The following is a 72,089-nucleotide window of genomic DNA, read 5'->3' as shown; positions in this document are numbered from 1 at the left end:
AACACAAAAAAATGAAAACAATGGCCAGAGGATTAAAGCCAGCTAGGCCCTCATCTCCCTGCCAGTGTCAGTTTTCTCCAAGCACAAGACTTCAAAATCCCATTGTAACACAAGGCCCATCGTGCAACTGAAATGCAGTCTCTATATGCCAAAACCATATGTGTGTGTGTGTTTGCAATGTACACGCACCACACACACACACATACAGACACCAGAATGGAAAGATCACATCCATAGTTCTAAGGTCTTTGAGAAAACCAGCCACTCTGATGTCTTGAGCGTGCTGAAGGCTGGAGTTTCCATGTGAGAAACTCGGGAGCTCCCTGTGTTTAGTCTCAGTCACCCTGGACACCAAACACACTTTCTAATTGTACTCTCAATGCTCCTTTCAGGAACTGGACAAGCAAAAGCTTTCAAAAGGAGAAAAAAAATGCCTATCATAAATTCTGGAAACCTGAGGTTCGCCAGAATATACCATCAGATTGCTCTGCTTTCAGTTTCTTACATTCTGAAGTTCTCTTTATTAAGAATTGGGTACCAGAAGCAAGGCCTGCTTGGCTAATCAAAGCCTTTTATGGTAGATTCTGGATAAATGTGTGCTTCATCCCACTGTAGCGCACAGGACACTCCCTATTTCCCTATCCTTCTCATGCACCTGGAGGTCTGAGCCAGGAGGTTTGACCTACATTCCCACAAAGCACTTTTCCCAAGGGCTTTAGGGAAGATGATGTCTGGGGATAGTGGCATTGAAGATTCTTCCTGGAGTGACTCAGATAATTATCAAATAAATTGATAATTTATTTATCAATTTAATAAATTGATAAATTTATTAAATTGATAAATTTAATCAGGTATCTACCAGCACCCTAAAAAGATATGCACACTCTTCCAACAATAAATAATACTAAAATAACTCAAATGATCCTAAGTGATCCTAAAATGCCCTTAGAATCTCTCCACCCTAGAAAAACTCGAGGATTCTGAAGATCCTTGTAAATCCCATGCCAGTGGTTTTGAACTTCAGGTAGCATCGATGATTTATTTATTTTCTCCACTAGAACCCAAACTCTATGAGGGTAACCTCAACACCCAGAGTAGGACATGACTCTTGGTAGGCACCTTGATAATATTTGTGCAGTGAACAAATGAATATCCAGATGTACCCCAAACAAAAAGACCTCAAAATGCGAAGACCACCAAGGCTAACAACCTCAAGATCTTGACCCAAATTCTTTATCACAATCACTATAATCCCTCTTAAAATGACTTTTCTTTTCTTTTCTTTTTTTTTTTTTTTGGCTGTGCCTCATGGCCATGACAGTAAAAGCCTGGAATTCTAACCACTAGGCCACTAGGGAACTCCCTAAAATGACTTTAGATCATCCCAAACTATCCGATGGGCCATGAATCACTGCAAATGGACCATAAATTACTGCAAATGATCCTAAACCCTTGGTGATCCTAAATACCTGAAATGGCCTCCGACTTCAAACAATCTTGAAGATCCTGAAGAGGCATAGATTACTCAAAATGACTTAAGCCCTAAGTGAATGCCAATGACTTTAAATGATGCCAAATGATATTAAACATCCTTCAAAAACTCTAAGCAATCCAAGTAGAAGCTAAACACTGGAAATCTCTAGAAGACCTTCAATATTTTGACTCCTAAATGATCCTAACTCTAAATACGTAAAATATCCTGAATGATGAAAATGACCCTAATTCTAAGGACTTTAAAGAATCCAATAATTTCAATGACCCAATGGCTAATGCGTCTAAAAACCCTAAAGCTCTAATGACTGGAAATGGTCCCAAATGACTCTGCACTATCCTAGAAGAGAGGTCTTCTTGGGGGAATCTTGTTAAGATGTTGATTCTGTAGATCTGAGGTGGGGCTTGAGACCCTGCCTTACTATCAGACTCTCAGGGGATGCCATTGTTGCTGGTTCACAAATCACACTCTGAACAACAAGGATAGAAGTCACATAAACCTGGATGGCCCCAAAGGATCCTAAGAAAACTAAAACAACCCTACATTCTAAAATGTCCTCAAAGATCCTAAACAAAACTAGACCCTAAATCCTAAACAGTACTAAACATCCTTAGGTTTCTTAAATGATGCTTAAAATCCTAAGCCCCAAATTATCCCATGTGACCCTAAACTAACTCAAACAGCTCTACATGGCCCTAAGGATCACAATAGACTGTAAAAGATTTTAGACCTTACACCTACCTAAAGCACCTTAAAAATCCAAATTTGCTTTAAATGACTCTAAACCCTTTCAGTCCAAAAGACCATAAAAACCCAAGAAATCCTAAGTACACTTAAATTACAGATTCCTTAAACAATTCTAATTGATCCAAAATTATCCCAAACCCAAATTAACCTGAAAGAGTTTCAATGGAGCCTAGATCTAATGAGCCTGACTTTCCCAGTCTCAGTGACATTAATGCTAACAACTCTAATAAACTTGACAGTAATGAGTCAGCAATCCTAAACCCTAACAGGCAATGGAAGAGACACCTTATGGATGGCCTCTCCAGACTCTGATTACTCCAGTCCCAATGACTCACTTCTTCCCTGGAATAAAGTTATGATTCATCCCATTGCCACCATCATTGCACCTGCATCTCCACCATTCCAGCCGTGGTGGTTGAAGTGCAAGCCCTTATCCAATAGGATACAACCCATCCCACTCAGCTAGGCACCTGGGTGCCCCAGGGCCCTGGCAGGTGGGGAGGAAGCAGAACATCATTCTCTCCTGAGGCCTGAGCAGGGGAGTGCCTCTTCTCTACAAGAGGCATCTGTAGAGAGATGCTTGTAGGCATCTGGCTACATGACTGACCAGAGGCCCATGTGGTCCTTTTCACACCAGTGACTCTTTCCATACTGGTTACACATTCTAGCATCTTCAAACCAATGGCTTGGGTCAGCTTTGACCTGTCATATCCAGAGTTAATGCTCTATCTCCTGCCTATTTGGAGCTTCCATCAGGACCAGCAGGGCCATTTGGCTCATGTTCAAATTAATGAAGGGCCGTAAATATATGCTTTTAACATTATCACTAGATGATATACAATAGTGTCTTAGTTTGGGTTCCTCCAGAAGGCGACTCTAAGTCCTGGATTTGAGGACTACAAGTTTATTTGGGAGGTGATTCCAAGAAAGACTGGAAGTGGAGTGGGGAAGGGAAGGAAGCCATTATAGGGTGCGTTATCAATTAAGTTACCACCATGGGCAACTACAGCTCAATCCCACTGAAGACCTCTGGGAGCCAGGGTAGAGCACACCTCAGAGTTCTCCCACTGAAGGGTACACCAACTTTCATCAGGCATTGGTAGGGGGCTGCTCTTGGGGGAGGGGGGAGCCATTAATTCCCCAGCATATCTGACTTGCAGTGCACACAGGCAGAACAGACTCTGGTGGCCAAGAGACGCAGGTGCTGGCTGTTAGTGGTCAGGTGTATGTACACAGAAATAGCAGGCGATACGAACAATGTCTGCTACATGAAGTTGTTGTAGGGATATATGTATACATATAGCTGATTCAGTTCACTGTACAGTAGAAACTAACACAACATTCTAAAGCAATTATACTCCAATAAAAAAAGAAATACATGCTTCCTATTCTCAAGGTAAAAAAAAAAAAGTGACAATTTGTTAGATGTAAATATTTAAGCTATTCCACACTTTTGTAAACTTGTTTCTGCATTTCTTCATCTTGCAATTTCCTGGATGCCCTAAATAGAAAGGCCTTTCTCCTCCACTCCAGGAATTTATCTAAGGCCCACATAAATATTCCACCATAATTTCCCCCTTTCAAAATCCTTAACTTAATCACATTTGCAAAGACCTTTTTTCCATATAAGATAACATTTATAGGTTTCAGGGATCAGGACCTTATATTTTGGGGGGAATTTTCAACCTACTACACTATGGAAAGCCTGGACTACTTTGGAAAAAGTGAAGTTAGACAAAAATGATGCCCACAGTCGGTTGTATGACCCTGTTTAGCAGACAAGAAAATGCATAACTTTGAAGCCTGGAACACTGCCCAGCCATGAAAAACAAAGATGAGAGAAACAAGGCCAAGGCAAGGCTGACCCCAGACCCCCAGCTCCCAGCACCCACACTTCTCAAAGCTCATCCCCTTCTTCTAGGCCATCTCAAGGCCACCATAAAATTATGGGTAATTCCCAAAGCAATTAGTGAACTGAGGAAGCTTTGGTTCTTTTCCTCTGTCATTCATTTAACACTGGAATCAATTAAGACCCCAGACACAGAGAGATGAGAAAAAGGGTGTTTTCATCTCTGGAAAGACAGTGTGTTCCAGGGGAGGAGCCTTTCTCTTTGCAAGCCTGAATGACAAGCTGAAATTGCCCCTCTATTTTCTTGCTCCTGCCCAAGCAATTAGCTCCAACTTGTTTCACCTTGGTGAGGTTGCCTCCATTCTCAGATGACAACAGATGGCCCCATCTCAAATATTCAGCTGAGGTTTTCTTTCTCTAAGGAGTCCAGGTCATTTAGGTGTTTGGGGGCAACTTTGAGGAGGCCTCGGAGCCCTCCAAGTGAACCTGGATCTTTCTGACTTGTCTAGGTCCTGCCTGTTCCCTGCTGTATTTTCCACCTGCGGCCACAATGCCCACCCTGGACAACTTGGACCCCAGTTGCCTACCTGCTGTCCAGGCCACTCCTACCATTAGTTCTCAGGTAGCTTCTTGGCTTGGCTGCTTCCTCCTCCCTCTTCCGTAGACTCTGCCTGGAGATGGCCCTGGGGCCCATCAGGCTCGGGAGCTCTCTTTCCTCTAACCTGTCCCCCACTGGCTTCCAGCTGCACTTACAATGAACTCCTACACAGTCTTCAAGGCCCTCATCACCAGCCCTTGGCTACCTCCTTAAGCTAATCTCACACACCTGCCCTCCTTCTTCCCTTGCTCACGCTTTCCTTCTCATGCCACCAACACATTCTCAACTTGGGCCATTTGAACACATGGGTTTCTCTTCCTGAAGTGTCTTGGCTGCATAGTTACCATTGCTAACTAGCTCATTCTCATTCTAGCTTATTCTCATTTTCAAGTCTCAGCTCTGACGTCCCCCTGCAAAGAGGCCATCCTGATCACCCTAGTAATGTCTTCCTTCTCCAGTCACTCTTTTCATTTTTTTAAAAAATTAATTAATTTATTTATTTTTGGCTGTGTTGGGTCTTCGTTTCTGTGCGAGGGCTTTCTCTAGTTGTGGCAAGCGGGGGCCACTCCTCATCGTGGTGTGCAGGCCTCTCACCGTCGCGGCCTCTCTTGTTGCGGAGCACAGGCTCCAGACGCGCAGGCTCAGCAATCGTGGCTCACGGGCCCAGCCGCTCTGCGGCATGTGGGATCCTCCCAGACCAGGGCTCGAACCCGCGTGCCCTGCATTGGCAGGCAGACTCTCAACCACTGCGCCACCAGAGAAGCCCTCTTTTCATTATTTAAGAAAGTTTTTTTTATTAAGATAAAATCTGCATACAATGAAATGTACCAATCTTAAATGTACAGCTTAGAGAGTTTTGACAAATGTATACATCCATGTAGCAATGTCCCAAATCAAGATACAACCTTTCCTCAGTGCCTTGTTATCTGTCTGTTTCATCAACTTCACTCAGTTCTGTAGAACATTTCTTGTTTATCTGTATGTTGTCTGTCTCCCCCTCTAAAATGGAAGCTCCCAGAAAACAGAGCTCTCTTCAGTCTCCTTCACTGCTGTATCCCTCATGGTCAAGACATTCTTCTCTGTTGCACTGAATGAACTAATGAATGGTCTTTTCTATTTGCATAAGCATGAAGCCCTGACTTCTAATGCTGCAAACTCACCCAAGGTATTTTCTGGGATTTGGCATTGCCCTCCCCTTGGTGGAAAGGAATACAAGATGCAGGTAACACTGAGGTGAGTAACACTCTTAGTCCCTGGGCCTAGGGGGAGTGAACCTGTCAGAGCTCTTTCCTCAGCAGTCCCCAGGGACCGGTTTCCTGGAAGACAATTTTTCCCGGGTAGGAGGTGTGTGTGTGTAGGGGGAGGTGTGGGGGGGGATATATGGTTCAGGCGGTAGTGAAAACACTGGTTCCTGCGGTAATGCGAGCAATGGGGAGCAGCAGATGAAGCTTCGCTTGCTAGCCCCTTGTTCTACCTCACACTCTGCCTCACCGCTTCCACATTCCTCACCCGCCCAGCCTGAGAGGACACCTTGGAGAGTCAAGGTTAGGGTGATCAAAAGCAGTCCCAAAGCAAAAAGTCATTCATGCTAACCTCAGAGGTTCGGATGATGTGTGAGTGTGTGGGTTAGAGTTTTTTTTAAAGCAGAATGTCCTGACAGACGCTTCACCCTGAAATCATTAAAGAAGGTCTTTATAGATAGTCTCAGCCACCAGAGGACAGACAGCAGAAGCAAGAAGAACTACAATCCTGCAGCCTGTGGAACAAAAACCACATTCACAGAAAGATAGACAAGATGAAAAGGCAGAGGGCTATGTACCAGATGAAGGAACAAGATACAACCCCAGAAAAACAACTAAATGAAGTGGAGAGAGGCAACCTTCCAGAAAAAGAATTCAGAATACTGATAGTGAAGATGATCCAGGACCTCGGAAAAAGAATGGAGTCAAAGATAGAGAAGATGCAAGAAATATTTAACGAAGACCTAGAAGAATTAAAGAACAAACAAACAGAGATGAACAATACAATAACTGAAACGAAAAATACACTAGAAGGGATCAATAGCAGAATAACTGAGGCAGAAGAATGGATAAGTGACCTGGAAGACAGAATGGTGGAATTCACTGCTGCAGAACAAAATAAAGAAAAAAGAATGAAAAGAAATGAAGACAGCCTAAGAGACCTCTGGGACAACATTAAACACAACAACATTCACATTACAGGGGTCCCAGAATGGGAAGAGAGAGAGAAAGGACCCGAGAAAATATTTGAAGAGATTATAGTCAAAAACTTCCCTAACACGGGAAAGGAAATAGCCACCTAAGTCCAGGAAGCATAGAGAGTCCCATACAGGGTAAACCCCAGGAGAAACAGGCCAAGGCGCATAGTAATCAAATGGGCAAAAATTAAGACAAAGAAAAATTATTGAAAACAACAAGGGAAAAGTGACAAATAACATACAAGAGAACTCCCATAAGGTTAACAGCTGATTTCTCAGCAGAAACTCTACAAGCTAGAGGGGACTGGCATGACATATTTAAAGTGATGAAAGGGAAGAACCTACAACCAAGATTACTCTACCTGGCAAGGATCTCATTCAGATTCGATGGAGAAATCAAAAGCTTTACAGACAAGCAAAAGCTGAGAGAATTCAGCACCACCAAACTAGCTCTACAACAAATGCTAAAGGAACTTCTCTAAGTGGGAAACACAAGAGAAGAAAAGGACCTACAAAAACAAACCCAAAACAATTAAGAAAATGGTCAGAGGAACATATATATCGATAATTACCTTAAATGTGAATGGATTAAATGCTCCAACCAAAAGACACAGGCTCGTTGAACAGATACCAAAACAAGACCCATATATATGCTGTCTACAAGAGACTCACTTCAGACCTAGGGACACATACAGACTGCAATTGAAGGGATGGAAAAAGATATTCCATGCAAATGGAAATCAAAAGAAAGCTGGAGTAGCAATACTCATATCAGATAAAATAGACTTTAAAATAAAGAATGTTACAAGAGACAAGGAAGGACACTACATAATGATCAAGGGATCAATCCAAGAAGAAGATACAACAATTATAAATTTATATGCACCCAACATAGGAGCACCTCAATACATAAGGCAACTGCTAACAGCTATAAAAGAGGAAATCAACAGTAACACAGTAATACTGGGGAACTTTAACACCTCACTTCCACCAATGGACAGATCATCCAAACAGAAAATTAATAAGGAAACACAAGCTTTAAATGACACAATAGAACAGATAGATTTGATTAATATTTATAAGACATTCCATCCAAAAACAGCAGATTACACTTTCTTCTCAAGTGTGCACGGAACATTCTCCAGGATAGATCACATCTTGGGTCACAAATCAAGCCTCAGTAAATTTAAGAAAATTGAAATCATATCAAGCATCTTTTCTGACCACAGTGCTATGAGATTAGAAATCAATTACAGAGAAAAAAACGTAAAAAACACACACACACATGGAGGCTAAACAATACGTTATTAAATAACCAAGAGATCACTGAAGAAATCAAAGAGGAAATCAAAAAATACCTAGAGACAAATGACAATGAAAACACGACGATCCAAAACCTATGGGATGCAGCAAAAGCAGTTCTAAGAGGGAAGTTTAGAGCAATACAATCCTACCTCAAGAAACAATAAACATCTCAAATTAACAATCTAACCTTACACCTAAAGGAAGTAGAGAAAGAAGAACAAACAAAACCCAAAGTTAGTAGAAGGAAAGAAATCATAAAGATCAGAGCAGAAATAAATGAAATAGAAACAAAGAAAACAATAGCAAAGATCAATAAAACTAAAAGCTGATTCTTTGAGAAGATAAACAAAATTGATAAACCATTAGCCAGACTCATCAAGAAAAAGAGGGAGAGGACTCAAATCAATAAAATTAGAAATGAAAAAGGAGAAGTTACAACAGACACTGCAGAAATACAAAGCATCCTGAGAGATGACTACAAGCAAGTCTATGCCAATAAAATGGACAATCTGGAAGAAATGGACAAATTCCTAGAAAGGTATAACCTTCCAAGACTGAACCAGGAAGAAATAGAAAACATGAACAGACCAATCACAAGTAATGAAATTGAAACTGTGATTGAAAATATTCCAGGGCTTCCCTGGTGGCACACTGGTTGAGAATCTGCCTGCCAATGCAGGGGACACGGGTTCGAGCCCTGGTCTGGGAGGATCCCACATGCCGTGGAGCAACTGGTCCCGTGAGCCGCAGCTACTGAGCCTGCGCGTCTGGAGCCTGTGCTCCACAACAGGAGAGGCCGCGGCAGTGGGAGGCCTGTGCACCACAATGAAGAGTGGCCCCCACTCGCCGCAACTAGAGAAAGCCCTTGCACAGAAACGAAGACCCAACATAGCCAAAAATAAATAAATAAAATTTAAAAAAAAGAATAAAGAATAAATTTAAAAAAAAATTCCAACAAACAAAAGTCCAGGATCAGATGGCTTCACAGGTGAATTCTATCAAACATTTAGAGAAGAGCTAACACCCATCCTTCTCAAACTCTTCCAAAAAATTGCAGAGGAAGGAACACTCCCAAACTCATTCTATGAGGCCACCAGCACCCTGATACCAAAAGCAGACAAAGAGACTACAAAAATGAAAATTACAGACCAATATCGCTGATAAATATAGATGTAAATATCCTCAACAAAATACTAGCAAACAGAATCCAACAACACATTAAAAGGATCATACAACATGATCAAGTGGGATTTACCCCAGGGATGCAAGGAATCTTCAATATATGCAAATCAATCAATGTGACACACCATATTAACAAACTGAGGAATAAAAACCATATGATCATCTCAATAGAGGCAGAAAAATCTTTTGATAAAATTCAACACCCATTTATGATAAAAACTCTCCAGAAAGTGGGCATAGAGGGAACCTACCTCAACATAATAAAGGCCATATACGACAAACCCACAGCAAACATCATTCTCAATGGTGAAAAACTGAAAGTATTTCCTCTAAGATCAGGAACAAGACAAGGATGTTCACTCTCACCACTATTATTCAACATAGTGTTGGAAGTCCTAGCCACGGCAATAAGAGAAGAAAAAGAAATAAAAGGAATACAAATTGGAAAAGAAGAAGTAAAACTGTCACTGTTTGCAGATGACATGATACTATACATAGAGAATCCTAAAGATGCCACCAGAAAACTACTAGAGCTAATCAATGAATCTGGTAAGTTGCAGGACACAAGATTAATGCACAGAGATCTCTTGCATCCCTATACACTAATGATGAAAAGTCTGAAAGAGAAATTAAGGAAACACTCTCATTTACCATTGCAACAAAAAGAATAAAATACCTAGGAATAAACCTACCTAGGGAGACAAAAGACCTGTACTCAGAAAACTATAAGACACTGATGAAAGATGATACAAACAGATGGAGAGATATACCATGTTCTTGGATTGGAAGAATCAACATTGTGAAAATGACTATACTACCCAAAGCAGTCTACAGATTCAATGCAATCCCTCTCAAACTAGCAATGGCATGTTTTACAGAAATAGAACAAAAAATCTTAAAATTTGTATGGAGACACCAAAGACCCCGAATAGCCAAAGCGGTCTTGAGGGGAAAAAACGGAGCTGGAGGAATCAGACTCCCTGACTTCAGACTATACTACAAAGCTACAGTAATCAAGACAATATGGTACCAGCACAAAAACAGAAATATAGATCAATGGAACAGGATAGAAAGCCCAGAGATAAACCCACGCACCTATGGTCAACTAATATATGACAAAGGAGGCAAGGATATACAATGGAGAAAAGACAGTCTCTTCAATAAGTGGTGCTGGGAAAACTGGACAGCTACATGTAAAAGAATGAAATTAGAATACTCCCTGACACCATACACAAAAATAAACTCAAAATGGATTAGAGACCTAAATGTAAGATCAGACACTATAAAACTCTTAGAGGAAAACATAGGAAGAACACCCTTTGACATAAATCACAGCAAGATCTTTTTTGATCCACTTCCTAGAGTAATGGAAATAAAAACAAAAATAAACAAATGGGACCTAATGAAGCTTAAAAGTTTTTGCACAGCAAAGGAAACCATAAACAAGATGAAAAGACAACCCTTGGAATGGGAGAAAATATTTACAAACAAATCAACGGACAAAGGATTAATCTCCAAAATATATAAACAGCTCATGCAGCTCAATATTAAAAAAAAACAAACAACCCAATCCAAAAATGGGCAGAAGACCTAAATAGACATTTCTCCAAAGAAGACATACAGATGGCCAAGAAGCACATGAAAAGCTGCTCAACATCACTAATTATTAGAGAAAAGCAAATCAAAACTACAATGAGGTATCACCTCACACCAGTTAGAATGGGCATCATCAGAAAATCTACAAACAACAAATGCTGGAGAGGGTGTGGAGAAAAGGGAACCCTCCTGCACTGTTGGTGGGAATGTAAATTGATACAGCCACTATGGAGAACAGTATGGAGGTTCCTTAAAAAACTAAAAATAGAATTACCATATGACCCAGCAATCCCACTATTGGGCATATACCCAGAGAAAACCATAACTCAAAAAGACACATGTACCCCAGTGTTCATTGCAGCACTATTTACAATAGCCAGGACATGGAAGCAACCTAAATGTCCATTGACAGACAAATGGATGAAGATGTGGTACATATAAACAATGGAATATTACTCAGCCATAAAAAGGAATGAAATTGGGTCATTTGTAGAGACATGGATGGATCTAGAGACTGTCATACAGAGTGAAGTAAGTCAGAAAGAGAAAAACAAATATCGTATATTAACGCATATATGTGGAACCTAAAAAAATGGTACAGAGGAACCAGTTTGCAGGGCAGAAATTGAGACACAGATGTAGAGAACAAACGTATGGACACCAAGGGGGGAAAGTGGCGTGGGGGAGGCGGGTGGGGGTTGGGATGAATTGGGAGATTGGGATTGACATGTATACACTAATATGTATAAAATGGATAACTAATAAGAACCTGTTGTATAAAAAAATAAATAAAAGAAAATTCAAAAATTCAAGGAAAAAAAAAAAAAGAAGGTCTTTAAAAACCTGTCTCCAGGAGGTGGTGGATGTGGAGGCAGCAGGTGAAGGTGACGCTCCCTGATGGTACCTTCTAGCTCTGTGACTCCCTGAGGATTTCGTTGTCATTACCCTACCCGGCTATTGGCGGAGAGTAACCAACCCAGCTCCCTATCTCAGGCCCAGCCCCGAGAAGTATTTGGAGCTAAGAAAGACAGGCCCATCTTTCATACTGGGTGAGCCTGATGGCTAATGAGAATGTGAAAAGCAAACTCGGCAGATGGCCTTGTTACAGGCGTTCAGGTCGTGAGTGCTGCAGACAGGTTCGGCCCTCGCCCTTTAGGGCCGGTGGTTTAGGGCGCCCTCTGGTGGTCCCGACGCTGTGTTATGCCCTCTCCCCCACCTCTTCTGAGCAGTGGCTTCCAAAGTGGGGCAGGAAAAGACAGGACTATAACCTCCATTTTAATTGAAATAATTGAATTTTTAAAATTCTTAAAATAGTGACAGTTTGATCTTTGTGTCCTTATTTGGTTTGTGTGTCAGCCCCATATCTTGTTGCACAAAGTAAAGGGAAAGGGACACCCTGGGAGTGCAAGAGAGTCTCACACCGTGGAGAGGCTGCTGGTGACACCTTCCCTGGGCTCAGTGTTTGAGACATAAAGCTTTTGACACATCCCTGGTGTGTTTTAATGCTTTCTGAGCCAGACTGTTCCGGTTTGAATCCTCATTCTGCTATTATGAGCCCTGGGTTACTCTTTGTCCACTTTCATTTCTTCATCATTTTAATGGGAATAATATTAAGACCCATCTCATGATGATGCTACAGGGATTAAATTCCTTTAAAATATTTAGGAAAGTGCCTTGGTTAGGACGATATAAGTGGGAGCAACCATTATTTTTAGTTTTGCTGAAGCCCTCACAAAAAACCTAAAAGGCTTAAAAAAAATCACTGCAAAAAACATAGATCAAAGATAATATGAATAATGCAAGTGCAAGAGGCCACTAACATTAATATTTAAAAGTACATGTATATAATTTATAAACAAATATTAGCATATATTAAGAATGTCACTGAGTGGGTGTCTAATCTGAAAAGTTTTGGAATCATTGGTTCTGAGCCTGGATGGGGACGCGTGATTCCAGTGGAGGGGTTGGCTTCACCCAGTGCATCTCTCTTGATTTGCCCTTTGGGTTGGCAAGGGCTTTAGTGTCATGTTTCATGTGGGGACACTGAAGCACAGAGAGGTCAGCAGCCTTATCCAAAGTTGCATGGTGTGGTCACTAGCTGAGCTGGGCCTCTTCACTCCAAAGACTGCTGATTTTCACACCCTCCTAGATGCTCTCCATGACTGTTAACCTCTTGTGGACCCCATTCTCCTCAGAGGTGCAAGGGGAGGCCCATCAACATTTGTAACTCACCCTGTAGCTGCCTCTGCCCCCTCCCACACCCTTTTCTAAAGGATAATCAGGTTTGAGACCAGGAGAGTTTGGGGCTGGGCTCTGCTCCGAACTTTATCGGTTCTGCCATGTCCAGGGTGGAAAATACCTTGCATGGTCTTTGTTCTGGTCAGGGCCACTTTCATGCCATTCTGGACCTTGAGGTGGCTCTTGTAATTCGTAGGCCATATCCAAAGCAGTTGCTGACAAGTAGTATGTAGTTGCACATGATTAATAAAGAACTCCATTTAAGCAAAAGTTTGTGTCAAGTCCATCTCCAGCAAGCGGTATTTCTGAAAAGCCAACTGTCATGATGGTTTTATAGGACAATTGTTTGAACTTCAACATAGACTTCTGGTTCAGAAGTTCATTCAAATATATAAGGGACTGGTTAAAAACATCTGTCACATGCCTGACACTGTTCTAGATAAAGATACATAAAACTGACAAGTGCCTTGCTTGCTCAGAGCTTACATTCTAGTGGAGAAGGGAGGAACAAAAATATAACTTTGGGCTTGAGCATAAAACTTGCTTTGGACAGTGGAATGTGGGTGTGACTGAACCACACAGACTCCATTTTGTCAGCTCCATTTAGGCCAGCAGTCCTACCCCCTCCCCTTTCTCTGTGACTGAGCTTCAGCTACTCTCAAGGAATGTGCCCAAGCCAGATAAGTTCCCTATCAACTTTTACCCTTCCCTTCATCTGATATGAAAACTGGAAGAATGCCTTTTGCTGATGCAAATGGTTAATGGTCATGAGACCCCTGGGGGGAGGGAAAACTCCTGGTTCCTGTCAGTGCAGACATGCTTCTCCCTTGGTAGTCAGATTCCATTTTTAGCTTTAGCCTCTTTAAATCCCCCTGTACCCCTTTTGGTAGAGCAGATTGCAGCTATGAATGCTTCTGGATCATCCTCTGCCTAATCCTGTCTGTAGGTAAGTTACCCATGATAAACTTCATAATTTCAGTTTATGAAGTTACCTGCTTTGTTTTTCATCTCAAAGTTCCTTCTTGGTTCACAGGATATTACTCAGTATCTCATCTTTCCGACAAAAGTGACAGTGTGTCAGTTTTGAGCCTAGATCTTAAGAGATCTCACACATTTCTGCTTACTCTATTGCTCCTCTGCCATTGCAGTGAGAAAAACATACCAGTCTGGTCCCAGCAGGAGGATGAGAGATGTGTGGAGCAGAAATGTCCCCCCAAGCAACCCACAGCCTTCCCCTGAGGAACACAGCTGTGCCCAGCTGAGCCCAGCCAATCTGCAGATGTGAGTGATAGTGCAGGATTGTGGTTTTAAGCTATAGAGTTTGAGATGGTTTGTTACACAGCAATAGCTGACTGTTACAGGTACTCTGAAGGGAAAAAGAAGCTGAGATAAAGATGCACCTGAAGGAACACACTTAGGCAGGATGGTCTGGAAAGGTCTGGAAAGGAGCTAATACTTAGGCTGAGACCTGAAGGTTGAGAAGGAGCTCTCTCATGATAATGGGAGAGGAGTAAGAAGAGACAAAGGTCCTGAGGCTGGAAAGAACGTTATGTTTTAGGAGCTGATGGAAGACCTGGGTGGCTGAAACAGAGTTAGTCAGGGTAAAGGGGTAAGTGAAGCTAGAGAGAGATACAGAGCTTTTGAGGCCAAAGAGTTTGAATTTTATTCTCAGTACAATGGGAAGCTTTAAAAAGGTCTTAAGGGAGAGAGAGAGAGAGAGAGACAGAAAGAAAGAAGAAGAAGGAGAAGGAGAAGGGGAAGAAGAAAGAGAAGAAGAGGAGGAGGGGAGGGGAGAAGAGAGGAGAGGAGAGGAGAGGAGAGAGAATTGATTTTATATTTGTAATAGACCATCTTTGTTCTTGTGTGAATAGAAGCAGGTGTGCCAGTTTGGAGGCTGTTGCAGACATCCAGGTGAGATAATGGCAGAGCCTGGGCCAGGTGGTGACAGTGGCAGTGCTGAGAAGTGAGTGGATTAATAATGCATTTTAGAGTAAACTTCATAGGACCAAGTTTTCTGGTTTGGAGTATGATGGAGAACTACTATCAGCTACCAATTCCTTACCCCCAGAAAACTGTTTCTGGAAATCCAGAGGAGAGAAAGGAAGGTAGATGATGGGTATGTCCATGGCATTTGAATGAGAGTGTAAAAGTAACAGCAGCAGTGTAGTAACTAATATTTGTTGAGCATTTCCTATTTTCTAGGTACTTCCCTAAGCTCTTGACATTCTCACACCAACCCTGAGGCCGTTCTTTATCTCCACCTTACAGATGAGACAGAGACACCATGAGGATCAGTGACGTGTTCAAGGGCACACATTGCTGGTAAGAGGAGCAGAGTGATTTGGGGTTTGGCACAATCTCTCTTTTGGCCATACTCCAAGGGAAGACCCCAGGAAAATGGTGTTGGAGTTTACCTACGTAAGGCTTTCAGAGATCCCTCGTTTGGATCTGAGGAATGTCCCCCACGTGGTGAAAAGCTCTTTTCTCTTAGGTCTATACCTAGACTAGAACTGACACCCTATCTTTGAAGACTGGTAAATTAAAGTCTGCAGGATTCTCAGGATAGATTAGCCATTCTGTAGTGGGCAGGGGGAGAAGTGTTGGGTACAAATCTGGATGAGCTGATCCTCCTGGACTCCCAGCAGCTCCAGCCCCACCTGTTCATTCAGTGTCTGAGGAAGATGCCTCAAGGAGGCGGGAATCTCCTTCAAAGCAGCTGCAAGCCCTTCTCAGTGAGACAGCCCAGCCCATCCTTCAGCCAGACCTGCTTGAGGACTCATGTGAACTGGAAATGCCTAAATTAGGGAAGAAGGTGCCCTAGACATTGGTCTCTTTTCTGAGAGGATGTGATAAATGGAAATGGAGAGGAAACCAGGGAACTGAGCAGGGAGTGGTGACAGGGACTGGTTCTGTGACCTATAAGCTGAAAGCATGATTGTAGACCCCAGGCTTTCCAAACCTCTTGGCAGGGCACCGGGAACCAGGAATGCCATCTGCACCTGGTCCTGCTTTGGGTGGAGAGCGTGTCAATGCAGAGCTAGGTGGATTCTCCTGCTCCTCCCTGTCCCCACACCAGGGCCATGACCTCCACTTGAAGACTCCAGCAGCAAGAGATAACCCTCCAACCTTGTTGATGAAAATTTTTAAAATACTAAAATTTATTAAAAGGAGGCAATGAGATGTGGAGGTTAAAGTGTGACCTTTGAACCCAGACTGATGGACTAAGTCCCTTGCTCACTACCAATCACACCTAGTCCCTAAGCCTCCATCTCCCCTTCTGTGAAACAGAGTAATTATATTGCCTGACTGATAAGGCTGTGAGGGCTAAGCCACAGGAACAGAGCTTGGCTCATACTAACCACTCAATAAATGCCTTTTTGAAACCTTGAAAATAATAATCAGCATCTCTCATTATTAAATAATTTGATTTGTATGTCTTCACTTTAAATTTAAACTTTTTATTAAAATTGTCATGGATTAGTAGAAGCAAGTAAAGTGCATAAGAGGATGGGTGGATACAAAAGAGACTGTGTAATTTAATTAAAACCTAAAACAAACAAAAAAAGCAGTTTTCCATATATCTGCTCCTTAAGCTGCCAAGTGCAGAAGGCAGTAGCCATGTGCCCCAGGCCCTGTGTTTGCCCTCGAGAAACAGCAGTTTTTTTGGCTGCACCTCTCGGGATCTTAGTTCTCCAACCAGGGATTGAACCCAGGTCCTCGGCAGTGAAAGCAAGGAGTCCTAACCACTGGACAACCAGGGAATTCCCAGTCCAGGGTTCTTTTGGGGCTATCCCTTCTTCTCCATCCCAGGGCCTTACCCTCATCAGCATCAGCAACATCACCCAACAAGGAGACACTAATTGCAGAGGAACTGCCTGGAGCCTTTCAGGTCCTCTCCCTGGGTAGCCTCCTCAGTGTTGGGTTGCTAGCTTTAAATTCACTAGAAGAAATCAATCAATGCCTCAGTCTTGGCCCCTCAGTACTTCCATCCTCATAGAATCTGCAGTTGGAGGGACTTGGGGTTCACCTGGCGGTCCCCCTGATCACTGCTGCAGGAACCCCCTCCATAGCACCCTGAGGGAGATGGGATGCTCTGCGATGGGAGCCCCATGTTTGGGGATGACTCCTCACCACTGTCCTGACCCTCCCCCTGCATTGGAGCCCCTTCTCTGCCCCCCATGCAACCTCTCCCCATCCCCAGCAGATCCCAGCTGTGTCCTCTGGGGCAGCACAGGGACCCAGGCAGCTCCTCTGGATCCTCAGTCTTATCCTCAGGCTGCCCTGGGAATGGAAAGGCAGCCCTTGGAGCCAGTGTCCAGGGATCCAAATTCTCAAGCCCAAACAGAGGAAGGAAAAGCGGTCCCACGCTTTCCCTGTGTGTCTTCCCCCTCCCCAGCCCCCACTTCTGAAAGCAGACACCAGCCTCAACCACTTAAGGATGAAATCTTCCTGACACACAGGACCAGCCACTTAATTCGCAGGGCCCAGTGCAAAATGATGATATGGGCCCCTGTTAAAAATTATTGAAAATTTCAAATGTACACACTTCCAATTATTAAATGAGTAAGTCCTAGGAATGTAATGTACAGCATAGTGACTATAGCTAATAATACTGTATTGTATATTTGAAAGTTGCTAAGGAAGTAGATTCACACCTCCCTACCACAATTTATTTATTTTATAACTGGAACTTTGTACCTTTTGATCCCCCTCACCCATTTTACACACCCCCTTCCCTGCCTCTGGCAACCACCAATCTGTTCTCTGATCCACGAGCTTGTTTTTTATTTTTTAATTCCACATGTAAGTGAGATCATAAGGTATTTGTCTTTCTCTGTCTGCCTTATTTCACTTAGCATAATGTCCTCAAGGTCCATCCATGTTGTCTCAAATGGCAAGATTTAACTCATTTTTATGGATGACTACTAAACGTGCAGATCTTAGAAGTTCTCATCAGAAGAAAAAAATGTAACTATGTGTGGTGATGGATGTTAACTAGACTTCTTATGGTGATCATTTTGCAATAGGTACAAATATCAAATCATTATGGTGTACTCCTGAAACCATTATAACTGACATTTATTATCCACATATATTATATGTCAATTACATCTCAAATTAAAAAAACAAAAAGAATTTCAAGGCAGTAACAGCAGAGCATTGAACCAAGCACAGGGCCTTTCTGATGGCTGCACAGTCCACATGCCCATGAAGTTGACCCTGATGACAGAGGTGTGCCCTGCTTATTCCATTTTCCTGGGATTTCTGAAGCTATTTCTCTGTTTTTGTTTTTGTTTTTTCTTGGAGATATAATTCACATAGTTTAAAATTCATCCTTTTAAAGTATACATAAAGTTCAGGGGTTTATAGTGTATTTGTGAAGCTATGCAACCATCACCACTATGTAATTCCAGAACATTTTCATCACCTTGAAAAGAAACCCCATGCCTACCAACAGTCACTCCTTATTCCTCCCTCCCCCAGCCCTTGGAAATCACTAATCTCCTTTCTGTCTCTATGCATTTGCATATTCTGGACATTTCATATAAATGGAATCATACAGTTATGTGGACTTTTGTGTCTGGTTTCTTTCACTTAGCATAATATTTTTAAGAGTCATCCATTTTTCATTCCCCCACCCCTTTCTTTTTTTTTGGCTGTATTGGATCTTTGTTGCTGCGTGCTGGCTTTCTCTAGCTGTGGCGAGCAGGGGCTACTCTTCGTTGTGTTGCACGGGCTTCTTATTGCAGTGGCTTCTGTTGTTGCGGAGCACAGGCTCTAGGTGCGTGGGCTTCAGCAGTTGTGGCATGCGGGCTCAGTAGTTGTGGCTCGCAGGCTCTAGAGCTCAGGCTCAGTAGCTGTGGTGCACGGGCTTAGTTGCTCTAAGGCACATGGGATCTTCCCGGACCAGGGCTCGAACCTGTGTCCCCTGCATTGGCAGGTGGATTCTTAACCACTGCGCCACCAAGGAAGCCCTTCATTCACTTTTATGGCTAAATAATATTCCATTATAAGGATAGACCACATTTTATCTATTATTCTTTTGTTTTACTGTTTCCTTTTGAAATGTGATCTCCACGTGATACAATGAGTACAGTCAAATGACTCATTTTGTAGTAATATCCCATATTCAAAGACTCACATATTTCCTCCTTTATAACTTACAAGCAAAGTGCACACAACTTAAGTGTGCACTTGATTAGTTTTTGTCTGTGTCTCTACCTGAATAACCACCACCCAGATGCAGATATAGAGCATCTTTTCCTCCCATCAGGCTGTCTCAAGCCTCCTCCCAGGGACATCCCCCACCCGCACAGCCACTATGCCAATTTCTATCATTTTAGATTAATTTTATCTATCCTTGAACTTCATAGAAGTGGAACCATACAATATGTATTTTTTTGCATCTGACTTCTTTTTCTCAGCAATAAGTCGGTGAGATTCATTTACATTGTATGTGGCAATAGTTCTTTTTGGTTGCTGTACCACCTAGCTATTCTACTATCCATGGACATTTGGGTTGTTTCCAATTTGTAACTACTGTGAATAAAACTTCCATGAACATTTTTGTCATTTGGTGACCATAGCCCTCACTTCTGTTGTGTATTTACCAAGAAGTGGAATTGCTGGGCCTTCAAACAGGTGCGTGTTTAGCTTGAATAGATACAGTCCAAGAGTTTTCCAGAGTGGGTTGTGCCAGTTCCACTGACAGTCTAGTTGCTCTACATCTTCATCAACATTCAGTAAAGTCAGTCATTCTAGTATGTGATGGTATCTCATCGTAGTTTTAATTTGCATTTCCCTGATGATGAATGAGACGGAACACCTTCCTATGTGGTTGTTGGCCATTGGATATCCACCCATCACTTTTTTTTTCACTCATTTTTGAGTCATATTTTTCTTTAGAGTCTGGCAAAGGGAAAATGCCTTTTTTTCTCTGAGTTTTCTTAAAAATTCACTCGTGTTAATTCATATTTAATTACACAAGTTTTATATGAATACATTTTCATTGTTTCCTCACATCCTTGCTAAGACTGCCTATCATCAGTCCTTTAAGCTGCTGAGGGAAAAAGTCTTATTGATAGTTTAATGTACTGTGCATTTCTGTGATTGTTAGTGAGATTAAGCATTTTTTCTTATGTTTATTGGCCACTGTATTTCTTCTGTGTGCCTTTTCATATCCTTTGTCAATTTTTGTATTGGATTGTTTATCTTATCCTCATTGATTATGGAAGTTATTTCTACATTCCATGTAAACATCTGTTATGTTATATATTGCAAATGCTTTCTCTTTTTCTGTTGCTTGTATTTTTCAAGACTTGATTGTCTAGAACAGTTTTAGATTTACAGAAAAATTGAGAAGATAGTACAGAGAGTTCCCAATACTCCATACCCAATGTCCTCTATTATTAACATCTTACATTATTAGTATGGTACTTTTATTACAATTAATGAAGCAATATTGAGGCATTATTTAGTTGTCTTGTTTTTTAGGCTTCTCTTGGCTGTGACAGTTTCTCAGACTTTTCCTCTTTTTTGGTGATCTTGACAGTTTTGAAGAGTACCGGTCAGATATTTTGTAGAATGTCCCTCTATGGGGTTTGTCTTGGTGTTTTTCTCATGATTAGACTGGAGTTATGAATTTTGGGGAGGAAGACCACAGAGGTAAAGTGTCATTTTCTTCACATCATATCAGTAGTACATACTATCAACATGATTTATCACTGTTCATGTTGACTGTGATCACCTGGGTGAGGTGATGTTTGTCAGGTTTCACATACAACACATATTATGGAGAAAGCCTTGATAACTAAGTAAGGATGGGGTTAACTTGGATTTGTCTGTGGAGGTTCTGTGCTTAACTCCAGGGTTATCTGGAGCAACATTGGGCAAGATACGGATTTATTCTTTTTTTTTTTTTTTTGGCTGTGTCGGGTCTTAGGTGCAGCATGAGGGATCTTCATTGCAGCTCTTGGGCTTCTCTCTAGTTATGGCATGTGGGTTTTCTCTCTCTAATTGTGGTGCGCAGGCTCCAGGGCATGTGGGCTCTGTAGTTGTGGCACGCGGGCTCCAGAGCGTGTGGTCTCTGTAGTTTGCAGCACACAGGCTCTCTCACTGAGGTGCACAAGCTCAGTAGCTATGGCATGTGGGCTTAGTTGTACCATGCCTTGTGGAATCTTAGTTCCCTGACCAGGGATTGAACCCGCATCCCCTGCATTGGAAGGCGGATTCTTTACCACTGGACCACCAGGGAAGTCCCGATACGGATTTATTCTTGTTGGTGATCTACAAAATGCTTTTTAAAGTCCAAAATTCCCCTGGAGTCATCTTGTACCAGTATGTCCACATTATTTCTTTGAAATGTAGAGATTGATGGTTTGCATTTGGTTTACATGTTTAACTAGCCTCATTTTAGCTATGTGACCAGTACGTATAAAAGGTCCCTCAGTAGACTTGTGCCTTGGTCCCTAAGACCGAGGTATGGCACACGTATCAGGAAGAAAATGCTCATATATGTTTTGAAATGAAGGATGAGATAGAAGCATTTCTTTATGGTACTGATAATGCAATAAAGATCATGTATATGCTTTGGAGTGGCTTGCTTACATGATCTCAGCAACACATTCAGTAGTCAAAATAGTTCGAAGTTATGACTTTAGAGCCAAAATAATATGATTTTAAGTTCGGTGGATTTGATGACAGGATTTTAAAAAATTTTTTATTTTATATTGATTTACAATGTTGTGTTAGCTTCAGGTGTACAGCAAAGCTATTAAATTATACATATACATATATCTATTCTTTTTCAGATTCTTTTCCCATATAGGTTATTACAGAGTATTAAGTAGAGTTCCCTGTGCTATACAGTACGTCCTTGTTGATTATCTATTTTATATATATTAGTGTGTATATGTTATTCCCAAACTCCTAATTTATTCCCCCCTCCCCCCACACTTTCCTCTTTGGTAACCATAAGTTTGTTTTCTAAGTCTGTGAGTCTGTTTCTGTTTTGTAGATAAGTTCATTTGTATCATTTTTTTAGATTTTACACATAAGTGATATCATACGATATTTGTCTTTCTCTGTCTGACTTACTTCACTTAGTATGATAATCTCTAGATCCATCCACGTATAACAGGATTTCTTAAGAAAACTGCACTGTGGTGCAAATGGTTAAACGTGGAGAATTTGACACTTTCCCAACATTAGATAATTCTTTTTATTCATCAGAGAAAGAAATCTATGGTACATTTAAAAGCATATTTAAAAGACAAGTCCAAATGCTCTAACAGAATACAAAGAACTACTTTCTAGAACTCAAGGCATCAGAGAGGATTAGAAACCCATTTGTTTCTGGGGCTGAGGAGTGGGGGAACTAGGGAGAGGTTGGTAAAAGTGCACAAATTTTCAGCTATATTATGAATAAGGTCTAAGGATCTAATATAAAACATGGTGGGTATAGTTGATAACACTGTATTATACAATTGAAATTTGCTAAGAGAGAAGAACATTTTAAGTTCTCGCCAAAAAAAAAAAAAGATAAATACATGAGGTGATGGTTGTGTTAATTAACTAGATGGGGAGAATCCTTTCACAATGAATCCTTATATCAAGTCACCACTATGGGGACTTCCCTGGTGGTGCAGTGGTTAAGAGTCTGCCTGCCAATTCAGGTGACATGGGTTCGAGCCCTGGTCTGGGATGATCCCACATGCTGTGGAGCAACTAAGCCCATAAGCCACAACTACTGAGCCTGTGTGCCCCAGCGCAGCCAAAAATAAATTAATTAATTAAAAAAAAAAAGTCACCACTATGTACCCTTTAAATAGCTTACAATTTTATATGTCAATTATACCTCAAGCAAGCTGGAGAAAAACTTTTGCATGTGACAGGCAAAAAAAAACAAAAAAGATCTTGCTGACTCAGATCTGGTAACACTGAGAAAAAGTTCTGTAATTTCTGGCCCTCATTTGATTCAAATATCCAGAACTGACTGGCAGAGTTTACTGCCTTTCCGAACAATCCAGGAAGTGAATCAGGATTTTCTAATATAATAGGAATAATTGGTAAGAGAAGAATCCATCTGGACATGGGAACTGAGGAATGGCTCAAGCCATCTTCAGAGACAGAGAGAGACGACTCTCAGGGAAGGACCTAGTTTGTGTGTTTCTGCACTGCCCCCTGCTGGCTGATGCTGGAACATTGTTTCCTCCTGTGGCTCTAGGAAGACCTAACAGAATGCTGTATTGTGGCTCTTGGGAGGCAGGGGGCTCCTCAAACCAAGTGTTGGGCTAGAGGCAGTTGGATCTGGTTGAGATCCTTCCATCAGGGAAAGCCTGGCTTGGGAGGTGGGTTTGAACAGCAGCAGAGGAACATGGGCATGTTATGTTTTTTAGAGCATGTCAAAGTTCTGGTGCTTTCAATACAAAGAGATAGATCTTAGTGGAAAGAAAGAGATTCAGGGCAGTGGAATTCAGGAATCAGACAGGTAGAGAGGCATTGACGACCCCATTGCGAGGGTTCTAGTCCCTGCAGATAGTCTGACAAGATTGGGGTAGCAGCTGTGTAGAGGAACGCAAGGTGATCAAAACTTATCATTGGGTTTGGAGGCACTCACAGTCCACTATGAGAGATACACATGTAAATAAATAATTATATCACAAAGCGACAAGGAGATTAGTTATCTTACCCAGAATCTGAGGACAGGTCTCCTGGAGGTCTTATCTGAGATTGTTCTGAGATGTGAGTAGGAATTCTGCAGAGGGTAAAGGAGGGCTTGAGAGGGCTGGGCAATATGGTTGGATTGTAAAGCACATGTTTGGGTTATGGAAGGGGAGTTTAGAGAACAAGGCAGGACCGGGTTACGAAGGACCTTGTGCACTTTGTTGAGGAGCCATAACCTTCTTCTGTGCAAGGCAAAATGCCCTCAAAGGGATTTGAATAGATTTGAAGGACCCTCAAAAACGAAGAACAGTAGATCTAAAACAAGCTGTAGAGATCACTTCATTCTGCTTTCCTTGAAGAATCTGAAGTGTTTACAGCCTGGATTGTTTCTGATACATCTGAAGGATATTCTCAAAAACCTGCCATATCTCTTTTCAACAATCTTATACTTTGCCTTTTTCATGTGCAGGTAAACTCTTGAGTACTTGGGCTTTTGTGTGAGTGGGAAGGCAAAGAAATTCATCCCAGATAATTTTGAGCCACTTATATATTGTTGCTATGATACTGACAGACGTATATGGAGTTCTTTTAAGACATGATAGAATCTTCTAAGTGGGTGTGGGAGTAGTAGGAAGGAAGAAACTGGGCTTCCACGGGCAAGACAGTATGATTCATTCATTCATTCATTCATTCATTCATTCATTCGGCTGATGCACTCAGCTCTGTGCTAGGTGCAGTGTTGGATACAAAAGAAGCAGAAATTCCAGTTCTTATCCCTGAGGAATCCATATTCAGCTTGGGAATACATGGAAGAAGAAGGCAATCTCAGCAAATAAGACAGTGAGGTCTGATCTGTAGAGAGGTGTTAAGGACTTTTCAGTGGGATACAGGAGATCTTTGTGGATTCACAGTGTTGCTAGTTTTGAAGTGATAGACACAAATGGGTGGAGTGCAACTGGGGAAAATTCCATGCCTGAGGTAGGGTCAAGTACAGATGGATGATCTCATGTAGGAAGCCATCAGGATAAGCACCCCAAATCTAGGAACTCTGAGACATAGACAGAGAATCTTTGCTGGCATAGAAATTGCGTAGCAGACCAACACTCCCCCGCAAGCCCAGAGATTCTGTTGCTTCTTGTCTTAGTCAGTCTGGGCTGCTAAAACAAGTACCACAGACTGGGTGGTTTATAAACAACAGAAATTTCCTTCTCAGAGTTCTGGAGTCTGAGAAATCCAGGATAACAGCACTAGCAGATTTGGTGTCTGGTGGTGTCAGAGTCAATGCCTGGTTCCTAGATAGCTGTCTTCTCTCTGTGTCCTCACACGGTGGAAGATAGGAGGGCGTTCTCAGGGGTCTCTTTTATAAGGGTGAAGCCCTCATGACCTAATCACCTCTCAAAGGCCCCACTTCCTAATATTATCACATTGGGGGGTTAGGATTTTGACATATGAATTTTGTGGGGGACACAAGCATTCAGTCTATAGCACATCTCACTCCCCACCTCCAGGTACTCGGGCCTTGCAAATTTGGGCTGTATGAGACAGTAGACTCTGGAGCTAATAGCTGTATCTTTATTACCTTTAATACTCACTCAAGATGAGCTGATAAAGCACCTCTTTCCTGAAAGATCTCTATAATTAGAAGTTGAAGCTAGTCATCATATGAGTAGATGATGTATATTAAACTTAGATGTATATTCTTTTGCTAAACAAGAACATCTTTCCCTCTAAACATTTGCCCTAGTTTTTATGTGATTATCCACTCACTTGTTGATGGACATTTAAGTTTTCTCTAGGTTTGGGCTATTCTGAAGAGAGCTGCTATGGACATTTGAAATATGCAAGCTTTTTTATGAACATATGTTTTCATTTCTCTTCATTTCTCCTAGGTATACTAGGAGTGGGCTTGCTGGGCCATATGTTGAACTTTTAGAAACTGCCAAACAGTTTTTCAAAGTGGTTGAACCATTTTTCACTCCCACCAGCAGGGTAAGAAAGCTAGGAATGGGTTTTTTTTTTTTTTTTTTGGCTGTGTTGGGTCTTCGTTTCTGTGCAAGGGCTTTCTCTAGTTGCGGCAAGTGGGGGCCACTCTTCATCGCAGTGTGCGGGCCTCTCACTATCGCGGCCTCTCTTGCTGCGGAGCACAAGCTCCAGACGCGCAGGTTCAGTAGTTGTGGCTCACAGGCCTAGTTGCTCCGCGGCATGTGGGATCTTCCCAGACCAGGGCTCGAACCAGTGTCCCCTGCATTGGCAGGCACATTCTCAACCACTGCGCCACCAGGGAAGCCCTAGGAATGGGTTTTGATGTGCCTCACGTAATTCTGCAGGTCTCAGCACAAACGTCAACCCTCAGTTTTAATACTCAAATCCCCTTTACTCATGCGTGACAGTCATCACATGTGAAATTAATTAATCATATTCATTGTTTAAGCCTGTCTCCAATATTGACCTGCTCTAAGCTCCTTAACTGTGGTCTCCATCACTGTATCCCCAAGGCCTGGCACAGATGCCCAGCACACAAGAGCAGCTCGGTAAATGTTTGTTTCCTAACAGGTTGGCCAGTGGGGTGGAGTTTAGTGATCTGGCAGCTTAGCTGCCCTCCTTTTGGTCGGCACACAAGGTTCATTGTGTTCTGTTCTCTGGTGATCATCCTGTTTCATTTCTCCCCTAATCACAGTGTATTTTAGAGTTATACCAGGCTGTCTGTAGTGTTCACACTTGTCACCTCTTTCTAGCCCTTTAAGCCCTTGGGCACATTATTTCTTACAGGAGCACCCTTCTGTGCTCCATTCTCTTACTTTCTAATGGACTCTACCTAAATCTCATTTCTAATGTCCCCAGGAGCAGATAATTTGCTCTCCTTTAAGTCCCATAGCAGCCTCCCTGGCCCCTTTGAGCCTATGATATTTCCCCACCACTGTGACTGTGAACATTCCAAAGCAATATATCCTAAGATTTTGGGGAATCTCATTATAGCACAGGTTTCCCCCATAAAATTCAGTAAAGTTTAATTAGAAAGCATAAATGACCACACTTTAGGTCTTGAATATATACTCTGGGGACAGCCATTTATAAAGCTAGTGAAATAAATTCTGCCCCTAAATGAACTGACTCTGTTGTATAATAGGACCAAGTGACATTAAGCACACATTTGCCTGAATCTGTAAAGCTGAGTGATCTGTTCAGACTGGCATCCCAGACATGAGAAGATGTCCCAGAGAGCATTTCTGAGGGCTCCAGCATCCCCCTTGGGAGGAGAAACATGTGAGGAAGGCGGTGAGGACAAGGGAGTCAGACAAGGGAGGACAGGCAGGATCCAAATGGAACACCTCAAACTCACCATGTGCCAGGCTTAACTGTCTTCCTTTTGCAGCCCTGGCTGCCTGAAGCCCATTCCCTGCCCAGCAACTAGAGCCATCTTTCCATCTTTCTTTCTTTTTTTTTTTTTAATATTTATTTATTTATTTGGCTGTGTCGGATCTTAGTTGTGGTACGCGGGATCTTTCGCTGCAGCATGCAGGCTCTTCATTGCAGTGCGCGGGCTTCTGTCTAGCTGTGGTGTGGGCTTAGTTGCCCCGCGGCAACTGGGATCTTAGTTCCCCAACCAGGGATCGAACCAGCGTCCCCTTCATTGCAAGATGGATTCTTAACCACTGGATTACCAGGGAAGTCCCTAGAGCCATCTTTCTAAATGCAAGCCTGATACAGTATTCAAGCCTGATACAGTATTCCTAACACCCTTCAGTGCTCCCCCTTACCTACACTCTCCTCAAAGCATGGTCCATGAACCAGTGGTGTTGCATCACTGGGAGCTGACAGAGCTGCAGAATCTTGAGCCCACCCACCCCAAACCTGCTGAAGCAGAGTCTGCATTTAACCAAGATCCCCTGTAAAGCTTGAGAAGTGCTGCCCTGTAGGACCAGCAGAATGAAGGAACTTTGTTGGTCTTGCCCTTCTTGGTTTCTAGCCTCATGGCATCACTCTCCACCATATGCCCCCACATCCCTGCTGGACTGAGCAACTTGCAGCTCCTTGAATGTACCATGCTGTTTTTGGTTTTGGTTTTTGCAATAATACTGCCTCTTTCCTATCTTCTTCACCTCGGTACTCTCATCCATCTTTTCAGACTTGCCCTCTCTGGAAACATTTCTTGCTAGTGCCCATTCGTAGCACACCACTTTCCCACACTGCTCAGTCATTATCCACTTCCCCATCAGACTGAGACCTGGAAGGCAGCAGTGGTGATTCATTCATTGTGGTATCTGCAGAGCCCCAGGGATGGTCAAGCATGTGATAGAGAGTCAATAGAGATTTATTTCTAACTGATCCTGAACTCCAGTGGAGGCCCATGTGCCATCTCTCTTCTGCTCTGGCCTGGCTCTTCCCAAGCCCATGCACCACTGGGTGTCAATCTGCACGTGGGGAGAGAGATCTAGAGGGCAATCTTCAATCATCTACAGCCCTCAACTTGAAATGACTTCAGCCCTGATTTTAGAGGGCTATAAAATGGCGTATGGAGTGAATTAATATGTGTAAAGGTTACAAAGTAAACAGTTAAATTAGTTGTGCTGGAGCCAGTCACACACGACTGTGCACATCTCTTCCAGCTCTGCAGTCAGCTGGTAACTTGAGACTAGCCCGGTGTATTAATCATGTTTTAAAAAATTTCTCTATATTGTGAGGTTTTGACATCATAAAAATACTTCTCTGGCTGAAGAGAGACTGCCCTCCCAGGGCTAGCTAGTTGTTAGAGATAGCAAAAGGCTCAGCTGAGAGCAGTGGAAGCTGATCTCTTTCAGTCCTGTGCTTTAAAGGGCAGGGTACCAAAAAAACTAGAGAGCTCCGCTATAGCCCAAAGTCCACTGAAATTATTCAAGCTAGCCAGTCCTAAACTGTTTACCCTGCCTTGCTCTTCCCGAGGAAACCCCAGTAAAAGCTTCTGACCTAGGCTCTCCCTTCTCTCCTGCTTCTGCTTCCTGACCAAAGTCTGGCATTCATTCTGTGACCCTGTGGTGGTGACAAGCCATGCCTCTCATTTCTAGGGAAAATGTGATCCATGACATTGACCTCTCCATGTTGTCACTCATCACCTTTATAAATTAAGACCTGGGCACAGAACACGAGGTCACTATTGGTAAATGGTACAAACCAGTGCTCCCCCCAACTCCCAGAGAGCTGGTATAGCAGTTTATCTGTGGTTATATGTGTATGTGCTTATGCCACCAGAAAGTAAAGACCCCAAAAGCAGGGATATTGCCTTACTTGCTCACCATTATAGCTCCAGCACAGAGTAGACTGACACATAGTAGGAACTCAACAAATGTTTGTTGAATGAAGGCATGGATGAAACCACAAAATGTCCAAGATAAAGCAAAGAAGGACATTAGCTAAAATGTTAAACATAAGTTAGGAGCTGAGCTAGTGCCCAGAGGAAAATTATCTGTAACTCTAAGTAAAAGCCATCTGCTAAGGCAGAGGGCCAGTGGCCTTGAAATATAGATGTGGGGACCCCACAGACAGGCTCAGGTCCTGCCCTGAGAGTCTGGCAGCTGGACTTATGGAAACTTCCATCTGCACAGGTCAGTCTCCTCTTAGCTGAGAAGCGGCAGTTTCGCAGACCACACTACGTTTGAAATTCCCGAAGGAACTTTTTAGAATCTGCTCTTGTGACAATAAGCCCAGAAAAGCCCTTTAACTTTGGGTGGGTGGGGGCCCTCTCCACTTTGGCTATGCCATGTGGGCCAAAATCTGAGGGAAATCCACCAACCCTTTACCTCCTGCTCGCCTTTACTTTTTTCTCCAGGGGGACAGGTGATGATGTTGTTTGGTTTAGGCATGAGGAGGGATAAATGACTTTTATGAGATTCTAAAGGGGTTCTGGAACCAATTCCAGTGTGTGTTTTTGTGGGTGGGCAGATTTCCCCACACATCCAAGCAATTCTCTGACACCAACTGGGTGCCATACATAATTCAACTCATTTCTGACAGTATCTGCCTGGAGATAGAGTCAGATCCCACAAGTTAAGGGTTCAGTCCTACAAGACTGCCTGCTCCCCACCCTCATTTCAGATACCAATCCGAAGTCCAGGCTGTCATTTATGCTTCTAACTGACCTGAGGCAATAGATCTGAGGTTCCAACGACCCCCTCCTTGGGCTCGATTAATTTACCTAAGTGGCTCACAGAACTCGGAGAAACATTTTACTTACTAGATTACCAGTTTATTACAAAACAATATGACTCAAGAACAGCCAGATGGAAGAGAGGGCAAGGCAAGGGATGGGGAAAGAGTGCAGAGCTTTCATGTCCTCTCTGAGTGCAACCATGCTCCTTAAGTCTCCACATGTTCACCAACAAGGAAGCTCCAAACCCATCCTTTGAGGTTTTTATGGAGAATTCATTACATAGGGAAGGTTGATTAAATCACTGACACTTGGTAATTGATTCAACATCCAGGCCCCTCCCTTCCCCAGAAATTAGGGGCTGGGACTGAAAGTTCCAAACCTCAATTCAAAGTTAGTTCCCCTGGCAACCAGCCCTCATTCTTAGGTGCTTTCCAAAAGTCACTACATTAACATAAATCCAGTAGTTGTGGAAAGGGGCTTGTCATTAATAACAAGACACCCATTTCACCTTTATGGCTTTGAAGTGATTTCAGGAACTGAGGAAAGAGACCTAGTATTATGACAAAATTGTTCTAATCCCATTGTTCTAACCCCTTAGGCAATTCCAATGGTTTGGGCAACTGTGAACCAGGAACCATGGATGAAGACCAAATATATATGAGAAATGGATTTGGTCATCTGAATGACCAGAATATGACCAAATATACTGATACAAAAAAGGCAGCAGGCCCCAAATGGAGTCACCTGTACTAAGCCAATGTCACCAAATTGAGACTTAGTACCTAAATTAATTACAATTTCAACCTCTCCTAGGAGTGGACTCTTAAACCAGTCAGTCTGGAATTACCTGGTCAGCACTAGTAAGGTAATCTGCCTGTTAGACCCCTGCTATCCCCTAAAGGAAGGTGACCTTGCCACAAACAATCCGCTCTTTGCTAGTAACTTCCTTTTCCCACCCCCTTCTGTAAATAAACGTCTTCCATTTTGTACAGATCTTTGGAGCTCCTCTCTATCTGCTAGATTGGATACTGCTTGATTCAAAATGATTTTTGCTCAAATAAACTCAAAAATTTTAACATACCTCAGTTTATCTTTTAACAATATATTTCTTATAAAGCACAATATTACAGATGCTATAAGGTCCTTCATTTTGTTCTTGATTGTTAAGTAAACTTGAGTCAAAACAGCCAGTTAAAAAAATTAGAAACCTGAATTATGGATTTGGAAATTCAAGGAGAAATTCAAGTGTTCAAGGAGGACACGACTGATATGGGTCCTGCCTAACCAGGACCTTACCCTGGACCCTTCCCTCTGCTTAGTCCTTGAACATCTCTCTCCTTGGTGTTGAACCTTGTTTCTTGAACCCAAAGCCCTGTTGGATGCTGATGTCACCTCTGATGAGCCTGAGTGAGTAATTCTTCCCATGGATAGTGTCGACTGAAAAAAAAAGTACAATGTGAGAGCTGTGAGTTAAGTTTTATTTGGGGCAAAATGAGGACTATAGCCCAGGAGATAGCATCTCAGAGAGCTCTGAGGAACTGCTCCAAAGTGGGGGAGGTCAGTATACTTGTGATTTTGGTGAAGGGGGTACGTGCAATCAAACACACATTTTGGCAGAAGTTTGCTGTTAGTCACGAGAAGCAGATGTCACTTTAGTGATTTTAGTTCTTTTCTAGATATGAGGAGATGGAAGAATTTGGGCTCATAAAATCTTCTCCTGAAGATATCTAACTATCTGAAGGCCTGTTCTGCCAGTTTCTCCCAGAGCACAGAGTGCCTCATTCCTGATCTCCGCCCTGAACTCCTTTCAGGGTGTGTTGAAGGTCAGCAACTGCAGTGGCTAGTGACTTAATCCTTGTAGAGGCAGATAGCAAGTGACAATTTTTAGTTGGCAATGGTCTTCTCCTAGCAGTCCCCCCAACCCCCCAAACCTCTCACCCTCACCCACCTCCATCTATCCAGGGAGACCAGCTGTGTTAGGTCCTCTGGCCCTGACCTGTTTCCAGCTTCCTTGAGTTCCTTTCTGGCTTTCTGCCAACTTCTTTGTATAATTTAAGGCCAAACCTATTGGAGTTAAAACAATTTGTATTGTTTAAGACGGCAGTGCTTTCCCACAGAAAGATTTGGGAATTCCAAGGGAAGACCAGGGGGAGGGTGGATGAATGGAGATAAGAAATTCAGACCAGATAGAGGGAAGCATCTTGTGGATGTAGTGACACTTAGGTATTGGAGGATAAGCTTTTTTGGGGGGTCAGCTCTGGCCTGGGTGCAGCTGCCAGGAAGGTCCTTTTGGAAGTGGGGTGGTCAGTCTGAGGCCTCTCATGGGCCCAGGGGAAGGCTCCCATTTGCCAAGGGAAGCAGTTGAGTCTGTTTTTCTGGAGCAGGCTTTTGATGGGATGGGCTAAGAGATGTCTCAGAAACATAGCACCTTATTTCCATTTTGCAGGTGTCTGTTGTTCCCAGTAGCATGGAAGTGTGGCTCCCTTCTCTTCCACCAGGGAAGCTGGGTGCCCAATTGAAACGGGGTCTCCTACCAGCAGTGAGGATAAGAGAAGAACGAGCCCTGTGCTGTGTCTGACTGCATGGCCTTGGGGAAGAAAATGTGAACACACAGGTGCTGTCCTGAGCTGGGCTTGTCAGAGGTCTGCTCTTCAACTGAGCAGCACCTGAACTTTCAACTGGGGAAACTGAAACTTGTCATGATGCCACATCTGTGTAAGTCTTCTTGATTACTCACCTGGCATGTATGGTCTGCACATGTGTTACTACTGCCTGCATGTGGGCACGTAGGCTCCACTGTCAGCATTTCAGTTGAGACCCTGGCAGACTCCAGAATGTGCCACAGAGCAACACATCGGCATCTTAGGGCATCCCTGTCCAGCCATATACAGCACATGAAGAAAAGGTAGAGATGAAAGATGTGACCAAACCGAAGATGCAAAGTAAGGCCAAGGGTCCACTTTGGGCCACTGCCCAAAGCCAGTCACTTGTTATCAGAAAGCTTGAGGTAGGGAGTGTGGGCAGCTCAAGACAAACTCATGGCACTACCTGGGACACACCTCGTTAGGACCAGAGGGTGGGGTTTCTGAATATTGCCAGTCACATCCTAAGCCAGGTGGCGTGTGAGGGGCTCCAGGGGGATGCTGATTGTCTGCTCAGACAACTCAGAGGAAAGGAGTAGTGTGGGCTATTTACACTGTGTGCTTGATTCCTGCTTCTTCTGATTTTTATGACCTAGAGAGCATTCTTGCTGGAATGCAGATACTTGCATTTCTTATTTTACTGCAAATTAATAAAAAGGCCACGACGAAACATCACACTATGCCTCCCCTGACTGTTGGGGAGTGTGGAGTTGTGCAAGCATACCACTCTCTGAGCCGGAAACCTGCACACGTTCCGCCTGCTTTCCAGATGTTTTGGGCCGAGGACCAGGTGTAGGATGGAAATTGCTAACAGCTTTAGAATTTTCAAATGGTCTCTATGGTCAGAAATTAGTTGGGAAGCTTTAGGTGAGTCGTGTGCAAAGTAGAGAAGATGCTCAAGCACCATTTGTGGAAAAGGCAGTTGCTCTTACTTAAATGAAACTCTTACATGTTAGCACCATACATGGCAGGGGGAATGCGAATTGCTCCAGCTATGCAGGAACATAATCTAGTCATGTCTAGAAAAATTTAAATTACACACAGCTTTGTTCCGGAAATTTTCACGTGTAAATCTATTCCATGGAAATAAAAGTAACAGACTACAAAGTTGTCTGTACAAGGATGTTTATTGTTTGCAGTGGTGAAAAACTGGAAACAAACTGAAGGTCTGTCAACAAGGAAATGATTAAATCAATCCTGGTCTATTCCATGGTATGGAATATTATGTAGCATTCTAAAAGGACAGGTTAACTAACTAGGTAGCTGTTGCACTGGAGCAAGGGTCATGACGCAGCGTTAGAGAGGCAAATTGCAGAGCATTAAATGTGAGGTGTATGATTACAGTATTTTTAAAAGGAGTAATCAAACAAAAAACTCTGTCCTATATATCTGAGCACAAGGAAAGCGTGGAGGCTACATCTCAGGCAGGAAGGAGGGTGGGTTGGGGAAGGCAGGGGGGAGGGAAGAAACCCCAAATCATAGAAAATGAAAAAAGCATAAAGGTGAGCAAAAATTTAGAATATACAAGCTCACTTACATTATTATTGCAAATATGTACATTTGTATATGCAAATGGTAAGGACTAGGAGGTTATAGGGCAAAATGAGAACACTGACAATCAGATGCTGGGACTGTGGGCAATGTTTTGTTTTGGATTTCTGTTGTAATTTTAGTGTCACTTTTACAATAAACTTACATTAAAAAAATGAATGCTCAGAAAGGACAAGAAATCAGTGGTTGGTGAAATTATTCACATTTAAAATGACTCTATCAAGAATAATTCAGAAATCCTTCATAGTCTTGTCCATAGTAGGCACCTGACAACCCTTTGCTAAAGTGAAAACTAGACTCACAAAGCCTTGACTTGATCTCATAATTCATAAACATGAACAAGGATGTTCAAACACATACGGAGTCAATTAAAAGTTCCTTAAATAAATTTTGCATTTGAATCACTATATACCAATTCACTATATGCCCACTTAAATCTGGTTTCTGGAACTATTAATGAAATGAGAAAAGACAGGAATTATAGAAAATGTACTACATCATGGCCTGAGTGTTTTCACATAAGTAATGAAGTCATTTTGCTTATGAGGCTGTGTGTGCCCTTGTAATTAAACTCAGGAGAGCCGGGACTTGGAATGTCAACATCAGCCTATAAGTACTTGTTCTTTCTGTTTTTATTGCTATTGTTATTATTAAAAAATTGACATGTAGGAAATAACCTGTATGTGTTCTGGACTTTAGTCTTGGCCTCTGATCTAGAACTCAGCAGGACTGTGGAAGGTGAGCACCGTGCTAGCAGCACGAGAGCCACGGAGGTGGGCGTTCCTCATGTGCTGTCAGGAGTGTGCGGCAGGTCCCCGTACACCCTGGGGAAGGTGCTCCACTGGGCTGCCTGGCCCCCAAGTCCTCCACCCGTTTTCTATGTTAAAACCTTCCAAATGTAGCCTTGCAAAGAACACTGATTAGCAGTGGAGGCTCAGAACATGAGGTACCATTGTCAACACTCACGTTTTAAAATACTTAGGATAGATTGTCTGACAAGGCGCATTTTTTCACCCTTACAGACAACTGATAATATTCAGCAACTTTTATCTCCGAATACGGTTCAACAACTCTTGGGGGTGGTCTCTGAGCATACACCCAGAGGGCCTGTGGGGCATCTTTTAGAGCATTAGATTCATTATTCTTATTTAAACTGTATTCATATTTTGTTATATATACATAGTTTAACTAATGATAAGAAGAGGTGTATCTGCTCTTGATTGTGGCACGCATGAATTCTTGTTCTTCCTAAAGACATAGTTTCTTTTTAACCTTTCTGTCAAGGCATTGTTTTTTTGAAGCTGTAAGTGATTCACAGAAATGATGGCTCCTTGCCAAAGTGGCAGTAAAAGAACGGCTAGAGATTTTATCGAGTACCTGTATGAAGGGAGTATATTTAAAGATGCTCATATGCATGTACCTAAAAACATGCACACAGGGTTGGGGGAACAGTAGAAAGCAAACATGCTATTTAGAAATAGTTTCTTAAACACATGGACTATTTCAGAGATGAGAATAGAAAGTACTTATCCTTCTTGAGAAAGAACATATTTGTGCCATAGGCACATCCTGCGAGTAGATCTAGTCTACTCTGAGAATCAGCTTGGCAGTACTTCAAGGAAAGGAAATATGGGCTTACAAGGAAATATGGGCTTTTGTCTAGCTTTTGTTTCTATTTTAGTTTAATTCCTTTATTATATCTTACTTTAATTAGACTAATTAATCAACTTCCATGTAATAAGGTATCAAATACATGGCCATCAGCATCAGTCTTTTCATATTTCCAAAAGTGGTACTGTACAGAGCAGCAAATCTGGGGTTAGACAAGCCAGGGTTGAATTATGGTTATGACACTTTCTAGCTACTTTACTACTTTACTTCTTGGAGCTTCAGTTTCCTCATCTATACAATGGGAATAACACCAACCTCTAAGAGTTTTTGGGAAGTATTGTGGAGTGCTTGGCACAGTCCCTTGTGCATTCTTTTATCTGCTTACCAAATATTTATTGCATGATATGGTGTGCCAGATGCTCCACTGGAGCTGAGAATGCAGTGATGAACAAGCCACCCTCAGGTAGAGCCTGGAGAGAATTGATGCCCACACATTTATCAAATACAAACAAGAACCTGAGTGAATACTTGGGAGTGTTATTTGAAGTGCTGAAGAATCAATCACTGCTCTTTGGTACCTTCAGAACATGTGGGGGTTTGGGGCTTGGGGAGAAGAATTGGGATAACTCCCTCATGGTTTGCTTACCCACTCATCTCTGTGGCTACCAGCCTGCTTGCAAGCTTACTTCACAATAAACCAGATGAAAAACAGCAGGCAGAGCATCATGGGCTGGTCCAGAGTGACCTGAAGTCCTGCTCCCCTTTCCAACCAAAAATCACACTGCTTTATGGAGCAGAGCTCCCTGATCAGCCGCCACAGGACCCGCTGGTAAAGCTTGTTGTCTTGTTTCTCGTGGGACAGTTCCTCCTGGTTCACCGCCTGGGTGGCATTGATGCAGCTGGTGACAAACTTCTCCTTGGTGACGTTGGCCTCAGAGCAGCCATTGTAATGGATCCCATCAGGGAACTGCCAATAGTTGGCCTCGTAGTACCTATTGCCCTCAGCTCCGAAGTCGATATCCAGCTTTCGGCCTTGCTTGATGAAGGCCCCTGGGCGGATCTCTGCAGTGTGGACCTCCGTGACCTGGGATGTACTTGGCAAGGCCTTCCGGTTCCACTTGATTCTGTGCTTAATGCCTCTCGCCTTGACTGAGGACAGCTGGCTGAAGAGCAGGACACAGACAATGGCCAACCAGCATCCACCCAGATGTTTTCTCATTGTGTCAGAATCTGCAACAGAAAAGGCCGGAGCAGTTAACTTCCCCAGTGGGGTCCCCAGTCTCCCCTGCGCCCTCCCGCATGTAGGAGATTCTATGAGAGGAATGGCATTTTTGCACCCTTTACATTTTTCTGTAAACATAATTGTTTTCCCAGGCTTGCGCTGCACAGGGTTAAGTTAATTCAATACCAAGTTTCTTGCTTTTGCCTGGAATTACATCACTTCAGGACAGTGATCTTGGTTTTCTCAGACAGATCAGAAGCTGCAATGGGCAACGTGATTATTCATGGATATCCTTTCCAGTCTTACCCTGGGGACAGTGTGACCCCACCCTCCCCCCTCAACTAGTTTATTATTGCACTTACTACGTGCCAGCCACTGACATTGCCTAACATTAATTCTCACATGGGGTAGGTACATTATTACCCCCACTTTATAAAAGTTGTACTGGGATTCAGAGAAGTTAAGTAATTTGCCCAAGGCCACACAATAGTGGGTGGCAGATTTGAATCCAGCTCTGTCTGATGCTGTTCCCATGTGCCCACTTGCCATGCCCCACTGCCCTTCTGGGCTGCTGGAGCGGATGGTGCTTGAATTTTGTGCTTTTGACTCACTGGGCATGAAGGGCAGCTCCGATAGCCCCTAAGCTAAGTGAATAGCAGGGCCTGTGAGGAATTTCAGAGGAAATGAGATGACAGGGAAGACAAGAGGGCTTGGGGAAGCACTGAGAGTCAAGGTGGCCCCAGGGCATCTGAAAGGCTGTTGATGACCTCAGGAAATATCCCTCCCCCTTAAGCCCCCCAATCTGGTAGTTCGTCACATCTGGTTCCTGAACTTACAATAGCTATTGTGGAAATCCACCTCTCAAGGTCAACTGTTCAAGGCACTCCAGCACCTGGACCTTTGTCCATGTGGATCAGGGATACAGGAAGAGTTACTACAGCAGAGCATGCTTAAGCTATCTTCTAGAAGAAGATTTACTGTGTCCACGAGTACCAGAGCTGGTGGAGGTTGAAAAGTTAGCTTGCTTAGGCCCTAACACATCCTCCCTGCAGTATTCCTAAAAGTGATTAGTACTTCTCTGTTAAAATGTTCAACTCTAGTGTGACACTGGTTCTTATACAGAAAAAGAGGCAAAATGCAACCTAAGTGCACACCCAGGTTCCTCTGGACTCTTGCAAAGAGACCTCTGCTGACTCCTCTTTACTTGCAGGCATCACCTAGTCACTGCCCCAGGGTGGGTGCAAGTGTGCCAGGCAGCAGCCTGAGCACCCAGGCTTCCAGTATCCACCCCTCACTTTCCCCCAATCACAGTGAGCTAAGATGAACTTTTTCCAAAGAGATCCAAGCATGAAGCAAACATTCATTTATCTCCTAAACAGGGGCCACACCCATGTCATCAGCCCATACCCCTTGGTAGGAGAAATCTTAAATAACAGTAATAATATAAATTATGGATGCATCAAATTAAAAAATAAAAGCATAGTGATCTTGAGAAAGAAATTAGTCTTCAGAGGCAAGGACTTAAAAGCAAAAGAAAATCCCAACCAGCCAACCCTAAACTAGCATTTTATTGTAGGACCAAAACATAGGCAAGAACACCAGTGATGTCTGAACATTCTCACAAGTGTCCCCAGATGTGGGACCCATCCCAGGAGGTGAGAGTAAAGAAATCACTGCATGGTTTACAGTCTGATTAAAAATGAACAACCCTGGCCACAAAAATGGAATGCACACGCAAACTCTGCCCCCCGCATACCTTGGGATTTCTCTGGGAGTACGGTGCACCTCTGGAGCCACGGGCACACTGTCGTCTTGCACACCTCCTGCACACACTCCTGGGCCTGCCCAGCTATGTAGAAGCTGCAGGGGGAGGTGCATTCCTGTTGCTTTCCAAATATGGGAGCCCTTCCCTCCCTGGCATGACCAATCAGGGGTTCCCGAGTGCTTCTTTGCCTTGAGACAGATGGACCCTTTCATTACTCTTTACTAATAAACACCATGTGAAGAACTTGATGAAGTCCAGAAAGATTTGAGAGGTACCTTTTATTTATCTAAGTTATTTATTAAAAATATTTTATACTTACTATTTCTGGTTGATTATAAAGGATATAAATGAACAGCCAGATGAAGAGGTACATAGGGCAGGTCTGGAAGGATTCCAAGTACAGGAGTTCTCATGGAGTTTGGGGTACACAACTCTCCCCGAATGTGAGTGAATTCACCAACCTGGAAGCTCTTTGAACCCCATGCCAGAAACTGGGAACAAACCAAATATAATAAAAAGATGCTCCTCTCACCCCTATCACTCAGGAAATGACAGTTATAGGAGCTCTGTGCCAGGAACTGGGGATGAAGATCAAATATGTATTTCTTATTATATCACAGTGTCACAGCTGTATAGATGAGTGGCTGCATCTGTCCAAGGAGTCTGGCTAGGGCTCTTTTTAAGACATATTTGGAGAGGTGCCTTTTAGATTGAAATGAAAAGTGTTAGAAGGAAAATGTTTTTCCTTCAATATCTACAAGAGGGTGCTTTAAACAAGTCTTGCTGGATATACATACTGTCCTGCACCTAAAGACCAGTTTCAGAAGCCAAGGGGCCTTTGCTGGGCAGCCTCTGTGGGAAGGGTCAGGTTGTGAAGAGGTAGAGAAACCAGCTGGACCACATGACCCACAGCCCGGACCCACAGGGAGTGAGGGACCAGTTTTCTTGGAGGAGCTTCCATGGAAAAGCAGGGCTAATGTTGGGTGGAAGATAAATGAGAGGACTCTCCAGGACTTTGAGTTGCTGGGCCCGTGAGGAAATGCTTGAAACAATGAATTATTCAAAAGGCCAAGTTGAAGGTTTATGGAAACCCAGGGGACAGAGACAGAGGAAGACGAAACCCACACCGTTCAAAGATGGTGCGGGCTGGGAGCGGATTTCCTCAGAGTGTCTCCCTCTCTAGTGGTGCCCAAACCTAGCTGGGAGGGAGCCAGAGGATCTGCCTTTCTTGGCACGAGGGGCTGTGCATAGTTATCGGGTGAACACACAGAAGGGACTAAGGTGTCCGTGTTACAATCATCACTGCAACGCCAAATCAAAAGTGAATTCTGGAGGTGCGATTGGAGTGAGATTTACCTGTAAATAGAATATGATCTTTACCCTGAATATGACCCTACCGATGGTTTCCAAATTCACTTCAAAGCCCTCTTTCAAACCACATTAAGCTGTTGCTTCTGGGATGACCAGCAGATGACGCCAGAAGAGTTTACAAAGACTTTTCACCCTGGAGGAGGGAAACCCCAAATTGAATGCTGTCCCTGCAGGGCTTCCTCTGCTCTAGGTGGATTTTTGGCCTCCACATGGGCCTTTCTTTCTCCCCTGCTTCTACTTTTAAAATTTAAAATTTATCTGATTTTCCTCACTTAAAAAAAAAAAAAAAACTTTTTCATTTTCCTTCTAGAATCATAGACATTTTGGTTTTGTGAACATACACATACACACACTATTAGTAGTAGAAACTTAGTACAAACTATTTGCAAAATGCAGAAGAAAGGAAGAAAAAGACTCTCAATATTTTGCTACCTCCAGAGACAAGGGTCAGTACATGTTTGTTCAACATAATAGATGCTTAGGGTAATAATTAGGTTTGGGATGTTTAGAGCTGGAAAGGACTCAGAATCCTCTAGTGCAGCTCCTTCACACTATAAGGTCATGGGGCCCAGATAGGCCCAAGGTCACACAGCCAGGAGGCTGTGCTGCCCCTGCAGATCCATTGCCCTGTTCTGTACTCTGTGTACTGTCCACCCTGCCTGTCCCCATCTGGTGCAATCACCTCCATGTCCCCTCCCCTCCAGGCCCTCTTCATTCCCCTTCTTTCTATGGCCTTCCAAAGGAGGACTTTGCCCACAGTGTAGTGGGAGGTTGGTTTAGAGCTGATGAGGCTGCAGATTCCTCCTGTTAGTGAACAAAAGACTGTTCTCAGAGGCACAGAAGAGTGTAGAGGGCTGTGAAATGTTTGAGAAGATGGGAGGAGCTCTGGAAGCTGCAAACAAGCAAGAAAACTGTTAACCAGATGCAGAGAGTACAGAACTGCTCCAACCCTGCCTGGCACCTGGCTCTCGCCTGTAAAGATGAACAAACAGCCAAGGAAATAGTGAGAGAACATTAGTTTCTTCAAATGAGCCGAGATGCCAGAGCTGAGTGAATTGTGTCTTCTGGCATCGATAATTATATTAGGAAAATAATTGAATGTAGATGGCCTTTGAGAAAACTGGGAGAATGAGACTGATCCACAGTGTTGGGTGCTACGTGATGCAAAGGACTGTGACATATTTCTCTCCAACATGAATAATAGAAAATTATGTGGATTAGAAAAAAAGCAACAGGGAAAGACTGAGTTCTAGAATGCATGAATGGATCATTATTATAGCAATTCCTTGTTTGATTAGATCTTGGACCTTTCTGAAATCATTTAGAAATAAATAAATTAATCGTTAAGATAGGAGATGTGATGGCAAAACAACTGTATCCAGAAAGGTTAGTGTGTGGGAAGATCACCTACCATATCTTGGCTTCTTGAAGATTTATCAAGTGTCTGTTATGTGGGAGAGCATAGAGATGAATAAGGCAGGTAATGTAGCTCATGGCCTAATGGTAGAGAAAGAATTGAAATGTGTTTTGGAATAAAATACTTACTAGATAGCTGTGTAGCTGTCTAAACAGCCATACTCAATATTTTCTTTTTATTGAAGTCTACTATACACACAGAAAGCTGAACATATCCTAAGTATACAGCATTATGTAGTTTTACAGACTGGGTACACCCATATAACACACACCAAGATTAACAAGATGAACATGACAAAGCTCAAAGCCTCCTATCTCCCCATCAGGTCACTGCCCCTCCCCTATACTGACCACTGTAGAGGTACACCACAGATTAGTTTTGCCTGCTTTTATACTTCAAATAAGTAGAATTACATAAAACACAATCTTTTGCATCTGTCTTGCTCAAATTACATGTGAGATTCACCCACATTGGGTGTAGTTGTAGCTTGTTCATTTCATTGTGAGACTTCTCCATTCCCCTGTTGCTGGGTGTTTGGGAGGTTTTGGCATGAAGAGCACTGCCATGAACGTTCTTGCACGTGCCTTTTGGTGGACCTGTGATCACTTCTCTGTTGGATGTGTACTCTGATAGGTAGACTTGCTGGGTCATAGCATATGCCTACGATAAGCTTTTATATTCTTAGAATTTTTATTATTGCCTTGTGCAAACCTTAAATATCACCTTCCTCTATGGCTTGCTCACTCTTCCCAAGCACAGTTAGGGGCCATCACGTGGGTTCTCATAGCACTTGGCACATAGCCAGCTAGTCATCTGGAGCATTCCCTTGTTGTTCATATGTTCAGCTGAGCACACGGAAGTTGAAGGACTGTGTTTCACCTGCATCTCTTTGCCCCACATCTAGCACAGTGCCTAGAATCCAGATGCATCTAGATTCCCTTTATCCCTTCCTTATCAGTGGCCTGGTTGAGGACACGGTTGTCAGAGCTGCACATGGATCAAAGCTGCCAAGGTGGGCTGTGCGCCAGAGGGCAGGCTCAACACTCCAAATCGCAGCAGGTCCGGATATATAAAGGCAGCAAGAGGAAATTTAACAAGGATAAATGCAACAGTTTTATAATTTAAAAAAAAGAAAATCAAGGGCAGCATGGTGAAGACCTGTCATGATGGTAGTTGAAACTCCATGGTAGACAGTTGTCTAGAAGAGCAGTATGAAGCACAGGGTGAGCAAACACTTGCAGAGCACAGGCTGCACTAATCAAAAGGTCATTTCCTCTGCAGTCTCTGCCCTTCCCTGCTCAGGCCACAGCTGGTGTTTGGAGCTAGGCTGTGGGGGATTGATTCAGGGCAGGAAGGTGGGAGGAGTGGGAGGGAGTGAGTGAGGGTTGAGAAGTGAGGAATTCCTTCGTGGCACATCAGGGATCACTGAAGGCAGTTACTTATCTTGGGCATCACTAAATGTTTGTGGAATAGGATGCTCATAAGTGAGAAGATAGAGAACCACTGAAGATTTAGAGCAGGGGTAACAGCATGAAGGCTTTGTTTTAAGTTGATCCAGAAAGGACTGGACTGGGAAAGGGCTGAAACTTCCACGAAAAGATTCTAAGAAGGGCAGAGGATGCCAGACTAGGCCACCATGTTGAAGTTCCTCATTCAGCCTCCCACCATTTTTCTCATGTTTTTGTAAAGCATGATAACTAAAGCATAATTTGATCTGTGGTTTGTCTTCTCTCCCTAATATGCAGGAAAATGTCCAAAAGGAGAAAGGCCTTCCCCAGAGTGAGGTTACCTGGAGCAGGTGAGAGGGGCCATGTACTGTGTCAGGGCAATGACACCTTCATTATCCACAGTGCCCTTCATTCTCAGGAGAGGCCCTGGGGATGCTGCAAAGAGAGCGAGTGTGAACTCGAGACCCAGGTTCTCATTCCCATGCTGCCATTCTCTGCCTCTGGTGGCTTCAGTTATCATCTGTCAGAGGACACCTTAGCCTTCTCTGTCATGTAAGCAGCCCTTTGTCTCAGAAAACAAATGGCATCTTTGGGGCAGGTGGAAGTTCACACTGAGAATCAGTTTTCATATCTGTGCAAGAGGTATCACTCTGCCCCACCCCACCCCCATCCCCAGTTAGGGCTTATCAGACACTGCTTGGCACTGTTGGAATCCCAGAATTCAATATAAATCTTTCCCCTGAAATATTATAAAGGGAAGTAAGCTAAAGTCTAAGAGCTGCTTTGAGTGCACGGGCATGTGTTAATTATTGGCCTGCTAGAAATACTAATGAAGGATTTACTGCTATGAAGGCAACTAACAAAGGCTGAAGAGGTTGGTTCCAAAGGCTGGGTCTGTGATGGCTTTCAGCCAGGAGAAAATCAAAGCACTATCAAGAGAGTTCACATTCGGTGGGGAAATTAGTGGTCAAGCTGCAGAGCTTATCAAACTGGACAATGCAGGGAGAGGTCACTTCTTGATATTAATGGCTGTAGGGACCAGATTCACCAGCAGATGGGAATGAGGGACCCAACATTGTAAAGAAAAGCATTTATTGAAGTATAACATGGTACAGAAAAATGTACATTCGTAAGTGCAGGATTCAAAAAATTTTCACAAACTGAACAACCTTTTTGTAACCAGCAGAACATTCTAAGCCCTATGCCCACCCCCACCACCCACCCAAATGGTACCCACTGTTCTGACTTCCAATGCCTAAGCTAGTTTCACCTGCTTTTGTATTTTATACAAATGGAATCATGCAATACGTGCTCTTTTGTTGCTGGTTTTTTTTGCTCATCATTATGTTTGTGACATTCATCAGTGTTGTTGCCTAGAAGTGTTATTTTTCAATTCTCATTCCTGTATGATATATGGTTATATAAGTAGGCCACAATTTATTTATCTCTTCACCTCTTGATGGATAGTTGGGTTGCTCCTCACTTGGAGCTTTTATGAATGCAGTTGCTTTGAAAATTCTTATGTACATCTCTTGATGAACATAGCTCTCATTCTTGTTGGGCAAACCCTCAGGGACAGAGAGGCTGGGTCATCGAATAAGTGTCTTTTCAGTTTTAGTAGAAGCTGCCAAGCAATTTGCCAAATTCAACCAATTTAGATGCATCTGCATAAGAGGTCTCCGGGGTTCCTCATGCATCTGCTGCATGCCGGCCCCTCTGTACAGGAGACTTCTTTTAATTCTTTGCACCATTGTAGGAAAGGTGCTCAATGGAGAAATTTTGTTGTGTTGTTTAAATAAACAGTAACAACAGTTTGGTAAGTTATAGTAGCGCTTAGAACAAAGTATAAAGGTTAGGGGACATTAGGCCTAACTTCGTCCTGCTAGTTGCAGGGGTTCTTAACCTGGAAGGGGGCTGTCCATGGATAGAATTTGGAAGATACATGAACTTAGGAAAAACCATCACATCTTTATTTCCACTAACCTCTACCTGAAATGTAGGCTTTCCTCCATGAAAAATGTAGGTAGCAGACACAGTAGCATTAGTTGTACCTGTGACCATAACCCACTAGAATCACAGATGTTTTCAGGTCACATTACAGGTAGGGTGGCCAACTGTCTCAGTTTGCCAGGGATTGAGGGGGCTCCCAGGACATGGGAATTTCAGTGCTAAAACGGGAAGTATGGGGCAAATCAGGACAAGTTGATCACCCTAATTCCAGGTTTAGCAAATCTCAGAATATGCCTTACACTTATCACTGTGAAGTCATTAGGCCCACTAGTAGATCTTATTTAGTGAGTTTTTGATATTTACATTTAATCAGTGTAAAAATGTTTTGATAATTCTATTTCAGCATAATTGGTTTCCTATGTAACCTCTGTATTTTATGCATTTAAAGCCATTATTCTGAGTAGGGTCTGTATGCTTCATCAGACTCACAAAGTGGTCTGGCAGGGATAGACATTTCAGCTGGGTCTTGATGTATAAACAGGAGTTTGTCAGGTGGAGGGGGGCAAGGAAGACATTTCAGGTGGAAGGAACAGCATGAGAAAAGGAATGGAGGCATCTTGGGAGTGCCTCTAAGGAACAATAAGGAAAGACTTCATGATGTGTTTGAATATACCTTTTAAAATTATTCTTGGGGAAGTGACGGTGGTAAGCTGTGATTGCCGGTATGAAATAGCCCCTTCGTTCAGTGTGTATGATGACAGGTACCAGGCAAGGGTTATCAGAGTGCAGAGGAAGTGGTGATCATTGCAGTGGAAATCTGCAGATATAACTGTCTGGAAGGAAGACAATGAGACTAGTTTTTGGAGGGAAGTGAGGATGGGCAGGGGGTAGTGTCTTATTTCAGGTGTGCCAATGGAGGATCAGATTGCCACTGAGAGTGCTGTAGGGAGGAAGGCACAGAGAGGGACAGTTGATGTCTTTGGTGTTCTGCTGCATTTTTTTCACAACTGTTTCTGCCCTGCAAATTTTTTCCATCCGACTCAGCTTTATGGTCTGTAGGAAGGGCTAGCACTGAACAATGCATTCTCCTTTCTAGCCCTGGATGATGGTCACTGCCAGGGGAACAATCCGTCCAGCACAGATATGTCTCTACTAGCAGTTCACACTCCATATTCACCTCTACAACAGATGTCTTGATTTCAAGAGTTGACCAGGGCCTCTCACCCCTTCACTTTAGCTGCCATATGGAAACATTTAGAATTTTCCAACTGGACATGAACCAATGCTCCTCTTCTATCTTTTCTGATCTCCTGACCTCAAGTGGAAGTGACATGTAGGTATGAAATGACACACAGGGAAGGAGGATCAGGTATAAACTTGGGAGGGAAAACCAAATGGAAGGAGAGCCAATGGAGGGAAAGCCAAAATATCACATGCATTATTCAGATGGATTCTTAAACGATATAGCAAGGCCCCTGAACAGGGCAAGCAGGTCAAGGTGAGTAAAACAGGGATGTAATGTGGGCAGCTCAGAATCTAAGGCTCATATGAAGGCCTCCATTTCTCAAGGCCTGGTATTCACACCGCCCAGTCTTGCCAAAGACTTAGCTCATAACACGAGAGGGTGTGTCCTTATTCATCTGTGTAACTTCCCTACTAGGTGGAGAGGAAACAGCTGGGGCTAACTTTGCGGAGCAGATTGAGAAGTCAAGAGGAATGCCATCTTTGGGGAAAAGGGTAAAGTTTCCACCAGGTGGATGAAAGTTGTTGAAATAGTTTGTAGGAGGAGTAACTTGTAATGTAGTAGAAAAGGCAATCATCACAAAAACTGGTGCATGAAACAACTTCCAGGTCCTTCATTCATTTTTCAAAGACCATAGCTTTTTCTCGAGGAAATTTCAGTATTTAATGCTGAGTAAAGGGGGTCGAATTTTCTCCACATACAGGTAACAGATTTATTTCACCTGGTAACAATTCTTTCAACTCTTGACACCAGCAGGTCCTCTAGTATAACATATTGCAGGAGGGGCAAACAAGTTCAATCACTCTGTGGTTAACTATTGTGGTGCTCACCTTTTTAAAGGCCAAGACGTTGTATTACATCTTTCAGCTTTCATTGATTAGGCTTTGATTCTGTGGCCAGAAAAGGCTTTGGACCCAAGGCTATTAGGAGAATAACAAGTGGGCTGAAATGTTCTTATAACGATTAAATTTCAAACAAGTGCCCGAACCTCCCTCTACCCATTCATCACTTCTATTCTTAGGTAGGTAATTCTATGCTTAAAGAAAGTTTCATTGAGATATAATTCAAATACCATGGAATTCACCATTTCACACTGTACAATTCAGTGATATTTAGCCCATTCACAAAGTTGTTCATTGTCACTATCTTATTCCAGAATATTTGTATCACACCATAAGGAAACCCCACGTTCATTTGCAGTCACTTCTCATTACCCCCTCTCTTCAATTGCTGGCAACGAATAATCTACTTTCTGTCTCTATGGATTTGCCTATTCTGGATATTTCATATAAATGGAATCACACAATATTTATACTTTTGTGTCTGGCTTTTTTCACTTAGCATCATGTTTTCAAAGTCCATTTACATTGTAGCATACATCAGAACTTCATTCAGCCTTTTTATGGTTTACACCCATCACCCTGGAGAACACAAATGCTCTTACATTTGATATTGTGGTTTGACTATTGCAAACTAGGGGACACTGAATAAAACAATGTTTCTGTTGTTCAAGTACTCTTCAGGTGATTTTGTCAAAAGCAAGTTGTGGCTTTCACTGGGCATTTTCCATAAGCTGGCTGGACAGAGCCAAACAGCCCAACCTGGTTTATTTATTGAGTTCATCTCCTGGCATGTTCTGAGGAATGTGGCCACCCCAGCTGTGGGAATCAAATGAGCAGCAGAGCCACAGTGGGCCTCCTCCATGGGTGGCAGTGAAAAATCATTCTCCTAAAATTCTCAAAGCTAAGAATGGTCTCTGACATATTTACAGGGGGAATCTGGGCTTGACTAAGCATATCATCATTCATCAAAGGTCCAGAGATGTTTCTTGAGGAAACATTAGCCCTGTCTGATGGCCTTAACTGGAGGTGAGAAACCCTCCTTCTGGGCTAGTCTGGTCCACAAAAATAGCCTTGGTATTTGCATGAAGCCATGGAAATAACAAACCCATGATGTCCCATCACCTCCTGGAAGGCAGTGCAGAGAAAAGAGTGGTTGGAGAGAAAAGGTCTCCTTGGAGGGCTGGAATAAAAGGAGATTCAGAGACATGCAAGGGAATGGGGGAAATAAGGCTGGACAAAGAAAACAGGGTCTCCTTTCTCATTGAGTTCCTGGTCTGTGAGTCTAGACAATGGCAAGACCACCTGGTGGGCCTGGAATCTGTGGGGTTCTCCCTGCATTTTGGAGTTGAGGCCTTGGGAAGATGAGCTGGAGCCATAAAGAAACCTGAGTGGGCGCATTCCATGTGTGGACAGCTACTGCGAGCTGGGTGACAGGCAAGCCTAGCATTCAGAATTTGGCAGCATTGAGGGGATAGTATCTTGCCAACTTTCTGTAGTACCCCCTGAATTATAGCTAACACTCCGTCTTATGTTAATTAACTCATAATCAGTATAACTCTAAGCCAGGTGTGTTTGCAGTGTATTTGTGTGTGGGAGGAACATTATCTGGCTTAGAGTTTTAGAACTTCATTAGTATGAGCCAAACTAAACAACTTTGTTTGATTACGAAACTCTTCACTTTGTGTGAGCCATGGGGGCGTGGTGGCTGGATTTCAGGGGCTGTATCCAGAATGGAAGCATTTCTGTTTGCAATGGGCAGTAGGAGGTAAGCACTCTTGGCAATCCTAACTGGATCGGTGGGCAGTGGCCCAGTCTGTTGAAGGCATAGAGTGATCCAGATAAGGGTGTAGTGTGTGAATGTGGGGCACCCACAAGGCCCTCTTAGTCCTGGGACTGCCTTTGAGCTGTACTGAGAGTGACACTGACATACTGCTATGACATTTCTTGATAGGTGTTGAAGTCCTAGTCCCCAATACCAAAAAATTACTGTATTTGGAGTTAGGGCCTTTAAAAAGTTAATTTAAAGTTAAGTTAAAATGAAGCCGTTTTGTAAAGCAATTATACTCCAATAAAGATGTTAAAAATTTTAAAAAAAGAAAAAAATGATGCCGTTAGGGTGGGCCCTAATCACATTTGATGAGTGGTGTCCTTATAAAAAGAGATTAGGACACAGAGACACACAGAGGGAAGACCATGCGAAGACACAGGGAGAAGATGTCCGTCTACAAGCCAAGGAGAGAACCCTCAGAAGAAACCAACCCTGATGACACCTTAACGTCAGACTTCCAGCCTCCAGAACAGTGAGAAAATAAATTTCTGTTGTTTAAGCCCCTCAGTTTGTGGTATTTTTTTATGGCAGCCCTAGCAAACTAATCAAGATGGTATATTCAACAAGAAAGGCAATGAAACAAGGTCCTGTAAAGTTTTCTGAAATGATTGGGTTGAGTAAGGGTGTTAAAGGATGGAGTTACTGAAAACTGTTATCTTTACCCAATATAAAGATTAAGATAATGACCTTGCTTTTGTGTATTTGTTTATTGTTTGTTTTTAGAGAAGGAGGGGGGAAAGGTGCAGATTTGCCAGAACAGTTACAGAGAAAAAAAGCCCCCAGCCCCAATCACCCTGGTGGCCTCCAGCCTGGGGGCTCCAGCAGGACGTGACTCGTGCTCTAGGGCTTAGGGGACCATGGTTTGGTTAGAGAGAGCCACCAACCAGTGGGCCCTGGCTGCAGGTCACCTCTGAAATAATACAAGGGAGGCATGTATGGGACAGTGAGTGATGGAGGGTCTGTCTAGGGAAGGAGGCATTTTAGGCTGAGCTTGCTTTTAGGATTTCTGACCCTTCCTTCAGGTTCCCCTTGTAGTCAACTGAGTCCCCTCAAGCTGGAGCCCTGCAGAAGACCAGGGGGAGCCCTTCACAGAGGCCATGGGTTGTGCACAGTGCCTGAGGCCTGGCACCTTTGAGCCAAACCCTTAAATATCATCACAAACCAAAGGCAAAGAGTTTCCATAATGTACTTTTGTGAATATACTATTTACGTGACCTTGGACAAGTGACAGAATGTCTCTGGGTCTGAGACTTCCCGCAGTAGCAGCTAACTAACTCTGCTTGGCTCTGAGATAAGATAGAAGCTGACTTCATTGCTGCCTGCAGGTGGTTGATTCTTTTAACTCAGGCCAGGCAGGAGGATTGTGCTGTGAGAGCAGGAGAGGCAGCACTAAGGGCTAAATCAAGAGAAGGTAAAGACTCCCTGCTGGCCACTCCCCACTCCCCCTGAGCCTTCAGTGCTTCTCCAAAGTCTTGGCCAGGGTTGGAAGAGATGACTTGGGCCTCTAGGCCCTTGTTTCTCAGTGTGATCCTGGGACCAGCAGCATCACATCACCTGGGAGCTTGTAGAAACGCCAAATCTCCGAGTCCACATCAAACCTGTGGCCTCAGAACTGCATTTTGACAAGGTTCTCAGGTGATGTGTGTGCACATCAGAGTTTGAGAAGTGCTACATTTGCAAGGTGGATACCATTCCAGGTTTAGCTGAGTCTCTAACTAGTGGTGGGCCTCAGGACTCACCTGTGCTTCCAGCTTTTCAGGTAGCAGGTGTTAACCACCTCCTTACACCTCCACGGCCTGTCATCCTTAGAGCGCCCATCTTTCTCCTCCCCAGGGAGAGTTCCAGTCAGGTTTTTAGTCTCCCTAACAGCTCTGTATTTCAGGGCCAGGCCGCCTTCTATTTCCTTTACATCTTCCTATAGAGCAGTGGAGCTCCATGTGCAATCTCCACATCGACAGCAGCATTGCCAGGGAGTTTGTTAGAAATGTACATTCTTGGGTCCTACCCTGCACTCCAGAATCAGAAACTCTGCAGTGGGGCCCAGCAACCTGTGTTGAACAAGCCTCCAGGAGGTGCCAATGCAGGATATAGTGTGAGAACCCTGAGGGCCTTGTGTCAGTGAAGTTTCACAGAACCAGCATGGCACCATCTAGGAACTTGTGAGAAATGCAGAATCTTGGGCCCCAGTCAGGACTTGCAGATTGGTGAGCACATTCAAATTTGAGGAGCATTGCTCCAGGGCAAGAACAGAGCACCGGCTCTGGAGGAAAAGACAGCTGTACCAAGGCAGACGTGAAGCTTGTAGACTGGGGGTGCGCAGTGGAAGGTGTGGCTTCCTGGAGAACAGGGGTAGGCCTCACAGGAGTGAGGCAAAGGATGGAAATGTAAGCTTAATGCAGGAGGAGCTGAATCCTTCAGTTTTGAAGAGCCAGAGAGGAACTGACCTTTCTCAGGTAGAAATGAACTGTGTAGGTCAGTCGTGCTTAGACAAATGCAAGGTCAGGGCCTGAGCCTGGGGAAGCTCAGGTTCTTGCCAGATTAAGGCTCCCACTAGGGTGGGAAGCAGTACAGACCCAAAATCCCTTCCAAAGGCAGAGGACACTTATTTGGCTTTAATCCCAGAGAGAAAGGAAGGGAAACAAAGGTTGACACCTGACACTTCTCTGGAAGAACCCTCTGTGAGGGTTAGACTCAGTTATTTAAAATTGATTTAAAATTTTTTTTAGTAAAAATTCCTTTAGCACAACTCATAGTAGTTGGAAGTAACAGGAAGAAAACATGGTGGCTGAGAAAGATACAGATGTGTATTATTCACTTTGGCCCTCCAAATACTTATGCTTTTAATGATTAAAGCCTTCTCAGTGGGTTATTTTTGAGAAATTATGATTGGCAGATAATGAATAGTTTATTTTTAAATAATTAGAAATATGGTCAAAAGGGCTGAATGAAAATAGTCCTAGAAATTTTTATGTTAATGATTAACTTTGAGTAATGTTTTTGAGTCTTTGTATATGTCATTTGTTTTAATAGTTTTGTGAATGACAGGGTTTCAAGATGTTGATTTTTATCTTTTCATTTTTAATGCAAAGTTGATCCTCTATTTAGATATTGAAGGATACTGGCATTTGCTAAGGTATTAATACATATTATGATTTCAACCGCTGTCATTTGTTATGATTATTTCCTGCTGTTGGTAAATTACAGATGCAGAAGAAAACCTCTGTGAAGGAAAACTGAGAGCTGGTACTTCACACTTGTGAGGAAGAAAACATCTGAAGAATGAGTTGAAACCCTGTGACAAAGGAAAGTGGCCTATTGACCGTAAGGTGTTGAATTTCAATCCAAAGAGTGATTGTTACCAGGCCTCACAGTTTATAACCTGAGTTGGTGTTGAGGGAGGGGATGGGCATAAAGTAGGTAATTTAGTTTGTTAAGTCTCATCTTAATCAAGAAAATCCTCTATTTCAAAATCCAGGACAGAAAAAAGCTTCCAGAATTCAAGGACTGTTTTCCTCTGCTGCAGAAGTGACTTTGCCAGATACTTGTGGAAAAAAATGAAAAGGCAGCAGAGAACAGCTGGCGTGTGACTGGGAGTAAGGCTGAGGCAGGATCAGGAGTGGGTGTGTTAAACATTGGCCACCACAGGCGGTGAATGCGCCACTTTGCTCACATTAACCCCCAAAATGAAGCTGCCAACATGGGGTGCACAATGGTGAAACACAACTGCAAACTTCACAGAAGATGCTCCTTTTAGCTCTTGTTTAATATTAGTCAGATATTAAACACATAAACTTTTAATACAACAAAGCAAGTACATGCAAAGTTACAAATACAGAAAATATAAAGCACATGCGTATTTCAAATACCATTCTGTATTCTTATACAAAACTATTCAGTGCACATTGTAAGCCTAAGGACCACACAAAAGGGCTTCCTTTAAGTGTTATTAAGTATTAGTACCTTACAAAAACAGGTAATGCATTAGATTGTTCAGATGTTAACCGCTCTAACCGAAATTTCTAAGTTTGTCATATGCAATATATATGTATATATATATATATATAATTTTTTTTTACATAGGATACCCACAAAGTGCAAGCCAGTAATAACAGTGCAGAATAGTAATGTATATCTGCTAGGTGACAATATTGAACAACCCAGGGAATAATTTTACCTTACTTAAATAATGGTAACAGAATTTCTTTTTCCACTTTGAATGGATCATATTCCTACCATCTCTAACCTATTTTTTTTTTTTGGAATGCCTCCCTATTCTTTGATTCAAAAGCCAATTCCAGAAACTAAGGACCTAATTCTATTTTTTGACAATTATGAGATAGCAGTAAAGAAATGAAAGCATTTTTCTTTGTACACTAATTGTTTTCTTCATAACATAATCCTCTATATTTGCTGTTACACTCTTACCAGTCCAACACCAGCACTGGCCCAGGAAGGATTCAATCAAATGAATACCGTGTTTTTAATAGCTGCAGTTTCCTCTATGTTAAAATCTCCTGGCTTCATCCAAACAATGTTAAAATCATTCTGCTTTCCAGGTAAACAAACAAAAGAGATTTGCTCTCAGTGTCCAGAAGGTAGTTTAATTAAGGTAACTTAATTATCTATAGTTTATATTACTAAAGAAAAGAATACCACATGAAGGTGCTTTAAACATCCAAAATGGGAGGTTGTCTTCGAGGGCACCTCTCCCATATGTTGGAAATTTTTAGTCTCAGAAGCCTTTCATATTATGTTAGTTATGTTCATTCCCTGTGAAAATGTCCTCTGCCCAGAAGTCTAGTGTTGCACGAATATCCATTCTTGATGCAATAGCTGCTGTGTAACCCGTACTGCAAAATGCAAAACATCCTTACAGTTCTCTGCAGACACAGGACACATGCTTTCCACCGGGTTGAGCCTGGGCCCACAAGATAAGGATTTCTAGTTTTGTTTTTTGAATGAATATTATGTGGCCTTCTTCCAGATTTGACAGAAATGCTGTCTGAACAGGGAAATGCAGTCAGGTTTTCTTAAAACAAATGAGGAAATTGCTATAAAATCACTGCTAAGATGGGGCATTAGTGTACTGAGCTCTAGCTGGAGAAGCAGCTGGAGGTATTTAGGCAAAGGTATTTGAAGACTGCTTTGAGAATTGTTTTAGCCTCAATCTGTTGCACTAGATAAAAAATAAGCCTAGATCAACCAATGATTATTTGCTGTTACACTTTTACCAGCTCAGCACTAGCATTGGCCTATGAAGGATTCAGTCAAATGGGGCTTGAATAAATAGCATCTCAGATCTACTCTCCATTTCCCAGTGCTGTAAGGGCCAAGGGTATTAACCTACAGGTGACGAACAGAGAAGCAAGAATGAGACACCACCACTAAAGGGCTGCAGGTAGATATCCCCTCCCCCAACCTGGTGAAGATTAAGATGATGAAAACAGGAAGGCCTTCCTCATCCCACTATGAGGAAAATGAGGAAAGAGATGAGGAGGATCACAGGAGGGGAGGAGAAGAGGATCACACTTGCTCCTCTTTGGTAATAAGCCTGGTATTCTCTCTGGTACTGGGTGATGCACATTTGCTCCACCACACGCTCCATCATCTTGATGTCCGTCTCAGTGAAGTTCTCCCCCTTGGTGGTGGTGGTAGTGACCGTGTGCTGCTTGACTGTGATGTTGACGCAGTCATGCACAAAGCTGTTCTGGCTGTTATACTGATCCACTGGCCTGTAGTATACCTGGCTGGGGTAACGGTACATGTTTTCACGATAGTAACGGTCCTCATAGTCACTGCCAAAATGTATAAGGGGCCTGCTCATGGCACTCCCCAGCATGTAGCCGCCAAGGCCCCCTACCACCGCCCCAGCTGCAGCAGCTCCTGCCACATGCTTCATGTTGGTTTTCGGCTTACTGGGCTTCCACTGATTGTGGGTGCCACCACCTTGACCCCAGCCTCCGCCACCATGGGGTTGACCCCAGCCACCACCGTGGGGCTGACCCCAGCCACCACCGTGGGGTTGGCCCCAGCCACCACCGTGGGGCTGACCCCAGCCTCCCCCTCCCTGGGGTGGATAGCGGTTGCCTCCAGGACTGCCCTGTCCTGGGTATCGGCTCCCCCCAGTGTTCCATCCTCCTCCAGGCTTTGGTCGCTTCTTGCAGAGGCCCATGTCACTGCACGTGGCCACAAAGAGAACCAGGATCCAATTGGCTATGTGGCTTTTCACCATGATGACTTATCTGCAAAATAAAGAGGGTGTCAGCGTTGTGTGTTTATGTTGAAAACACTTAACGTCTGCAGCATAATGACTGGCTGCATAGCAGTGGCAACAGCTATAAATGTTCTTGGTCATAAATGTTCTTCACATTCCATGTCTGTTTTACAACACTTACAGCAAAAGTAATTGTAGGTAAAGGGTTAACACAGCTCTTTCTCCTTCTCTCAGGACAAATTTGACCTTAAGATAATTTCTGGCTCTGTTTCCTAGAAACTTGATAAAGGTGGAATGCCAGCAACATTGCTTATGATAAAAATAACCTGTGGTTGATACATTGTATCTAAACTGGAAGAAACTATAAACACCTGGTAGGTTTGCCATAGCTTTGAGCTTCTCTGAAGTAGTGATTTGGGCTGTTATGAGGGATATGAGCTCCTGGAACCTCCCGAGACCCTGGCATGGCCCCTATGGAAGTGATTCTAATGTCGAGTTAGGAACACCCCCAGGTAGGTGCTGAAATCATTAAATCACTTTCTAAATAGCTGGCTCATGTCCTCTTTCCTCGAGCAGGAATGTAAGCAGGAAATGTCTCTTTTGTTTGCTGCTGTCTCCTCAGGGCCTGGCACAGAGCGTATACACAATAGATACCTGTTAAGTGAAGGAATTAATATCCTCTGAACATATAAATGCCAACAAGAATTTCCTCAAAGAAATTCTCAATACAATAAATTTTTGGAAACAGGAAATGTGCAAGATTCTGCAAGCCCACCTATAAATTCATTTTTCTCTCTATAGACAAACAAATGGGGCTGTTCAAAATGGGGTAAGGAAGGCTGTGTTCACAAGATTTGCAGTCACTCACTCACTGAATGAGTCTTAGTTCAGCATTTAATGGTTTGTGAGTGACTTATTTTCTCCTAATTTTTGGTAGAAATGACACATATCTTATATGAAAGGGCTAGCACAGCTTAGGAATAAACAAAGTATCCTGCATGATAACTTATGAACCTTTGCAGAATGTACATTCATCAATTAAAAACCTCCTTTCCGATTGAAGATCTCATTTACCCTGGGTGCTTGGTTCCAAGGGCAGAGATTAAAGACATATAGTAGAATGATCATTAAACAGTTTCTACTGTACCCCATGTCAAACCATATGCACAAAATACCATGTGCCACAAAACCAAAAATGGCATACGTTGTAATGTTGATAGTAGTCTTATCCCCAGCACTGGGACATCTTCAAATAAAAATGGCATCTAATATTATAAAATTATTTTTCATAACCTTCAGAACTAAAGACTAAATTGGATAATATTCAGAGGAAGAATGATTAAACAAATAAATGAATTAACATCCTGTTTATGTTTCTACTATCATTATTGAAATGTCTTGGTGTAAATAAAAATATATTTGAAAGTTATAAGCCCAGTTAAACTGCTCAGAATATGCCAATTAGGATTTTTGGAGGCTCTTTTGTGTAAGGTCAGAGGTACAGGGTCCTGGGATATGTTGACTGGCCTCAATCTCCCATCCACATCTCCTGGCACTCCATCTTCTGCAGGTCTGCTTCCCTGATCTATTCTCCATTTGCTAATGGGGCTCAGCTCTTAGCTTCCATGCTGCTCACAATTCTGCTCAAACACCTCAGGGAATTGAACAAGGGGATTATCACCTTCTGGAAAGCTTGGTGTTTGACATGGAAGATGAAAGACTGGAAGAATCGAGGTGGCACCCAGATTTCTGGATTGGGCAATTGTGTGGACAGAACACGGAAGGTGGAGCAAGTCTGGAGGGAGACAAATGTGGTGTGTGGCTTTGGCAATGCCATTGTCAAACTACAATGCCATTATCAAGCTACAATGCCATTATCAAGCTGCCTACTGGGACAAGAGATACCAGTAGGCAGTTAGCTTGGTGAGTCTGGAGCTGAAGAATGACCATGGACTGGAGATACAGGCAATAGGGCATAAGGGCCATGGGTATATGTTGCTGATCAGTACCTTAAAACTGAATATTAAAGTTGGATGATCATAAACTATATTAAGACAAGATCATTTTAAAATCAGTTGAGAACAACAATAGCAACATTTAATTATAAAAAGCATAAAAAATAACAACTACATTTTGAAGCAGAGAATCATTTCTAAGGATAAGGACTCAAAACTTAATGAGACCTTGGAGAATCTCTTTCTGTCTGTGATAAAATAAGGAAGATCTTATATTATTTAATCCAAACTTCTCACTCTACAAATTAGGCCACCAAGATTCAGAAAAGTCAAGTGACATATCTGTGATTACAGTGTTAATTAGTGAAATTGCTAGGAATAGAGACTAGGTTTCTGAATGTCTGGCTGTGCTATGACACTTCATATAAGATGCTCTCAGACAACGGTCAGGTTGTGGCCTAACACTCTGGCACATTTCAAGATATTAAGTATTTGACAACAGTCAGTACCTATTTATCACTAAGAAAAATACTCTTAGTAGACTAGGAATAGGAGGTAACTTCCTTAACTTAATAAAGATTATATAACTAAAACAGCAAACACAATAAGTAAGTTTTGAATGTAGTCCCTTTAAGATCAGAAACAAGACAAGGATGTCCACTGCCACAGGACTGGAAGTCCTTCCAATGCCATATGCAAAGACAAAGAAGTAACTGGTGCAAGAACTCCAAGGAAAGAGCTCCAGCTGACATTATGTGGAATTAATGTGATCATAAACATAGAAAATTCAACAGACTCAACAGAGGTAACACGAGACAACTAGAGTTCAGCAAGGCTGTGGGATACAAGATTGGCCTACAAAAATCAGCAGCATTTCTCTACACCAGCAATAATCAACTAGAAAAAAATTAATAAGATAGTAATAATTTCAACCCAAACTATAAAGTATCTAGGATTGACTTAAGACTGGGGAAAAAAAAATTGAACATTAGTAAAGAACAAAGAAGATGATCTGTAAACATGGAAAGGTCTTGGTTGGAACAACTTAGTACTATAAAGATGTCAATTACCCCCAAATGAACTTATAATAATAAAATGACAATCAAAATTCCACCTGGATTTTTTGAGGAATTCAATAAACCCACAAGGGGTAAGAAATGTCCACGGGTAGCAAACTCAACCTTAAAAAAAGAAGAGAAAAGAGGAGAGAATCTACTGTCATCAGACATTAAATCCTATTACAAAGCCATAGTAATAAATGTAATAAATATGGTAACAGTCTAGAAACGGACCTACAGATCAACGGAAGCAGAATAGCAAGTTCAGATATAAACCCACGTATATATTCTTTAGTATGAACCTGATAAATGATAAATCGGACACCACAAATCAATGGAGAAAGAAAGGTTTGTTTAGCAGATGCTTCTGGGAAACTGGAGGAAAATAAAACTAGGACCCTAACACCACAGGCAAAAGCAGACCCTAGAGACCTAACTGTGAAAGGTAGAAGTTTTATGAATTAAAAATCTTTGTGGGATGGATTGCCTTTCTATTAAATTATAAAAACAGATGTTAGAATCAATGCATTAAACAAATATTTATGGAACACCTAGTACGTGCCAGTTTTTAAAGAAATAGAAAACCTGACGATAAACCATAGGAGAAATGGAGAAAAAAGTTACTGTACAATAGCCATTGATTAGCTTAACAAATACTTGTTGTCTTCTAAGGGTCTAGCATTGTGCTGTGGCTGAGGACACAGTGGTGAGTAAGATGTTTAGTTTGTGGGTTCAAGGACTAAAGAAGATAAGTGTCTGGAACCTGAAAGATAGTGGGAAGCCATTAAAGGATCTTAGGAGAATAACATCACAGGATCTTTTCCCTTTTTTTTAACAAAGTTTGCCCTGACTGTTGTGTAAGGAGAAAATTTGGGGGGCAAGAAAAGAAATGGTGAGACCACTTATAAAACGACTGAAGGAAGACGGTGGTGTGGCCTGGGACTGTGCCAATGCAGTTGAGGAGCTGTGAAAAAATGGATGTATTTTGCAGAAAGAACCAATTAAGCAGATAGAGTGGATGGAGGAGTGAGAGTTGATCAGGTTTGTGGCTTTCATAGCCAGGCAGATGGTGGTGATGCCATCTATTGAAATAGAGGAAACTGATGGAGGGCCATGCTTGTGAGAGAAAATAAAGTTTTAGTTTGGACATATTAACTTTGCTACATCTGTGAGCCATTCAAGTGGGAGTATCAATTCAGGCAGTTATTGTAAGAATCTGGAACTCAGTAGAGATAAACATTTGGGCAGCTTCACCTGAGAAGTGCTGTTAATAGCCAAGGGAATAAAGGATCGAGATTCAAACTCCAGTATTCTGAGTGAAGGGCTCACACTCTTAGCTATCCAACCTCCAGCAACATGGGTGCCAAAATCCAAAAGAAAATACCACCAAGCTGATTTTGATAGTTTAGTAAAAGAAGAATACACTGTGATCAATAAGGATTATTTAGGAATACAAGGATGGCTTAAAATCACGAAATCAATTAACCTATTAGTAGGTTAAGGAGAAAAAAACACAAAGATTCTCTGATGTTGAAAAGTTTTCAATTAAAATCTACATACGTTCCTGATTTTTTAAGGTTAAGCTGTTGAAAAAATTTCCATAGAACTAGAAAGTAATCCCTTTCCATCATCAAGAACAGCTATCACAGACACACAGCCCACACCCTACCTTAACTGAAAGAGGAAAGGCATTCTCCTTAATATAATGAACAAGACAAGAATGCAAGCAATTGCTGCTATTTTAGACTGTTATGGAGGTTCTAGCCTGGTATGATTTTCTTTTTTAAAAAATTTGTTTATTTTATTTTTGGCTGCGTTGGGTCTTCGTTGCGGTGTGCGGGCTTCTCATTGCGGTAGCTTCTCTTGCTGCGGAGCACGGGCTGTAGGTGCGCGGGCTTCAGTAGCTGTGGCACACGGGCTTCAGTAGTTGTGGCTTGCAGGTTCTAGATCTCAGGCTCAGTAGTTGTGGCACACGGGCTTAGTTGCTCCGCGGCATGTGGGAGCTTCCTGGACCAGGGGTTGAACCCGTATCCCCTGCACTGGCAGGCAGATTCTTAACCACTGCGCCACCAGGTAAGTCCCAGGTATGATTTTCTATCTGGAAAATCCAGGAAAATCATCCAAAACTGTGTCCTAGAATAAATAAGTGAGCTTATTAAGGTGGCAGTTTTTGAAATCAACATATAGAAAAGAGTGAATACTCAAATCAGTTGTAATTATTTAGAAGATTTAGTGTGAAAAAAAAATCCCACTCAGAGTGACAACAAAATATTCAACATATCTAAGATTTAACCTAAAAATAAATAGACCTTTTAGGAAGAAAGCTGGAAGACTGGAAAAAAAGAGAAAGACAGACAATGTTTTTGGTTGGGAAAATCAAGACTGAAAGATACCAGTTCACCTCCAAATAATCATAAAGTCAACGCAATTTCAGTCGTAATTTAAAGAGGATTTTAAAGAATATGATGAAATGATACTCAAAATTAAGAAGACTAAAGAAATTATTGAACAGGAAGAAAATCTAGGGTATACTTGGCCTGCCAGGTACCAGAATGCATTGCAAAACTAAAATAAATAAGATCATGTGGTGTTAGTGCATGAGCAGAATGGCAGAGCGATGGAACTAGAGAGAAGGAACAAAAAAAGATCCATATATTATCCCATTCATCCTATTCCCATGGGGAATACATGGGACTGAGAATCAGAGCCAGGAGGAACTTGTCCAGTGGTCATGTGCCAGGGGCCAAACTTCTGATACTTAAAACATGTTACACCCTTGACACTTAATTGGTGAAATTTGGAACTGGCACCAAATAGTCCCGCTACCCCCCACTGCCCCGGAAGAATTTCCTGTCTTTCCTGAGCTAAGTGGAACTCATGTGTCATATTTTTATCTTTTGAGGTCACTGCCCCTTAAAGAGCCTAATGCAAGCTACTCAAAATTTTACAAACCGCTCTGGGGTGGGGGTTTTTCACTGGCACTGAGGCCTAGCCCTGGACTGAATAGGGCAAAGGGCCCGAACCTGATCCATCCTCAGAATTATGTGAACAGCTTGAAAAAAAGCAACATTGCTAGAGCCTACACCATACCCCAGGAGAATATGGTTAGAAGAAAAAGGATGAACAAACAGAAAAAATTCTCCCAAATGTAAGAATTGCTACACATGCTATTCATTCAAGGATTATTTTGCTACAGCCATCACAGCTTTAGATACAGGCCTGTTTTGAATGTTTCACATGGAGCAGTTCACAGCTGATAAACTGGCTGCCTTGGAAGAGGAAATAAAATCCGAAAAGAGAGAATGGAATAGGTAAATTAAAACTACAGCTTAGAAAAACTGTCACCTCATAAAACCTTTTGTCAGTGTTAATTTGGTGCAAAAATGTTTGTAATGTTACTGCTTTTATTATACTATTTTTAAAATGGTTGCTTCCTTACATAACTCAGAATGATTCTAGAGAAAGCCCTTTCCCTGCAAAATCAAGATGATTTTACAAGAAAGGATGATATAATAGGTGTGGGTTACATATATAGATCCAAGTTGCCTCCAGAGCAAGGATTTGTGATCACAGCCTTTCGAGGCCCTTATCTTCTGTGACAGTTGGGAACTTTCAACCATCACAAGACCAAAGAGATTCCACAGGGTACGTACATCTGCTTTGGCTCAGCTAAGTTGGATTTGTGTCCCTGGGAAGACAGAATGCTTCGGCTTGGCTGAAACTGTTCAGTTTTCAAATATATTCAGGAGTCCCTAAAAAAAAAAAAAAAAAAACAGAGAAGAAAAAACTAGAATTGATAAATAAATCTAAGAACTGATTCTTTAAAAGAAAAACCCAATATATAAATTACTAAACCACTAATAAATTTACTCAAGGAAAAAAACAAGATAATATTTGAAAAAAAGAAATGAGGTCGGTTCAAAAAAGCAGCAGCAAATATGACACTGAGCTCTCCCTCTCCCACACTCAGAAAGCTGTGGGTACATTTCCTTAAGAAAATTAACTATGAACTATTTTAAAGATTATGTTATTTAGAAAAGCAATATATCAACAAAAAAAGAAAATTAAAATAACCTGTATTTCTATTAAAACTTCATTTTTATTCAGATTTTTTACATATACATTAATAAACTGCATCGGAGTAAGTAGATGCAGTTTACTAATCTGTACTTTGACTTGTCAGTTTTTTCCAATATATCACAGACAGGCTCCAAAATCATGACTTTTGATGGTTACACAATGTTCCTTTAAGTTAATGTGTCATGATTTTCTTAGCTGCTGCCCTACTGTTATACACTTAGGTTGCTTCTCCATCAGGTCTAATTTTATATCATTCTGAATGTGTGTGCATATGGCTTTTTTTTTTTTTTCCTTTCCTGTTGTTTCTTCCATTGCAAGTAAATTCCCAGGAGTGGGGTTTCTGGGTCTTGGCTTAAATGCATCACCAGATTGCTTTTCACAAATTTCATACAGATTCACAATGTCCCCAGTGCAGTGTGACCAGGAAAAGAATAAAGGTATACATACCAAAGGTCAGTTTTACACAGTTAATCTTGGCAAACTCCTTCAGTAGGTATAATTTCCTCTAGTTTATGAATGGACAAAAGGAGGATGAGGAAATTAGGTAACTGGTCCCAAGCTGTGAAATGATTAGTTGCAGAGCCATCTTTCTAACCCCAAAGCCCTGTCTCCTCCCAGGATAACTGAATATGCAAATTTCTAGGCAACCGTCCAGCAGTGGTTGCTGTTACTGTTGTTTTTGCTGATAGTTGCAAAATGATAATCCAGACTTACTTTAATTTGCATTTTATTCTATAAACGATTCATCATTTCACCGTTTATCTTTTATAATCTCGATATTTTCCTTTCACAAGTATGAAAAATTTGTGTCAGATAAAAACCATATACAAATCACATCCTAGCTCTGCTTTCTTTCCCTTTCTGGTTAGTTCTTTTTCATTGTAAGAGCTCCTCAGTGTTTGGGTAGGTAAAATTGTTCCTTTTCATTGGTGATTTTTTTTTTTTCTTCTTCAAATCTGAGAGAGTTGTTGATTTTTCCAGAGGTCTGACATTTTTATTCAATTTTCTGTTCCTATTTTTTCTGATAATTTGATTTGTGAAAATCTTTAATTCTATTCTATCTGGATTTTTTTTGCAAGGAAAAGGGAAACACTTCAAATGCTCAGCATGCCGGGAACTGCTTATTAAACCGTGATTGCTCTAAGTACAGGAAAATAACTCGGCCATGAGATGAGGATAATCATGATCAGGGAGGTGAAACTGCATTGTGTTGTGTATGAATCTGGAGAAGAGGAAACTGAAAAACAGAAGGCAGTGGCTTTGAGATGGTGAGGGTGGATGTGATGGTGGTGGGCTTATGATTTCAAAAAATCTATTTGCTACTGCTGATACAAATAGAAAAGAGCAAAAACGAAAAAGGACTGCAAAAATGGACTTCTCCCCGTTGTTTAATAATCAAACGTGAAGGTGCCACCCATACTAGCGGAGGAATATGGTTCTCCGAGGGGCGCTGCCCGGCCCTGATCCCCGCTCTTGGAGTACCCCTGACGGCCGAGTCCTCTCCTTCCAGAGGGACAGTCGAGACAGCGAAAAACAAAGCCTGTGGGTCCACCACACCTGAGCTCGCAGGAGACACTCTGCCGCCGGGACCTGGGCGTCTCAGGCCCGGGAGTGAGGGCGGGGTCGCCCCAAGACTCCGCCCGCCGAGGCCGGAAGCCCAGCTCACGCCAGCCTGTGCCGGTCCCCGGGGGTGGCAGAGACCCGGCCGCGTGATGGCAGGCAGGGCCACCTCTAGGGAGGAGGTCGGCGGTGGCGGCTGGGGGGGGCCCCCAGACGCCCCGGGACTCCTCCCCGCCGAGGCCCTGACCCCGGGTGGGCGCCCGCGTCCCCTCTGGGCATTGGGAGGGCCCGGACCCGCGCCTCTCCCTGTTCCTCCTCGCTGAGCGCCCCAGCGGAGCCACTTTGCGGCCCTCGTTGGGTTCCCCGCGCCCATTCCCCGGACCTGTGGCCCCCTTGCCGGCGCTACTCGCCCATCCCACTCCCGCCGTGGACGTGCGTGGGAGGGGGCCAGACTCGTCGACACTACCCACATCCCTCCAGAGGGGCCCCGGCCAGCCGCGGCCCCCTCCCCCATTCCGAGTAAATGCAGCTCGCCTAACCAGGAGGGCAAAACCAAGCCACGGCGTCAGAAAACCAACGAGCACGCTGGGTAGGCCTGACTAGTTGCGCGCCCTCCGGAAGCCCCCCGCCCTCCTCACTGTCAAGGTCGGCCTCCCGCCCAGACCCGGCCGTGCGCCCTCGCGTCTCGGCCCCAAGGCAGCGGTTCTGACTGCCGGCCTCTGCGCCCACGGCCCCAGCTGGGAGGTTAAAGAGCGATGCGTCTGTTTACCTGCCTCTGCGGGAGAGAAGAAGCTCGCAGCTCGGCGGCTGTCAACGACTGGCGGCGAGGGCCGGCGTCAGCGCGGGGCAGAGGAGGAGATGCGGGGGCGGGGCGGGGAGGCGGCAGCCCGCGCCCAGGGTTTACACGTAGAGGCTTAGCCCTGCCAAGCAGGCCCGGGAATGTGAGTCCCTGGGAAAAATGAGTTGGGATTTGCTTAGACGCTTGCGTCAACTAATATCGCCTCCCCGGCTGGCTCGTCACTCCTTGAAGTTGCTTATTGACTATAAAAATCATCTTTAAAGGAAAATTCGGCCCAAAGCCCCAGCTCCATGTTATGTAATGGAGAACTCGAGAAAATGAAAGATTAGGGAATGAGAAAGCAATTTCTGGAACTTTGGTAACCAGAAATTTCTAAAGAGGAAAAAAATTCTGCTGCCCTGGATTGAGCCCAGTTTGTGAATTTACACATATATCCTTAAAATTTGAGGCCTAGAAAGGACATTAGCCATCACCTGTTCCTTCATTTACTCAGTTCCTGCTCATTATATGCAAAAGAGATGATTTAGATTATGATATTCACAAATGAGGAAAATGCCCTCCATATAACAAGTCCACTCTGGACATTACCTGAGGTTTCTTGTATAAAACATTGTGTGTTCTTGAACATTATTCCTGCCGAGAAATTAGGTAGGGGTTTGTCTCATGTGAAGGATGGCAAATGATAGAAGACGCGTTAGGGTTAGGGGGATCATATACATTATTACCCAAATTGGGGCGCTTTTGAGAGTACCAATATTAATTAAGCCGGGTCAATAGGCATAAACCTGGGAAAAATGAGACATCTAGTTCCCTTGTTATGGGCAAGAGGCTCCACTAAGCTTGTGAGGAAAGAGGTTTAAAAATATTGAGACACCCATTGGAAACAGGATTTGGTTTAAATACTTGTATCCCAGGGCGGCTCACTCAAGTGGGAGGGGACAAGTGAAAGAGGGGAGAAGCCAGGAGGATTGTGTAGAGTGGAGCGATGTGAAACAGCACTGGGGTGATGTTTATATGAATGTGGGTGAAACAGTCCTGGTGATGTTTATATGAATGTGGGTCTGAAAGGTCTGCTTGGGAAGGGCAAATGAGAGGTAAAACATGACCATGGGATGGAGATGATTCAGTAACAGAACTGGATTGTGGCCAGTTAGAAATGAGTGTTAGGCAGCAATGCCAGGGCTGTTTTCTATCCAATCAGTCTTACATAATGATTAGGTTGACAGTGCTTTTAGAGCCTTACCTTCTTTCCTCAGAGATGGCTTATTGTGAGGTGAATTGGGGGCAGTGAAGCATCTCTTTGAGTCTTGAGCTGGGGTGGGGCTGGGAGTGGCTGACCAGATCAGACTGGGCAAGGGGCTGACTTTCCCCTGCCAGGAGGGGCCCTGTAAAGCTTGGTTAGAAGATGCCAAAACTCAGCTTTTTTCTCAAAAGAATCCTATGTCTACTGGCTGAATGCTTTCCTCCCTCCCCCCAACCAGGAAAATGCTCAAAAGGCAGAATACTTCTTGGGGGTTTGAGGGAACCAAATGGGATTGCCTTATGACCTATTCTGGCCATTATTGCTATGTAGCAACTACTCCAAAACTTAGAGGTTTAAAGCAATCACCGTTTTATTATGCCAATGGATTGTGTAGGCCAGAGAGTTGGATGGGCACAGTGGGGATGTCTGAGGCTGCAGTTGGGAAGACTCAATGTCTGAGACTGGCTTGATAGCTGGGGGTTGGAATCAGCTGGAGGCTCTGTCACTTGCATGGCTGGCATCTGGGCTGGGAGGACTTGAAAATCAGGCGTACTGATTGATGAGTCTGGCTAAAGGTTTATCAGTTTTGTTTATCTTTCAAAACAAAAGGTTTTTAGTTTCATTGACCTTTTCTATTGTGTTTCCTTATTGATTTTCTGTCTGGATGATCTGTCCATTGATGTAAGTGGGGTGTTAAAGTCCCTCACTATTATTGTGTTACTGTCGATTTCTCCTTTTGTGGCTGTTAGCATTTGCCTTATATATTGAGGTGCTCCTATGTTGGATGCATATATATCTACAATTGTTATATCTTCTTCTTGGATTGATCCCTTGATCATTATGTAGTGTCCTTCTTTGTCTCTTGTAACAGTCTTTATTTTAAAGTCTATTTTAGGGCTTCCCTGGTGGCGCAGTGGTTAGGAACCTGCCTGCCAATGCAGGGACACGGTTTCAAGTCCGGGTTCGAGTCCTGGTCTGGGAAGATCCCACATGCGGAGCAACTAAGCCCGTGCTCCACAACTACTGAGCCTGTGCTCTAGATCCTGTGTGCCACAACTACTGAAACCGTGCACTTAGAGCCCCTGCTCCACGACAAGAGAAGCCACCGCAATGAGAAGCCCGTGCACTGCAACAAAGAGCAGCCCCCACTCGCCACAACTAGAGAAAGCCTGTGTGCAGCAACGAAGACCCAACACAGCCAAAAATGAAAATAAATACAGTCTATTTTGTCTGATATGAGTATTGTTACTCCAGCTTTTTTTTGATTTCCATTTGCATGGAATAACTTTTTTCATTCCTTCACTGTCAGTCTGTGTCACTAGATCAGAAGTGGGTCTCTTATAGACAACATATATAGGGGTCTTGTTTTTGTATCCATTTAGCCAGTCTATGTCTTTTGGTTGGAGCATTTAATCCATTTACATTTGAGGTAATTACTGATATGTATTTTTTTAAAATTAATTTATTTATTTTTGGCTGCACTGTGTCTTCGTGGCTGCGCGTGGGCTTTTTCTATTTGCAGCGAGTGAGGGCTATTCTTCGTTGCAGTGTGTGGGCTTCTCATTGTGGTGGCTTCTCTTATGGAGCACGGGCTCTAGGCACAAGGGCTTCAGTAGTTGTGCGCATGGGCTTAGTTGCTCCACGGCATGTGGGATCTTCCCGGACCAGAGCTCGAACCCGTGTCCCCTGCATTGGCAGGCGGATTCTTAACCACTGCACCACCAGGGAAGCACTGATATGTATGTTCTTACTGCCATTTTGTTAATTGTTTTGGGTTTGTTTTCTTCCCTTCCTCTTTTCTCTTCTCTTGTGATTTGATGACTATGTTTAGTGTTGTGTTTGGATTCCTTTTTATTTTTTGTGTGTATATCTATTGTAGATTTTTGGTTTGTGGTTACCATGAGGTTTTGATACAGCAGTCTATATATATACAGAATTGTTTTAAGTTGCTGATCTCTTAATTTCAAGTGCATTTCCAATATCCAGCATTTGTGCTCTCCTCTTCTCACGATTGCTTGTTTTGATATCATATTTGTGTGTGGATAATTTCCTACCTTTACTGTGTGTTTGCCTTTACCAATGAGCTTTCCCATTCATAATTTTCTTGTTTCTAGTTGTGGCTTTTTCTTTTCCACCTAGAGAAGTTCCTTTAGCATTTGTTGTAAAGCTGGTTTGGTGGTGCTGAATTCTTTTAGCTTTGGCTTGTCTGTAAAGCTTTTGATTTCTCCATCAAATCTGAATGAGAGCCTTGCTGGGTAGAGTATTCTTGGTTGTATGTTTTTCCTTTTCATCACTTTAAATATATCATGCCACTCCCTTCTGGCCTGCAGAGTTTCTGCTGAAAAATCAGCTGATAACCTTATGAGGATTCCCTTGTAGGTTATTTGTTGCTTTTTCCTTGCTGCTTTTATTATTCTCTCTTTAGCTTTAATTTTTGTCATTTTGATTACCATGTGTCTTTGTGTGTTCCTCTTTGGGTTAATCCTGTATGGGACTCTGTGCTTCCTGGACTTGGGTGACTGTTTCCTCTCCCATGTTAGGGAATTTTTCAACTATTATCTCTTCAAATATTTTCTCATACCCTTTCTCTCTCTCTTCTCCTTCTGGTACCCCTATAATGCAAATGTTTGCGCCTTTAGTGTTGACCCAGAGGTCTCTTAAACTATCCTCATTTCATTCTTTTTTCTTTAATCTGTTCCATGGCAGTGATTTCCACCATCCTGTCTTCTAGCTCACTTGTCTGTTCTTCTGCCTCATTTATTCTGCTATCGATTCCTTCTAGTGTATTTTTCACTTCAGTTATTTTATTGTTCAACTCTGTTTGTTTGTTCTTTAAATCTTCTAGCTCTTTGTTAAATATTTCTTTTATCTTCTCTGACTGTGCCTCCATTATTTTTCTGAGATCTTGTATCATCTTTACTGTCATTACTCTGAATTCTTTTGCAGGTACTTTGCCTATCTCCATTTCATTTAGTTGTTCTTCTGGGGTTTTATCTTGTTCCTTCGTCTAGAACATATTCCTCTGCCATCTCATTTTGTCTAACTTTCTGTGTTTGTGGTCCCATGGACTGCAGGATTGTAGTTCCCCTTGCTTCTGGTGTCTGGTCCCTGGTGGGTGAGGCTGATCTAAGAGGCTTGTGCAGGCTAACTGGTGGGAGGGACTGATGCCTGCCCACTGGTGGGTGGAGCTGGGTCTTGTCCATCTGGTGGGCAGGGCCATGTCAAAAGGTGTGTTTAGAGGTGGCTGTGGGTTCAGGAAGACCTTAAGCAGCCTGTCTGCTTATGGGTAGGACTGTGTTCCTGCCCTGTTGGTTGTTTGGCCTAAGGCATCCCAGCACTGGAGCCTACAGGGTGTTGGGTGGGGCCAGGTCTTGGTGTCAAAATGGCGACCTCCTGGACAGCTTATGCCAATCAGTATTCCCTGGTACCTCCACCACCAGTGTCCTTGTCCCTGCAGTGAGCCACAGCTGCCCCCCACTTACCCAGGAGGCCCTCCAAGACCAGCAGGTAGGTCTGGCCCAGGTTCCTATGAAGTCACTGCTTTTTCCTCTGGCTTCCAGTGTGCACAAGACCTTGTGTGCACCCTCCAAGAGTAGTGTTTCTGTTTCCCCCCATCCTGTGGATTTCCTGTGATTAAGCCCCGCTGGCCTTCAAATCCAAACATTCTAGAGACTCCTCCTCCTGATGCCAGACCGCCAGATGGGAGCCAGACATGGGACTCAGAACTCTCACTCCTGTGAGGAACATCTGTGATATAATTTTTTTTAATAAATTTATTTTATTTTTGGCTGCTTTGGGTCTTTGTTGCTGTGTGTGGGCTTTCTCTAGCTGCAGAGAGTGGGGGCTACTATTTGTTGCAGTGCGTGGGCTACTCATTGTGGTGGCTTTTGCTGTAGAGCACGGGCTCTAGAGCGCAGGCTCAGTAGTTGTGGCACATGGGCTTAGTTGCTCCTCGGCATGTGGGATCTTTCCAGACCAGAGCTCGAACCCGTGTACCCTGCATTGGCAGGCGGATTCTTAACCACTGCGCCACCAGGGAAGTCCATCTGTGATATAATTATTTTCCAGTTTGTTGGTTGCCCACCTGGCAGATATGGAATTTGATTGTATCATGAATGCACCCTTCCTACCATCTCGTTGTGGCATCTTCTTTGTCTTTGGAAGTAAAATATCTTTTTTGGCAGGTTCCAGTCCTTTTTTGTCAATGGTTGTTCAGCAGTTAGTTGTGATTTTGGGGTTTTCGTGAGGTAAGGTGAGCTCAGGTCCTTCTACACTGCCGTCTTGTCCTTGACCCCCAATAACATCTCTTAATCTTGGGCTACATCAAATCGGTACAGTAGTGCTATAGTCTTTCTGATAGTTTTTCTTCACCAAGTCTCTGGAAATTTTCAAACATCCAGCATTTCCACTCCTGGTTATTTTTCTGTGGTGTAGGAGGGCTCCTCGCTCTTACTCCCTGAATCCTCCTTCTCCACCTCCCCTCCTCTTTCTCCCTCCCTCAGTCTCTGCCAGACACTTTTGGTGCTGGCCAGGTCCGACCCAACCAGAAATGCTCCAGTTTCTTCCTTTTCTATTTCTGTGGCTTTCCCAGAGCCAGAAAATGTTTTTGCCACACAAGTTCTGCTACTCCACACAACTCAAAACACTAGCATGTGCTGTTGTATTCTGGTGTTGCTTGCAGTGACCAAACTATTTAAACCTCAGGGACTAATAGAAGAGTTACTATATTTTTCTTATGGGCTTTTGCATTTTTAAAACTCATCCTGAATGATCTGAATATTTGGGTTTTATTGATTAGGAAAGACTACAGAATCACTCTGTGGCTTAAATTTTATCCCATCTATAAGCCTTCTATATCATCTGCCATCTGGAATCTCTGAAGTGTTCTGTCTTAACTATATTTAAGAATTAGATTGTCGGGCTTCCCTGGTGGCGCAGTGGTTGAGAATCTGCCTGCTAATGCAGGGGACGCAGGTTCGAGCCCTGGTCTGGGAGGATCCCACATGCCGCGGAGCAACTAGGCCCGTGAGCCACAACTACTGAGCCTGCGCATCTGGAGCCTCTGCTCCGCAACAAGAGAGGCCGCGATAGTGAGAGGCCCGCGCACCGCGATGAAGAGTGGCCCCCACTTGCCGCAACTAGAGAAAGCCCTCACACAGAAACGAAGACCCAACACAGCCATAAATAAATAAGTAAATAAATAAAATTAAAAAAAAAAAAAAAAAAAAAAAGAAAAAAAAGAATTAGATTGTCCTCAAAATATTAAGATTAGAACTACCATATGACCCAGCTATTCCACTTCTGGGTATTTATCTAAAGAATACAAAAACATTAATTTGAAAAGATATATGCACCCCTGTGTTCATTGCAGCATTGTTTACAAAAAGCTAAGATATGGAAACAACCAAAATGTCCATCAATGAATGAATGGATAAAGAAGATGTGGTACACATACATAATGGAATACTATTCATCTGTAAAAAAAAAAATGAAATCCCATCATTTGTGACAACGTGGAGGGAACTTGAAGGTATTATGCTATGTAAAATAAGTCAGATGGAGAAAGACAAATACTATATGATTTCACTCATATGTGGAAGGTAAAAAAACAAAGCAAATGAACAGACAAACTAAAACAAAAACAAACTCCTAGATACGGAGATCAGATTAGTGGTTACCATGGGGGAAGGGGGTTGGGAGGTGGGTGAAATTGGTACAGGCAGTCAAGTCTGTGATGATGGATGGTAACTAGCCTTGTGGTGGATCACTTTGTATTGTATACAGATGTTGAATTACAGTATTAGCTGTACACCTGGAACTTTAAAAAAAAGAATTAAATTGTACAGAGTACAACTATGTAAAAAAGCATAGATGAAAAGCCTATGGGGACATGCATCCCAATATTAATTGTGATTAATTATGGGAAAGTAGATTCTGGGCAACTTCTTCCTTCTTCATAATTTCCCTCCAATTTTTAACTTTACTAACATTAATATGTATTAATTTATTAATTATAAAAGTGTTTTAAAAGGATAGAAAATATAAGTTTGTATATACCATATAAATCACATGTATGTAAAAAGTAATATGTACATTAATAGCACTGTAAAGAAATGTACCAAACTATTAACAGTTTTTCTCTGGGTAGTGGTACAATAGATGATTTTTATTCTCTTCCTTTTGCTAATCTGTATGTTCCAAGAATATATTTGTATATTCTTTATTCTTTTCATAATGGAAAATTTAATTTTCTCTTTAATAAATTAAATAAAATTC

At 42.8% G+C, this 72,089-nt stretch overlaps 2 protein-coding genes across 3 annotated transcripts; both read right to left on the bottom strand.

Annotated features, from left to right (window-relative positions):
• Window positions 1-36,500: 36,500 nt before the first annotated feature.
• PRND (prion like protein doppel) lies at window positions 36,501-38,844 on the bottom strand. Its single transcript, XM_036827203.1, has 2 exons — window positions 38,797-38,844; window positions 36,501-37,048 (listed from the first exon to the last, which is right to left on the bottom strand). Exon 2 carries the CDS (start codon window positions 37,035-37,037, stop codon window positions 36,501-36,503), a length of 537 nt encoding a protein of 178 aa, XP_036683098.1. The 5' UTR covers window positions 37,038-37,048; window positions 38,797-38,844.
• A 13,804-nt stretch (window positions 38,845-52,648) lies between these two features.
• LOC118881038 (prion protein) lies at window positions 52,649-64,721 on the bottom strand. 2 transcript variants are annotated; one of them, XM_036825358.1, is made up of 3 exons: window positions 64,541-64,721; window positions 61,785-61,883; window positions 52,649-55,146 (listed from the first exon to the last, which is right to left on the bottom strand). In XM_036825358.1, the coding sequence occupies exon 3, from the start codon at window positions 55,134-55,136 to the stop codon at window positions 54,363-54,365; it is 774 nt and encodes a 257-aa protein (XP_036681253.1). In that variant the 5' UTR covers window positions 55,137-55,146; window positions 61,785-61,883; window positions 64,541-64,721; the 3' UTR covers window positions 52,649-54,362. The 2 variants fall into 2 exon arrangements, with proteins under 2 accessions (XP_036681253.1, XP_036681254.1); XM_036825359.1 differs by lacking the exon at window positions 61,785-61,883 and having other exon boundaries at window positions 64,541-64,674.
• Between the last annotated feature and the right edge of the window lie 7,368 nt (window positions 64,722-72,089).

This window comes from Balaenoptera musculus, chromosome 15 (assembly GCF_009873245.2).
Source record: "Balaenoptera musculus isolate JJ_BM4_2016_0621 chromosome 15, mBalMus1.pri.v3, whole genome shotgun sequence".
NCBI classification, from domain to species: domain Eukaryota; kingdom Metazoa; phylum Chordata; class Mammalia; order Artiodactyla; family Balaenopteridae; genus Balaenoptera; species Balaenoptera musculus.
The sequence above is the reverse complement of the archived record's forward strand: the minus strand, read 5'-3'. Positions and strand labels throughout refer to the sequence as shown.

Bases quoted from the DNA above. Each gene is read 5' to 3' on its own strand.
- PRND (XM_036827203.1), bottom strand. From the start codon at position 37,037: ATGAGAAAACATCTGGGTGGATGCTGGTTGGCCATTGTCTGTGTCCTG.
- LOC118881038 (XM_036825358.1), bottom strand. From the start codon at position 55,136: ATGGTGAAAAGCCACATAGCCAATTGGATCCTGGTTCTCTTTGTGGCC.